The sequence below is a fragment of the Dermochelys coriacea genome, chromosome 13 (assembly GCF_009764565.3).
Source record: "Dermochelys coriacea isolate rDerCor1 chromosome 13, rDerCor1.pri.v4, whole genome shotgun sequence".
In the NCBI taxonomy this organism is placed as follows: Eukaryota; Metazoa; Chordata; order Testudines; family Dermochelyidae; genus Dermochelys; species Dermochelys coriacea.
The window spans coordinates 15508053-15580141 of record NC_050080.1 but is presented as its reverse complement, the minus strand read 5'-3'; the positions used below and the strand labels follow the sequence as shown (position 1 = coordinate 15580141).

General features: G+C 41.4%; 1 protein-coding gene across 11 annotated transcripts; it reads right to left on the bottom strand.

Moving 5' to 3' along the window:
* Positions 1-15695: 15695 nt before the first annotated feature.
* Positions 15696-36104, bottom strand: SALL4 (spalt like transcription factor 4). 11 transcript variants are annotated; one of them, XR_005288733.1, is made up of 5 exons: positions 35904-36094; positions 20285-22807; positions 19297-19604; positions 16700-17888; positions 15696-16284 (listed from the first exon to the last, which is right to left on the bottom strand). XR_005288733.1 is itself a non-coding variant. In XM_038370487.2 (4 exons), exons 1-4 carry the CDS (start codon positions 35983-35985, stop codon positions 17466-17468), a joined length of 3324 nt encoding a protein of 1107 aa, XP_038226415.1. In that variant the 5' UTR covers positions 35986-36104; the 3' UTR covers positions 15696-17465. The 11 variants fall into 11 exon arrangements, 7 of the variants coding, with proteins under 7 accessions (XP_038226415.1, XP_038226414.1, XP_038226416.1 ...); XR_005288736.2 differs by having other exon boundaries at positions 16704-17888; positions 35916-36094; XR_005288734.2 differs by having other exon boundaries at positions 16704-17888; positions 35904-36075.
* Between the last annotated feature and the right edge of the window lie 35985 nt (positions 36105-72089).

Genomic DNA, 72089 nt, shown 5'->3' with positions numbered 1-72089 from the left:
TTTCCATTTTATACAAATTCAAGCTTAGTTAGCAGCACATAACACTTGTTCAGATGTAACTAACGTAAAACATGCAAATAAATGTCTATGACCTGTTCTTTGCTGTGGGAAAATTGTTCTCTGCATTCCTTTCCCACTGCCCTCCTCCTACCCCACTTTCTTACCCTTTATGCAACATTGTCTGTTGCTGTAAGACCTAAGTGGGCGGCATATTACCCCACATCTGCCTACTATGGGGTTCTTACACCTTCATCTAAGCTAAAGCATCTGGTACTGGTTACTGCAAGAGACAGGATGCTAGACTATATGAACCTTGGGTCTAATCCACTATGGAAATTCCTATATGCCATTTCTGCTGTGTTTTTGACTTGATGATTGCATTTGCTAGACACAGTCAGGGACTGTGCCTTTTATTTGCTTCTCAAGCTCTACAGAAATACTGAATACTAATATATTGTGTTGGCTTTTTTATTTGGGAAGGTTAATATGAATGTCTTACCGGATATGTTGGACTTAATCTGTGTTTGCTTACTTCTGTTTGCCTCTGTACATATGGCACGGCATTTTCAAAATTTAATAATCAAACTAGTCAAAATACTGAGATAATGGTAATGGCCCTGCTTTTCTAACCATGTACTACTGCATGGACAAGACACACATTAAGTTACCATGATATCACATGAGAAACGGATAACTGCACACTGAAATTGGTAATTCTGATTATTTGTGAATGCTATTACTTGACTTCTGTACACACAAATTAAGTGTACAATTTGTACATGCTTTTGCGCACCTTATTTGTATGAGAATTTAGCTCCAAGGTGTATCATACTTTCCACATGGCAGCGGGACTGTGCTTGCAATTCCATCATTTGTAAGGTAGAGACATCTGAAACTGTGAGAGTAGAGATTTGGTTGCTAAGGGATTGAAAAGTTGCAGTCATGCATTAACTCTGCAGCAGACCATTTCGTGTGCTGCATTACTTCCACTGGCTACTGATTCATTTCAGGGAGTGACAAGGGAGAAGGCAGACTCATCCTGTTTCTTCAGGCAATACTGAAACACACAGCCTATTAAATTCACTCTTCTGAAAAAAGAACAACTACCAGAATGAACACATGCAAGAGCAGCCTGTTCCCAGTAGCTTAATGCACACACACAGTCACTACCTCTGTGCATAATGCCTAGGTCGGGGGAAGCATTTTTACAACAGAAATGCAAATGTGAGATCTGTGATGCCAAGGCAGGAATGATTAGCAATATGGTAGCAATGTACATGTGCCCTAAGTCTACACATGATGCATTCATCTCTTAAATTTATCTTTTAAATGTCTGAACTCAGACAAGGTTACTGCAATTAATTGGCAAGTTAATCACTACCAGACTATAATGTGCTGTTAGCACCTGTATCTCTGATCTGGACGGATGGCTTTGATATTATTTTTTCTTTTGACAAGTGGGTGATAGCGGATATCCTTTAAGCCTATATGTAATGAAGCCCTTCATAAATCCATCAACACTTGCAAAGGGAAACTACAATAAAGCTCACACTGCCACAGGCTCTGTTATTGAAAGACCATTTGGCATTCTTATAATGAAGTTTCAGCATGCATGTGTTTTGGTTTGGGGAAACATAGGATTTCTACAAGGTTTTGTTTTGTTCCTCATACAAAGATATATTGAAACACACACAAAAAATCCCTTGTATGCCTAATTTACAGAATAACAGGACTGACACCCTCTCACTCATCCAGAATGAGATCAAATTCAAAAGTATGACTAATAAAATAAAATAAACAAATACAAAGAGTGCAGTATTTAGGGAAAAAATGAGCCCATTTTGTGATTTTTAATTAAAGCTATTTTTATGAGATTTAGCATGTGAGTTTTTTGGATACAGAAAAATCTAGGGGCACAAGTAGGAAGGCAGAACGTGGAGCTTAACAATTAGAATAAATTAATATTTATTATGTTACTTGCAAATTTGCAAGGCTAACAATTTTTTCTACATAAAACAGTGAAAGTGTCAAGTAAAAAGAGGGGATAAAAAGAACTGAAAACAGGTATATGGAGATGTGGAAAGGGGAAAATTAGACTCCTATATTTGGACATCAGCAAGGGGTGGATAGCCTGCTTCCCATGCAGAGAGATTTAGGCCGGTCCTGATTCAGCAAAGCATTTAAACATGTGGTTAACTTTAAGGCCATGAGCAGTCACATTCGCCTCAGTGAGCCTACTCACATGTTTAAAGTTAAGTACATGCACATGTGTTTTCCAGGATCTGTGGACCATAGAGGTTAATTTTTTCTGAATTTGAGCTGCTCGGGGCTGCAGGCCTAATTTGGGCTTGCAATGAATGTGACTATTCAAGCAAAACTGGCTTTTTTGAATGCAAATGGCTAGTTAAAATATTATCCAGGTGTTTTATGTATACAAATGCCCAATCTGTACATTCAGTCATGTTAACTACACATGCAAATTAGGTGCACAAGCAGTAGCAGGGAAAGTGCACAACTTTTGTTTTAGCTTCAGGAGACTGAAATGCAGCTACCAAAAATTAATAATCATCTTCACTCTTAAATATTCATCTCTGAATGAGTCACACTGCCATAAGGGTAAATTGAACAGAAGATAATGGAAAACAGCAGGTATGTGGCACCCTTCTAGCCAATCAGCAGAACCACTCTGGGAAGGAAAAAGAAGTGAAGCATACAGAGTAAGTATAAAGAAAAGGAGTACTTGTGGCACCTTAGAGACTAACAAATTTATTAGAGCATAAGCTTTCGTGAGCTACAGCTCACTTCATCGAATGCATTCGATGAAGTGAGCTGTAGCTCACGAAAGCTTATGCTCTAATAAATTTGTTAGTCTCTAAGGTGCCACAAGTACTCCTTTTCTGTTTGCGAATACAGACTAACACGGCTGCTACTCTGAAACCTGTCATTATGCAAGAGTAAGTATAGACATCATAAAAGCTGCTACAACATGACCAGCTAACACAATTGTAAAGATGTTAAACTGTGTCTATACCAGGGGTTGGCAACCTTTTAGAAGTGGTGTGCCGAGTCTTCATTTATTCACTGTAATTTAAGGTTTCACGTGCCAATAATACATTTTAACGTTTTTTAGAAGGTCTCTCTCTATAAGTCTCTGTATTGTATAAAGTAAACTATTGTCATATGTAAACAATGTTTTCAAAATGTTTAAAAAGCTTCATTTAAAATTAAATTAAAATGCTGATCTTCCACTGCTGGCCCACTCAGCCTGCTGCTGGCCTGGGGTTCCGTTCATCTAGGCCGGCAGCGGGCTGAGCTGGGCCTGTGGCCGGGACCCCGGCTGGCAAGGGGCTAGCAACCAGAATTCCAGACCGGCAGTGGGCTGAGCGGCTCAGCCCGCTGCCGGTCTGGGGGTCCATCCGCCGAGTCCTGCCAGCCAGGGTTCCGGCTGTCGGCCCTGCTCAATCCTGCTGCCGGTCTGGGGTCCCGGCCCTGTCCACACAGAGTAGGTACCTACCTTCTCCCTGGTTCTAGCCATTCTCTTCTTCTCTTTGCACTGAGATGAGGGTGGGAGTGCGCTTAGAACAGGGCTGGGGTGAAGGAGCAGGCTGGGGGTTGGGGTGCAGGGTCTGGCCAGGAGCTAGAATGAGGGAGGGGACTCAGGGTTGGGGCAGCAGGTTTGGGCGTGGAGTGCTTACCTGGGCAGCTCCCATTTGGTGCGAGAGGTGCAGGTGGGAATGTGGGGGTGTGTGTGTGTGTGCAGGAGCTCCCGTTTGGTGCTCAGGGTGGGGGTGGGGATGTGGTGGTTGCCAGAGTCAGGGCATGTGGTTTGGGGGGGCTGGGTATGTGTGGGGGTGCAGGAGTCAGGGCAGGGGGCTGGAGGTGTGGGCTGGGGTCGTGGGGGTGCTCACGGCAGGGGGCTGGAGGGGATATGCCAATTCCACCCCCTTCCCCAAGGTCCCCGGAGCAGAGAGTGCGAGTGCACTGTGGCTCCGATTTTCCCTCTCCCCCTCCATAGTAAGGGGATCGGCAGCAGGAAGGGAGAGGAGGAGGGGCAGGAACCCAGCACGCTGGGGGAAGAGGTGGGGGAGGGAGAAGCTTGCCTGCCCTGCAAGGAGAGAGCGGTGGGCAGGGGATGGAGAAGAGCAGGCCGGGCTGGGCAGGATTTTTAATGGCACTCTACTGTCTGCCATCCCCGGCAGACAGCAGCGTGCTATTAAAAATTGGCTCATGTGCAGTCTTTGGCACGCGTGCCAAAGGTTGCCAACTCATGGTCTATACAGTGTTATGGGGGATTTAAGCTAACTTAATGAATTAACTTGATTGAAAAGAGCATCTTTTTGCATCATGTAGACAGGGTCACACACACTACTTAAGGTGTGTGGAGACGATGCACTAGGAGATGGCTATGTGACTGTTTCAGTCTTATTGTAATATTACTCTGTTCAGGAGTCGCTAAGGTGCCACAAGTCCTCCTTTTCTTTTTGCGAATACAGACTAACATGGCTGCTACTCTGAAACCTACCATTACTCTGTTCAGTTTCCTGTGACAGATTTTTGTTACCAATCTGCCTGGGGCATCAGTTGATCAGACTGATGCCACAGGATCGTTGGGGGGAGATGACGAAACACGCCAAATGTCTAAATTTTAAAGCTTTATTGATAAAATAATAAAACAACAGCAGAGAGTGATGGGAACGCTTCCATGTCACTCAGGGGAAGAAAGAAAGCGTTAGTGTCCCAAGCCCTAACCCACTTTCATACTCACACACACACTACCTGAGACTGGCCAGGCCTGGGTATAACGTCAGAAGAAGAGGGAAGAAAGGGTGGACGGTAGTGGTGTCCTGGACCCAGGTCATCCAAGGATCCGTTGTTGATCTCCAAGTTGCTCCAGCTCTCAGGCGGGTTTTAAGTCCTGGCCTCCTTGGGTGGCGGGGAAGCAGGAATTCCACTTAGGGACCTCTGCTTCTGATGCTCTTTGTGCCAGTCCAAACCAGCTTGCTCTGGCCTCCTCGGTTTCCCAAAACATCCCAGCTCCGGAGACTTTGTTTTCTCTTCTATTAGCCTTCACTGTTGCTGTCTCATTTGCTCTCACTGTTCTCGCTGCTATCTCTGCAGCTCTGCTCAACTTAGTTCTCCTCTTCTCACGGCTGGGCAGCTGCTGATTTCTTGTTGAGCCCATAATCTTGGGCCGGGGCCAGCATCTTATCTTCACACGGTGCTAGCTGAAGTGTTGAGTTAACCCATTCTCTGCTCTTCTTCTTTCTCTTCCCCAGCCTCTCGTATTTTGCAAAGGAAACTTCCACTCTCCACTCACACACCCTTGACCCTTCTCAAAATGCTTTGCGATGCTTGCAACAGTATTAGCCACACATAATGCTGATCTGCCTTCCCCCGAGATTCCCTGAGGGAGGGGGCCATTGGGGTGTGACATCCCCATGAGCCTTTCTGTGCGCCTACATGCCTTCTGCAGTGACCTTCCATTCACAGTGCACCTCATGCATTTTTTATGCACGTGACCTTCAGTGTCTCAAGGTTTCAGAAATTCAGTCTTTAAAGCTTTTAGTAGGTTCTGTACAACTTTTCCAAAGCTTGACCATGCCAAACAAAGAAGGGTTGAACGGCTGAACCATGTCTCTCATTAGATCGGATTTTAATTATTCTTCTGATCACACCTGCCTTTTAACCCATGTGAGGAAACCATAGGAAACTACTCTACCAGACTGCTCTCAAAATAGTTTTAAAAATGGCTTTGGCAGCTCTGCATTCATCACATATACAATTTAACCAGTGTTAAGAACATTAGAATAACCATATTGGGCCATCTAGCCCAGTATCCTGTCTTCAATGCTAGATGCTTCAAAGGGAATGAACAGGACAGGGCAATCCTCAAATGATCCATCCCCTGTCGTCCAGTCCCAACATCTGGTAGTCAGAGGCCTAAGGATACCCAGAACATGGGGTTGAATCCCTGGCCATCTTGGTTAATAGCCATTTATGGACTTATCCTTCACAAACCTAATTCTTTTTTGAATCCAGTTATAGTTATGGCCTTTACAACTCCTGGCAAGGAGTTCCACAAGTTGACTGTGCATTGTGTGAAGAAGTACTTTCCTTTGTTTGTTTTAAACCTGCTGCCTATTAATTTCACTGGGTGACTCCTCATTTTTGTGTTTATGTGAAGGAGTAAACACTTCCTTATCTACTTTCTTCACACCATTCATGATTTTATAGACCTCTATCTTATTCCCCCTTAGTCATCTCCTTTCCAAGCTGAATATCCAAGTCTTTTTAATCTCTTTTCATATAGAAGCTGTTCCATACCCTTAATCATTTTTGTTGCCCCTCTTTTTCCATTTCTAATATATCTTTTTTGAGATGGAGTGACCAGAACTGCATACAGTATTCCTGGTGTGGGTGTACCATGGATTTATATAGTGGTGTTATGATGTATTCTGTCTTATCTATCCCTTTCCTAATGGTTCCTAACATTCTGTTAGCTTTTTTGACTGGTGCTGCACATTGAGTGGATGTTTTGAGAGAACTATCTTCAATGACTGCAAGTTCTATTTCTTGAGTGGTAACAGCTATTTTACACCCCTATCATTTTGTATGTATAGCTGGAATTATGATTCCAATGTGCATTACTTTGCATTTATCAGAACTGCATTTCATCTGCCATTCTGTTGCCCAGTCACCCAATTTTGTGAGATCCCTTTGTAACTCTTAAGAGTTACAAAATGTACCAGGTGACCATAAGATGGTTTTAACACAGACCATTATTTATAATAATAGAAGTATAGTTATTGCCACAGCAATACTCACAGCAGAGTGGGTTAAAAATGCATTGGTTTAATGGAAAAGGAGGATGTATAGTGCACAAAGGAAGGGAGATCCAGGTGTAGCAGGCAGAACAGACAAAGGCTGCAATTAAAGACAGGAAGGCAGTGTAATGTTAGCATTTCAGATTTAGCCTAATTAATGGGTTGTGCCAAACCACTGAGGGTATTAGGAGTCATATCCTTGTTCAGCCTCAAAATCACTCTAGAGGAATGCTGGTGGCATTAGAAACTGGTGATGGCTTCTTCTTAGCAGAACTAATGCAAACATATCTAAAGTAAATCATATTTTCAAGTATGTGCTTTGGCTTTTTGTATTGTCTAGCCAGATAATTCTGTTTGCTGGTTTATTGGAGTGGCTTGAGAGAAATTGAATATGTCCGCACGTCGCCCTGTCGTCTCTCTCTCACACTTAAGTTAACTGCTTCTCACATGGCTAAAGTGCAATGTGTCTAAAATGTGCATTCCTTGAAAACTACACACCAGTTGAGAATTCCCTGACATTGGAAGAAATCAGAACTGCCCATCAAGGGGAATTTTAAAGTCTCTTTGTGCTTCTCTGGTGGTGCACAGGTACCTTACTGCAGGCCATGATCTGTCCTAAGGAATTCTTATCTTTTAGAGCTGTGTTCATTCACAGACCATGTGGTATCTTGGGTCACCCGGGCTACCTCCCAGTCTTGGCTATGACGATGCTTATTAATAACTTTCTGAAATGTACATAAGATTCAATGGACTTCATAGTCCAATAGTTAAATTTCACACCTGAAAGCACTGCCATTTAGAGTATGATGTGTTTGCGCAAAAATTGCACATTTGAAGATTTAATTTAAAAATTCCTTGGAAGCTGAGATCAAATTAAAGCACTTCACAACACATTCAGCATTGCAAGCCACTTTAGAATGTTATAACACCAAAACATCTAACAGCAAATCTTATGGGGGTAAAAGTCCCACAAAAATGTGGCATTTATAACTTTAAACCTGCCAAACCAATTTTGTCCAAACTTAGCTCATTTCTTAGACCACAACAAGACTGAAAAAGCAAAGTGTATTGATTTGAGTTATGTATGCACATTTCTAATCAATTGATGCACCAAACACACACACACACAGTTTCATTCACAAATAAAAAGAAAATTTTTGATGAAGCTATAAGCAACTGAAAAGGGGGATGACATGAAAATTCAATTGGAATTATATATTATATGGACAATTTAATTCCATCTTTCTATAGTGCATCAATTCCTGAGCTTTTGAAAGCTAAGTCTCGCTTTAGGAAAATAAAAATATTTGCTTGCAACTCAAATCTCACCATATTAGCATAACAGAATGGGGGAGACTTATGTTGCTCTGCACCACCCTAGCTATCTGGTTTTGGAAAATTTGGGAAGTGCTATGATGGAAGTTGAAATTCAGCTTTAACCATGTTACTATGCAGATTTTAATACTAAATAGTAAGAGTATACTATTGAACAAGCAGATTATTCAGTTAATCAGGAAAAACACAATACACTATAACAGAATGCAGGGTAACTAACTTGTTCTATTGTGCTTATCGTACATTATGGGCTAGAATGGCAGGGTTTGTTTTGTTAGCTAGACTTGACTTCTCTTCCTCAACCTCCCCATCCCAAAATAGGCATCATGCTGTAATTGTATTCGTATTTAGTTTGCTTTATGGACACACTATTGCTGGTTTTATTGCACAAACCTTTGGAGATTGGTTGGTTTTCCCTGAATAAAGAGTTGCTAAACAGAGTCTAGAATGAGGTACAGCCATTGTCACTGAGGGGGCTTTTCTAATGTGAAAGATTGTCCTGTGGAGTTGTGAAATGGAATACGTCAGAGAAGCTAATCAAAACAATGCAGAGCCTGACAGCAAGGGAGGCCAATAAGAGAACATGAATAGATAGGGCACATTAAATTTGCCAGGGTATCCTCCCTCTGACTCCCAGCCACATTAGTTACTGAATAGCGGGATTCCCCCAGGGCAGATTCAATATCCTTCACCCAGGATTTGCTGCACAGAGACCATCTCAAATATCAATAGCATTTCCAAAAATGGAAGCACAGCAGCAGTTTATACAGTTAATCTTAAGTGTTGAGAATAGAAAGTTTGAAAATAAGTGAGTGTCTGTGATCAACAGCTCTTTTCTGTGCTTCAGCATTCATATTTCCCCTCCTGCTGTGGGAGTGCAGCCAGAGAGAGACTTTTCTAGGTCAGTGATGAATGTGGGATGGTGTCAAACATGCTCGAGTCCAAATTTGCCCACCCACGTGGGGCAACATGTACAGCATTCACCACAGTGAGCCAGCCTGCGTGGGGAGGGTAGGTATAATGCAGGCAGCTAGAAACCTTGTTGGAAATTTAGCAGAGATTCAGAAATGTTCAGCACCATGGTGATAACATTTATGGGCCCCACAAGTGAGTGATAACATTGAAGCTTTCAGGCCCAATGTAGCCTTTGTTTATATTGGGGAGCTCTCAAACTTTATCATATGGGTCATATCACACTAGAGAGATTATCGCATGGCCACCTCCCCTCCCACTTCCAAATAAATTACATCCATGTGGGCAAGCACAATGCTATTTCATGGGAAACTATTAATAATAGATTTTAAATTAACTTCAGTTCAGTAAGTGTTTTGCCTTCTGGAAAATATAAATCTGGGTCTGTTTTTATTCTGTCATTTCATTTAATCTCACCCTTACAGGTTTGGTTTGGTTTCGTTTCATTTCGTTTCGTTTCGTTTCATTTCATTTCATTTCCCTTCCCTTCCCCTTTACAAGCTGAAGTACCTCACTAGCATCTCTCCACACTGCAGCTCCAGTCTCAGGTGGTCCTGGTGAGCAAAGACAGTTCCTGATTCTCTTCTCCTACTATGTAGTGATAGGCCCAGGCTGGCTCCTCCCTCCTCATTTACAGCTGCTTTTAAAGGCTATCAGGTCTACTGAGCCCACTCAGTACTATGAGGATTATTTCCATAAAGAGTGACAACCTCTACAGAAGTTGGTGGAATTAAACTGGAATTGTGGGTATTTATTAACCCTGCACCTCTGAAAAGCAGGTCCTAGGTATGTTTCCAGCTGTGTTTAGCGGAACTAGTTGACACTTTCTGAACAAAAAGCTTTTTATTTTTAAAAATGGCCTTTTTTTCAAAATCAAAAATGTTAGTTACAAAAAACCTGACTTGAAAACTTTTTTTTTTTTTTTTTGCAAACTTTTATGACTTATGGAAGCTTTTAGTGAAACTATCAAAGTGGTTACTAACATTTAAAATTTTGGTACAAACACCCACCAGTTAAAAGAAATCCTTAAACAATGGGGCTATTTCAAACCCTGAGAAACAGAGAAAAATGTAAATCTTCTGCAATTTTTTTCTCCTTTTCAACTACTGAACATGTGTAAGTGCTTCATGGACCATAGTCTGACCACCTCTGAGTTTGGTGATGTACTCTTTTTATGAAAATCATGCTGGTTTGTACATGGGACATGATTTTTTTTCCAGAGTCATTTAGGTGCCTAAATACAGATAGGTTTCAGAGTAGCAGCCATGTTAGTCTGTGTTCGCAAAAAGAAAAGGAGTACTTGTGGCACCTTAGAGACTAACAAATTTATTAGAGCATAAGCTTTCGCTGTAGCTCACAAAAGCTTATGCTCTAATAAATTTGTTAGTCTCTAAGGTGCCACAAGTACTCCTAAATACAGATAGAAACTTAGGGGGATTTAAAGTAGTTAGGCAAGTTAGGAACTCTTGAAAATCTGCATCTTTAGGCACCTAAATAGCCTTGAAAATCTGGCCTATAGGAACATCTGAGTGGTAGGGCCAAACTTTTACAGGCTTCTAGGAGAATGACTGACTCAATCCTCGGCTTGACTCCTACTAGTAAATCTGCTGCTTCTATATTAGTAACAGCTGGGACAAATCCACTAAGTAGCTGCAGTGGAAAGGTGAGCAATTACAAGAAGTACAGAATGGTGCTTTGGACAATCAAAGTGTCTAATCAACAGAGACAGTGCTCTTACTGGCCTCAGTCCCTCTCCACGTACACTGATATAACTGTTGGCAGCAGTGATATTCCTCCCAAGCTGCATGAGCATATAAATAATAAAAAGGAAATGTTACTTTAAAACTAAAAGTTACCTCTTCAATAAGTTCCACTACAGTGAGTTTGAAAATTGCTCAGAGCACATATTTTTCAGCACTGTAGATTGCAGTTAATTTCTGGTCCCACCTGTTCTGCAAATGTAGCCAACCTGGCACCCAGTTACAACATTGTTCTCCCCTCTTAGAGCCTAATTCTCTCTTGCAATATAGATGGGATCTGATTGTAGTCACGATAAAAGGTCAGACATGTCTGCTGCAGTTAGGGTGGCCAGATTTCCCAATTTTATAGGGACAGTCCTGATATTTGGGTCTTTTTCTTATATAGATGTCTTTTACTCCTCCACCCCCGTCCCGATTTTTCACACTTGCTGTCTGGTTACCCTAGCTGCAGTAGCCCTACTGCAGAACATAGTTAAGATCCCATCTGTGCACAAATTGGAACTATATTGTAACTGATCCATGGGACAGTATTATAAGTGGGTCACTGACACTTTAGTATAGATGAGACCCTTGCAACAATTGTAGCCAGAACCAAAACAATTCTATTCCACCTGCAGACTACAATACAACCTTCTCTTCTGAAATGTTACATTGAATCACTTGCTGTAACTGAGTTCACTCCACTCCAGCAAGACCCCCCCCCTTTTTTTTCAAATAAGAGAAAGCATTTAAAAAGAACTGAAAGGAGACTCAGTGATCTGCTTTCCCTTGCTTGTTTTGACATCTCTCCTTGCTGCTGTCTGTTTTCATTTGATTGTAACATCTTTGGGGCAGGGTCTTCTGGTGCCATATAACTAATTGTGTAGGGCAGGGGTCTCCAAACTATGGCCCACAGGCCAGATCCAGCCCAGGGCTTCCATTCGTCTGGCCCTCCAACCAACAGAGGAGAAGCGAACCGCTGAGTAGGCACGCGGAGCAGGTAGGGGGAGAGGCCACCGGCAGCAGCTCACGTGAGGGGCAAGGGGAGTAGCTCAGCTGAGCTGTGCAGAGGGGTGAGTGCCCCCAGGAGCCAGTGTCCCCCCAAAAGGGGAGCAAACTTAGGGGAGAGTTGTTGCTGCAGTCAAGCAGGCATGTACCCCTGCCTTAGAGTAAAAATACAAGCTAGATGCGTAATTACATCTCCAATAAATGGAGTAAAGAAGATGGAAATTAACAATTTCATAATGGTTGAATTATGAACTAGAGCCCTAATAGAACCAAACAGTCCCAACCAACAATGGGAACCTGGAGCTCCTCTTACTGAAGTACAGCCAAACTTTCAATCCTTTGTCATTTTCTTCAGCAGAGCAGGTACAGGGCAGAGCAGACCCAAAAAGGGGAGCCAACTTACAGTACCTGCATCAATTAACTTTTATACCTGATTTAGAATTTAATGCAACACTGACACAGTATAGTGGTTTTTTTTAACGATTTTGCATATATTTCTTTCACAGTTGCTTCGGCCTGCGAAGCCCCTTCAAAAATCTAATATGGCCTTCGTCTCATAAAGTTTAGAGACTCCTAGTGTAGGGTGACCAGATGTCCCATTTTTAAAGGGACAGTCCTGTTTTTTGGGACTTTTTCTTATATAGGCGCCCCTATCTGTTTTTTCACAGTTGCTATCTGGTCACGCTATAATTGTGGAATGCATACACTTTAGTTGCACAGAACTGGTCCTTTGAATTTAGGATGCCACTTTCATACTATCCATGGAAGTGTGCATGGATGTACAGTGTAGCAAGTTAAGTCCTAATTTAGGGTAGCTCTTTGATAATTAAGACCAGGTCCTTGCCTCTGCCATCTGAATATTGCTTCCTTTCTTCCAGCAGCTGCTGATCTAAGCAGCTTTTAAGCATGGAGAGGTGTCTGATTTGACCCAAATGTCACTGACATTTTACCAGGAGGGGTACCAAGCTACTCATTGTCACAACAGGAATAGTCTTGGGCTTGGAATCCAGTTTGTTCCCAACTTAAAAAGTGTGGTGTATTACATGAAATATGAATGAGATGCCCTGGCAATAAACTGATAGACAGAATACCTGAATCAAGTTTACCCTCTCTCAAAAAATATTGAAAGGTTTATAATTTGGCTATTACAAGAGCAGCCTCTAGTAGAGCTAGTTGGAGGACAACAACTGCAATTTTGCAGCAACTTTCAAAATTTGTTTTCATGACATATTGGAAAACTAAACACTTCAAATGTTTTTGTAAAAACTAAGAGGTGGTGAAATGTCCGCTGACCGATCAAAACCTGGGAGTGTTCTTGTCCCAGTGGTCAGGGCTCTAATCTAGGCTGTGGCAGATGCAGGTGAAAGGCCCCGCCCTTCCTGATTCAGAGCAGTTTTGCATCCCAGATCACTTTGAATAAGGCAGGGCAGTAACTAGAAGTAGGTTTCCACATGGCGGGCTAGTGCTTTAACCACCACATGCTAGGCTGTGAGTCTCTTCTTCCAACTCCTTTCCAACGAAGTCTTTGCTGGGACAGATACATCTCTGCAAATTGTTTCAGCTTTGGGAAAAAACACAGCGCATTTCATTTAATTGAAAATGTTCTGAGCAGTGCTAGCTGCCTACATGCTGGGGGGATATAAGTGCATCCTCCTCCCCGCACCAGTAGACTTTGTAGACTGCAGTCAGTCGTTGATGAAGACAAATGCTGGAACATTAGTAACAACTGTCTTCAAAAACTCAAGCATAGATCATGACACCCATTTTGACTGTCGTAAGAGTTGCAGCCTCGGAGATGGTGTAGAGGGTGGAAAATACCCAAGTGCAGCACCACTCACTCAGGTTTGCCCTAGCCACCTGCCCAGTTTGCCTATAACTAGAGCAACTCCTAATGCTATGCTACCCTCTATGTCCCACATGGAATGACCTGGAAGAGAAAACCATCAACACTGATAAGGTTTCCAGGTGACACAAATTGGTGGGTGGTAAATAATGAAAAGCATGGGTCACTACTTTGAAGTGATCTAGCTTGCTTGGTAAACTGGGTGCATGCAAATAGTGTGCATTTTGATATGGGTGAAATGTAAATGCACATATCTGCGAACAAAGAATATAGGCTGTAATTACAGGATGGGTGACCCTATCCTGGGAAGTAATGACTGAGAAAGATTTGGGGTTTGTGGTGGATCATCAGTTGAACATGAGCTCTCTAATGCTGTAGCCAAGAGAATTAATGCAATCCTGGGATGCACAAACAAGGGAATCTTGAACAGGAGTACACAGGTTATTTCACTTCTGCATTTAGCACTGGTGCAACTGGCACTGAAATACTGTGTCCAGATCTTTTGCCCACAATTCAAGGTTGTTGATAAACTGGAGAGATTCAGAGAAAAGCCATGAGAATTAAAGGATCAAAAAAAGCCATTAGCAGGGATGGCCAAATTTACTAACCCCTCTGTGCTGTATACAACAATCTTCAGAAGTTCAAGAACCAGGATGTGCCTACTCAGGGTCTTCCTGCTGCTGCTGCTGAAGCCCCCAACCCCAGCCAGCATGCCCCATGACCCTCTTCCCCATTGGGCAGAAGTCCCTACCCCACCACTCTGCTGCAAGGCACAGTCATGAGCTCTCTCCCCCCAGGTCTGGTAGGTGAAGGGAGGGAGAGAAGCATGGAGGGCTACACAAGCCCCACTTTAACGGTAAAAGAGCCATATGTGGCTAAGGCAGGGGTAGCAGTAGCCAAACTGTGGCTTGTCATAGTTATACTCAAGGAGCTGGAGCTATTTAGATTAAAGAGAAGGTTAAGAGGTAATTCTAGTTTAAGTACCTAGATGTGGAACAAATATTTAATAAAGGGGCTCTTCTCTCTAGCAGAGAAAGAGCTGGATCCAATAGCTGGATGTTGAAGCTAGACAAATGCAGAGTAGAAATAAGGCATAAATATTTAATAGTGAGACTAATTAACCATTGGAACAATTTATTAAGGATCACAGGGGATTCTCCGTCACTGACAACTTTAAAATAAAGATAAGACTTTGGATGTTTTTCTAAAACATGCTCTATCTTGGGGGGAGTTCTAGGGCCGGTGTTGTGTGTCAGATTAGATGACCACAGTGGTCCTTTCTGGCCTTAGAATCTAAAAGCTAAGTATTGACCAAGAAGTGTACCAGCTGGTGAAGAGCAGGAAAGAAGTTCCTTCATATTAGTAGAGTAAGTAAATGGAAGAGAGAGAGAGAGAGAGAGAGAGTCTGCATTACAATGCAGAGGTGAAAACTAGGCACTTTTATGAATTGTGTTATGCTAAACAGTGATGTTAAACTTGGATTACACATTAGTGTATGTTAAAAAAAAAACCCCAACAAAAAAAACCAATCATGATTTCCTGTAAAAGGAGGGTTTAAAGTTTGGAATTTAGAAAGGAGGAGTTCCTTCTCTAGCACAGAGTATAAAAGAGACCCTTTGGTGAAGGAGTACAGCAGCCAAGTTCTATGGAGCAAGTTCCTCAAGCTATGTCATGGTCCGCTTGCATCATCCAGATGGTACAAGAGGAACCATAATCTGCCTGCAGATGCCTAGAGATGTTCCTGTCTCAGACAGAACATGACTGTGGCAATAGTATGTCAGATGCAGGCCTTACTCTTTGCGGTCTATTGTAGCGGGCCAGAGATTCCAAGGCTAGAGGGGACAACTATGATCATGTAGCCTGACCTTCTGCATAATACACACCCTAGAACTTTGTGGAGGCACAGGTATTACTAGGCCTACTGGAATTTCAGTTCAAAGGGGACAAAAGTACTTGAGCAGAAAAATGTAAGCATGAAGTGCGAAAAAGCCATCCCAAATTTATTCTCAAAAACATCAACAGAAATGCATCAGATACTCAAAACTACAGAATTCTTAAGTCATACATTCACAATGCAGAAACTTGACACTTGGGATGCCTTTGGCATGTTCGACGTAACAATATCCATTTTACAGTGTAAACAGGTACTGTTGTGTTCTTACTTACAAGTCCAGCAGGAAAGGCACAACATGGCAAAAATAGATCATAAACAAGAATCAGGTGCAATAACATTACACAAACTTTTGGTAATCTGCATTTTTGGGGGGGGAGGGGGAAGCCTTCCACAATTGAGACTGGACTCAAACATTTCCTGCAGTCAGAAATCAGACTTCTTTCCATCATTCAGTCCTTTAATACCAAATGCTTAGTTGGTCTTCAATCTAGCTTTAGATTTTGTTACCTATACAGATCCAGCAAATGTAAGAAGAGTGAAAAATAAGTCCATGAAGTCTTCAGGTGCTTCCACTAATACATCAGGTTTTGGTTTCATATAGTGCATGGAAGCATCTGCTTGAATCTCAGTTCATTACAGTGGTCATTTATAGAAAAATAGACACTACATCTACAAAGAAAAAAAAATGAGGTAGATAACTTAGAATCCAGAGGGCTATCCTAATAACCTTCATACAATACACATGGGTCACCATGGTTTTGTGATGTAATGCAAGTGCACAAATCACCAAGAAACTTAATGACCAAAGTGGGAATGCCATCCAAAAAAACCCCACAAAACATTAAACTTAGGTGTGAGTACTTTTGTATTTAAATACAGGTTTAAACAAACTGATCTCCTAAATAACTCAAATTTAAAAAAAAAAAAAATTCCCCTTGCTAAAGGAAACCAGTTCCAATGCTTAGATGCAACAGTCATCTGAGATTCCTTGCAGAGCTTTCAGACCTGACCTTCTCTTTCTAGAGGAGAAAAAAGAGGGGGTGGGGGGAAAGAGGAGAAGAGAGAGGAAAAAGTATACACATACCTACCCATGCTTCTTCAGGGCTCTTGGTACAAATAATATTTTAGGAGAAACTGCACATCTTTGGAAGGAGTAGTTTTGGCACTGTTCTTAAGGGACTGTCCACGTAGTAGTATTAAATAAGCAGCAGTCAACAATACAAGAGTATTCAATTATTAGGAGCAATGATCAAAGGGGAAAAAAAAAAAAAAAGCTAGTAAAAGATCTTTTTACAGCTTCCGAGGCAAATAAAAAAAAAAAAAACAAAACAAAAAACACACAACTGTAGCCTTATAGTAAAAAGTACATTAAAAAACAAAAACCCCACACAAAGACTATTTCTAAAAGGGTGGCAGACATTCTAGAATATTTACCCGCATAATAAGTTTTCATGTCATCCGTAAATACAAGTTTTTCCATGAACAGTAGGTTGTTTCTACTGTGTTCCAAACCCCCAAAGATTTCAGAGGCAGATGTTAAACAGAGGCAAATGTTATAACCTTTGGAATTTGAAGTTGTGAAACTTCTGTAAGGCTGTATACATTAAAGTCACACATAACAAGGAATACTTTGCAAGACCCGCATCTTTCCAAATAAGAGGATTTTTTTTTTTTTATTACTACTTTTGCAAAGCAACATCATGATTGTACTGTGGGCAACTCTTACAAAGACAACCATAAAATCGTTTGCATGTCAATAGGAAAATAGGAGGTTGAGATGGAATCTCTTAAAAATATATGTTTGTATATATATTTGCTCTTTCTGCATTTCATCTTCACAAAGAGTTTTTCTAACTAACAGCAATTTTGTTCTCCTCCATGAAGTGAGGGAACTGGTGTTTTGGCACATTGTCTGCAGCAGCACCACCAGCCTTCTCCATATCCGAGCTAATTCCAGACTGGGACACATCTATCTTGGAGACTGTTGCAGTATTTATTGCAGAGCCACCCCCAATGGTGACTGGAAGGGAAGGTATGCCACCACTCTGGATCACTGAAATCTCATTAGTCTTCATTGCCAAGCCATTGCTGAGTACCGCTGCATACTGGTTCCACACTGTGGGATCAATGTTCACTGAAGAAGGCACTGTATCCTTTGGAAACATTTCAGATACCTTCTTTGGATCATTCCCCAACAGAGCCATGGGATTATCAATGGATAATCTTCTTCCACGCCTGGCAGAGTTATTCCACATGTGAGTTCCAACATGGACCTTGCAGAAGAGGGGGTAGGAGAAGTTAGAAGATGAGAGCTATCATAATTCTTAGCTCCTGTTCTAGTCTATCCAAGTTCTTATACCTCACCAGCACTATGGTATCTGAGCCTCAAGATAAAGTAAAGCCAAACATTCAGAGGAATGTTTATGTAGTTCTGTACTCAAACTACAGCAAAATCTTTGTTACTGTAGAATGGCTTATATGCCCTACATGTTCTTGTTTACTTTCACCTGAAGTAGAACAAAAAGAGGGAAAGCAAGAACAGAAGTAGTCAGTTACTTAGTGCATGGGAAGAGTTTATTTTTTCCTCTACACAATTTAAAATACATTGGTTCTTAAGAATAGGCTACAGGGAATATTGGCAAGTGGTGCTGAATTCAGGCAAGGACAGGACTTTAGAAGTGGTTTTACAAAAAGCTTAGCAGGAATAGAATTTTGGCAGCTAACACTCCTGTGTAGTTGGAAAACACAAATGGCATATTACTGCACAAAAACATAGAACCTCCTGAAAGACCATCCACTTACAAACAAGCAGCTATCCGTGCCCAGTCTTCATTTTGTTTTCTAAGTTTGAGCATCTTTCTCTCCTCCTCCACTCCTTATAGAGTGCTTATGCAAAGACTGTTAAAGAGGAAGAATCTTGAAGCTCTACAGTGTCAAACCATAGTGTGGGTGGGGAAGCTAAGTGTTCCTTAAAAGATAAATGGATTAATCTGATAAACAGGAGCACAATAGGCAATTTTTTGTGCTTAACTGAAATCCCTGAACGTTGTTTGTTGCAGAACTTTGCTCCAGTGACAGCCATTTCAACAGGGGACTCTCAATGTGCTCCAAACAATAGTGGAGCCTATAACATGTTCCATTAAGGTGAACAATGATCATTGCTTAAAAGTGTTGGTTGGGTTTGAAAGAATCAGATCAAATACAATTTTGGTTTTTTAAAACAGGGTTTTTCCCTGTATGCTGAGGTATCTAGATATGGGCTTCGGCTACTAAATTCAGATTCCAAACCTACACCCTGGTTCAGGAGCATTTGGAGGCAGAGTTGCTAAAAAAAATAAAAAAATAAAAGCAGTTATAAGTTGCAGTTAAAAGTTACAGTTCTTCCCCTACAGGTTTTTTAAAAAAAAAAAAAAAAAAAAAAAAAAAAAAGTAGATTTAGGCTGATCAAGGCCTATTAGAGAGCTGAATGGATGATCCTTGCATATTGTGAAACTATAGCAAAGTCTGTCTTAAATGACCACCCAGGGGGCCAGGAGAAATTATTAGTGGTCATCTTTAAAGTCTGGACGATTATATTAGAAGGAATAGAAGCATTTGAGAGAGGTTGTTTAAGAGACTCTTAGTGAAGGTGATTCCAAAGGCAGGCATCAGCATACCTCAGCCCCCTTAAGAATTGCTTACCTTCAAGTTTCCTTTTGTGGTAAAGGCTCTCCCACAGATGGTGCATGCAAATGGCTTTTCACCAGTATGGGTCCGTTCATGAATCTGAAGAGCACTTGCAGAGGAGAAGTTCTTCCCACACGTAGTGCAGATGTGCTGTTTAGCTGGACGGCAAAGCTTAGGCCGTGGCACCAGGAGAGGGGGAACACCAGGTGATAAAGTTGGTGGGCCAATAAAATGGCTAGTGCTAATAGGACGCTCACTAGGCATTTCCACTTTTATGAGGGCTGGTGGTGCCCTGACAAAAGCAGCATGAATGCTGCTGTGACCTGAAGAGAAAGAACACACACATTAGGCTACCACCACTATACATTTCAGCTCTGTTTAAGCTTTGGAAGCAAGATATTGGGTCCAGATTTTTGAAGGTGCACAAGCCCAACACTCAATGCACATGCAAGCTGTAATTTGCAGGCACATAGGTGCTAATGGGTTGTACATCTGTTTGAGGCAAGAGGGAGACGGGGTTCTTCAAATGTGTCCCTTTGTATTCAGGATTTAACAACTTTCTCCCTGATCCAAAAAGCTCAGACACAGTATTCACGATGCGAAGTTTACACTTCATATACTAGTGCTGAACAGTCTATTCCATGGTTTATCAACACTGAAGTGTCTGGTTTAGAGAGCTAATTAAATAACTTTAGGACAAAATGCAAGATACTGAACACAACTCCCATTGCAGTAAATGGGATGAGTGTGTGATCACTAGGCAGCAGGGGGTTACAATTTGAAAACTTGAGTTGTGTGTGAGAGAGAGACTTTACCTTCAAATGGGAATTTGAAACTAGGAAGGAGATTTTCAGTGGCTTGCAGAGCAACAAGCACCATGTGCCTTTTGAAAAGGAACCAAACCAGCAGGATGGGGGTCTTACTCCCACTGGTCCTCTGAGGAGCTCCCCTCTAGATGGTTTTGTTAGTTGTGGGGAAATGCAGCTACTGGTCATAAACTCACCATACTCTCCATTTGGGAAGTGTAACCCAGGTTCTTCTTTGATGACCTTTCGACCAATATTGCCATAAGTTAGATCCAAAGCGCCAGCCCCTTCCATCTCTGCAAGATGGTTTTCAGGGCCCTCAGCTTTATTTCCCATGCCAGCATCTTCCTGACTATTGAAACTTGGTGACTTTGACCTAATGCTTTCAGACTGGCTATTGGCTGGGGACAATGCCTGGAATGAAGCAGATTCAGAGGCGGCAGGACTCCTGCCATTTTGATCATCTGGATCACCCGCCACAGAGGAAGAATCATTTGTCATGCCATCACTTTCTGCTGAACCATTGTCGCTAGACTTCAGGCTGCTTTGCCGTTGCAAGTTCAAAGCTGAATTTACCATTTTCATTTGGTTCTCCAGAGCTGCAATTCCAGAAAATGCTGGGCCTGGAGATTCTGACTGGGCATCATATGGAATTGGTGGTTTCAAAGAGTTGCTAGGGCCATCCTGAGAATCTAGGTCTTCTTCCATCTCTATGTTTTCCATGTTCTCTCCTGGGCGAGTCAGGTCTCCATTCTTCTCAGTCACAGCAGGATCCAGATCAGTATCACAAGTGTTTTCCTGCATAGGTGTATTGGGAATTTGTCCCCCCATATGCATGCGAATATGCTGCTGCAACACAACTGCATTTGTAAACTTCTTCTGACAAATTGGACAGGAATGTTGCATCTTTAGGGGGGTGTTTGCCCGGTGGACACCATAATGAGTCTTAAGGTTACCTTTTGTTGAGAAGGCACGGCCACAAATTTTACACTTGAATGGCCTCTCTCCAGTGTGAGTACGGTAATGCATTTTGAGTGAACTCTGGCAGCTCAGCACCCTGTGACAGATGAGGCACTCATTGGGGTCTGTGGTGGACTTGTCAATATTCTCAACCAATTGCTGTAGCTTAGATGTTTCTGAACCTTGCTCACTTGCTCCACTTACATGGAAGACACTCACACTGCAGCTAGCTTGCGGTGAGCTCAGGCTCTGCTCAGTTCCAGACTCGTGACTCGCTGCTCCTGATGAGGAAGAACCACCTTCACTTTCTGGAGAAGGCCTTGGCTGCATGTCACTTGAAAACGTGCTGGCAAGAGACTCCTTGATGCACGCTAGACTGGAGATATTCTGAGGCAAGCCAGTGCCTACTGAGGTAGGTAGTGATGCCAGAATAGGCTTGCTGTCCACAATTAGGTTAGACTCATCCAGTGGTACAGACATTCCATATGGGATTCCACTGCTGGTGGGCACATTGTCCAAATGCTCAGGTACTGGATAGGGATTCATTTTAATGTGAGGGTACTTATCTTTATGACGCTGAAAATGCACTTTAAGGTTTCCTTTGGTTGTAAATCTGTTACCACAAATGTTACACTTGTAGGGTCTTTCACCAGTGTGGGAGCGGAGGTGTATCTGCAAAGCACTATCGTTGCCAAAGACCTTGCCGCAGAACTTGCACTTGTGTTTAAAGAAAGGTTCTTCAGTGTTTGGTTTGCTCTCAGACACGCTGATATTGGGTGGTTTCCCTTTCCCTTTCTTTGAGGGATCAATCACTGAAGACACTGCAGAGAGTGGGTTTTGGAAGATAACAGAGCTGGATGATTGAGGTAGTAAAGGGTTTGGAAAACGAGACATAGAACTTGGGAGGCTTCTGTTTGCTTCAGGTTTCAGGGAGAAGGAAGAAGAAAGCCCACTGGCTACTGAGCCAGCAGTTGGAATGACCATGTTAGAATGAGGTAGTTTTCCATGCTTCAAGGATTCCAGTGATAGGCTTTGGCTTCCAGCTTTTTGTCCAATTAAAGCAACAGCAGCAGACAGCTGCTGAGACATCTGAGCACCCAAAGCTTTTAGTGGATCAGTAGCAGCTACTATTGAAGGATGTAGGGCATGAGGAGCCATCATGGCAATTTGGATACGGATTTGCTCCGTGAGCTGAATTTGCTGGAGTTGCTGCTGCTGCAAGCACACGAGCTGTTCAAGGATCATTGGAATAGCATTAAAACTAGCTGCTGAGGAAGAGACAGCATCAGAGGTACGTTGATTCACAGCCACTTTAGTGCCACGTATTGTCTGCAAAGTCACATTAGTGTTTGGTACTTTGGATTTTGGTAAATAACGTAGTCCATGAGTTGCAGGAGTAACAGGAGGTTCTGTTTTTAGATACATTCCTCCCACTGCTTCAGTATCAACTTTCCCCTCTCTCTTCTCCACAGAGCCTGGGCAACTCTTTGACTGACTGTCCTTGGCTGGCTGGCTATCCTGTCGATCATTTGGAAAGCTCTCTGTAGAGGCTCCAGGGAAGTCTTCAGGGGGTATTGTTCCTTCACTATCATTCATGATTAGGACAGGTGGATTTTTAGTGCAATTTTTCTTATGCTCAAGAAATTCAGAGAGATCAAAGAACTCTGCACAACATTTCTCACAGATATTGGTTTCCTCTGTTCGGCACCTTTTGGAACTCATTTCACCATCTCCATCACCTGGGGCGTTTTGTGGACTCCCTGGGGGGGAGTGGGGGAGGGGGGGAGAAGAGAAAAAAAAAAAGTCAAATATTCCATATGTATACATAAGCACATGGGTAAGTTTTTTTTCCAGGTTAAGGCTGTAAGTAAGCCAAGAATTTAAAAGATATAAAATGCAAGATAATGGGAGCTTAAATACATGGACCAAATGCAAAACTTTGGAGATGGGATTCCCAAGTCCTATCCCAAGCTCTGCTACTGATTCCCTTTGTAGCTTGCTCAAAGTCACACTACGTCGCTTGTCTGTGAAAGTGGTATACTTTCCTACCGTCTTCCTTCTGAGGGAAAGAGGAGCGTTGTTACTTCCTAATTCAAATGGGGGAAACTAGGTCACTAGAAGTCTCTTTACACATGTAAAAATAGAAATGGGTGTTCTAAGAGTGCTTGGATGAGTTCTTTTTTAAACAACTCAAGGCAAGAAAGTAATGGAGTGCATACAAGATTGTTTACTTTGTATTTAAAATTCATAATTATGTTATTTAGAGGGTCAATGGCCAAATTCTAGCAAGGCCATATGAAGCTGTGAATCACTAGAATTACCATACATCGTAACTGCCTTCCATTTGATAAAGATTCCATTGAAGCACATAACCACTGCAGATAGAAACAATGTAGCTGCAATTATTCTCCCATATTACAGTATACTAAGTATTTTATGAAAAGGGTTGATAGAACGAATAAACCTGGTGTTATAGCCCATATACTAGAAATCAATGGAGAACTAACCATGTTAAATAGATTACAGCTCTTATAATAATGAGACTTTTTGACAGGAACCACTTCCTTTCAAGCAAATCAGACTGTATAAAACACAAGACAAATCTTTGTGTGAATACTAGTTTAATTTAATGCTACTTTTAAGGGAAAGGGCTAATAAAGCCTACATTTTTAACATTTATGTGGAACAACTTTAAAGCTTCATCTTGTTCTAAGAGCATAATGTGTTTAAAACTTTATTATATACACACACACACACACACACACACACACACACACACACACACAATTTTAGCAATCAGCATATACCAGAGGTTGCCAAACTGCAACTCTTTTATAGTTAAAGTGTGGCTCACAGAGCCTGCTCCCCTCCCCCACCTACCAGACTGGCTTCTGCCCTGCAGTGGGGCTAGGGGCTTCTGCCCTCCAGGAGGTGCCTGCTGGGGATCCGGCCCCACTCTTGCTGAAACCCTGAGCACCAACACATACCTCCCATGGGGCTGAAGCCCTGAGCCCCACCACTCTACTGCAGGGCAGAAGCCCAGAGCAGGCTCTTGGACTTTGAGCCGCATATGATAATCTTCAGGAGGATCAGAGTGTAGGCCAGGAGTGGCCAAACCTTTATAGAAAGGGGAAGTAGTATAATAATTTAACACTTGTAGTGAGTTGTCCACTCTAGATACTCCAAGATGGATTTGCAGAGTTGTTGGAACTACGTTGGTCTCAGAACATTGGAGAGACAAGGTGGATGTTGTTCAGTGTCACCAAATTCTTTTGACTTTTATGACAACTATCAGGATATTTGGTATATGCAGTGTAGTTGTAGCTGTGTTGATCCCAGAATATTAGGTGGGAAGGTACTATCTTTTATTGGACAAACTTCTGTTGGTGAAAGAGACAAGCTTTTGAGCTACACAGAGCTCTTTTCCCACCTTGTCTCTGTACCAGGTGGGTTGCAAGATAAGCATTCCACTGTGAACTACACTCACTTTGGGATTTATGCAACAGTACTCGCCTGTCAGAGACAGTCTGTGGGGTGCAGGAAGCAGAAAGCTTATGTTTTGTAAATTAGAAAAGAACCCAGGTGTGACCACTTCCCCCTTCAATGTGCCAAAAGCTGAAGAGGAATTTTCCTGTTTTTCCAGACTTTTCTGGTTCCCCTCCCCTCCAAACTACGTAGACTTTTTAAAATTCTGCAGAAAGATTTGAGGGGAAAGTTTTACCTTGGTCTGAAAAAGGTGTTAACACTCATCCAAATGACCCTGATTTAGAGCCTTAAGTTCCTTAGGTCAGTGGACACCCAGGAGCCACTCATCAACTCACCATTGATGAGTTATGTCACATTTATTATCCCAACTTTAACAAGAGATTCCACAGTAATCGTATACTTCCATCAGTTGTGTTTTCACCTCAGAAGGCTGCGGCCCTATTTTATTCGTTAACAAGTTCCCCTTTCCTGCCACCACCTATACACACAGCATTTGAGACATTCTATCTTCTACCAGGAAACCATAAAATGCCCTCTGGCCACACACTGTGTGACCCTTTGATCATAGAGGCACTTTGTTTGAGTTCCGTCTTTATAGGTCAATTGTGTAGAGGCCTGACATTGTATGGCTTCAGTAGGAGTTCAGGGTGTTCAGCACCTCACAAGATCCGGTCCAATAATGCCAATAACCCAGAGAGCAGAGTTATTTCAGTAGTATTGGACACTGCATTTTAGTAACTAGACTATAGAGTAAGTTATGATTATCAGAGATGGTTGATAAGCTTAATTTTCCAGCTTACTTTAAAAAGGGTTCAACTGCAAAATAATTACAGCCCCTATATCAGAGATCTAGGTTACCAGGCTGCACAACGTGCATCTTGTGTGTGCAAGGGGAGGATTTGCATGGACAGACATTTTTACACCTACAACTCAGGCAAGTGTATATAGTTTGGGCCAGAATAATTTCATGGTGGAGGATGCGCCAAACCTTGACATTTGGCTAGAGTAACAGAGTGTGTGTGTGTGTGTGTGCGCGCGCGCGAGAGAGAGAGACACACACACACTTTTATCAGCAATGAAAATGCAAAAGTGTTTAGTGTTGAAATCTGTAGTTGCCCACAGAATGAAAGGCTTTGAAGGAGTTTCCTTAAGCTAGGTCAGGTTAAGAAAAATTCACAACATTATAGTGAAGAGAGATATAATCTCTGCCTTACAATAGCTACCAAAACAAGGCCTGTATAAGAGCAACTGAAGTAATATGTGCCTCAGTGTAAGGGGCCTGAAGGGGAGTATGGACTAGGAGGTGACCTCTTGGGTGCCTTCCAGCCCTACATTTCGGATTAGCAGAACTGCACATCAAACACAGAGGCCAGGTCTACACTACAGACCTACATTAGTATAATAATGTCCTGTAGGGGTGTGAAAAATCTGCACCCTTGAGCGACACAGTTATACCAACCTAATCCCCCATCTAGACAGTACTATGTTAACAGGAGAAGCAGCTACTGCCTCTCAGGGAGGTGGATTAACTATCCTAAGAGGGAGGAATTCCTGTTGGTATAGGAGTGTCTTCACTTAAGCAGTACAGCCACACAATTGCATCAATGCAGCTTGACTGATGCAGCATTAAGTGTAGACCTGCCCTGAAATACACAAAACAGAGCCTCTCTGCAAAGAAAGAAAAATACAAACCACACAAAGCATTTCCTCCCCCCCAAGCAACTCTCTTAAATCAGTTTTTAAACCTAGGGATATATAGCCAGGCAGTCCCCTAGCACTTTACCTTTTGCTTAGATCATGGTGACCAACTCTCAGTGTTACACCCAAAATATACAATCAGCTCTCCAAAGAAATAAGAAATAAACCACTATAGCTAAAAATTCATTTTTCACTGAAAAAATTTCAGTCGGAAATACAAGTCTCCTAAAATAGTATATGGGGCCCAGCTTGATTCAGGACTTGGTCAACAGAAAGGGACCAACTGAGGTCAAACATGGAAATTTTAGAACTCCATACATTTAGTTCTACCCTTATCAATGATGAGGGAGAGTAAAATGGAGATTTTTTTTATTAAAAAACAAAAAACAAAAAACAAATAGAAAAAACCCCACTTTCCTTCCTGGAACTAAGATGCACGCTGACTCAAAAGGCTTTTTAGGCTCAAAGTTTCACAAGAACAAACTCACTCCAATCCAATACGTAACCCACAAAGTTGCAGGTTAACACACCACTGCCTTCGTTCCAAACACTTGCAAATTTGGGATTAAGGCAGTGAGGTTTTTGTTCTGCCTTCAAAAAACCAAAACCCCTCCCCTTCAAAGTTATATTTAACTTGACTGGATTAGAAAAATAAATGTGAATGGTAGTGTCCCCCTTGTATTGATAGTAGACTTGTTTTGGCAGATGAGTGCCTTGTATCAATTGAAATTAAACTGGTAAACAATGGGAAGCTATGGACCTAATTTGTAAACCCCCTCACACATATTCCAAAAGGTGGAACAAAAATGTTGAGCACAAAATTTTTCACGAAATGGGAGATCTTGGTTTCTGGCCAGCCCTAGTTAACATCCCTCCCACAGCCATCTGATACTCATGTGGTCCCATATTGCTCAATTGTTTCCCTATTTTTGACAATCTCACATTCACTGGGTCTCAGAAGATCTGAATTCAATTCCCAATATAGACTCCTGGGTAACCCTGGGAAAGATAGTGAGGCACAGCCTTCCTACCCGCCTCCAGATCTCCTCCCAATTGTGATACTGAGGATACTTTTGTGCCTCACAGGGCAGAGGGTTGAATATAAATGAATCAATATTGGCAAGTTGGGTGAGGTAATGTCTTTTTTTGGACCAACTTCTGTTGGTGAGAGACTCACACAAAGCTCACAAAGCTTTTGAGCTCACACAAAGCTCTTCTCCTGGTCGGGGAATCTTAAGGCTAATCTTCACTGGCAACGCTAAAGCGCTGCTTGCTTTGCCAGGTTGTGGCGCAGCCCTGGGAGAGCTCAAAAAACCCACCTCCACAAGGAGTGTAGCTCCCCGCTCTGGGGCACTGTTTACGCTGGCGCTTTACAGTGCTGCAACTTGCTGCGCTCTGGGGGTGGGGTGTTTTTTCACACCCCTGAGCGAGAAAGGTGCAGCACCGTTAATTATCAGTGTAGACAAGCCCTTAGGCCAGGTGTACATTACAGACTTATGACTGTATAACAACATCACTCAGGGGTGTGAAAAATCCACCCCGAGAGACATAAGGCTATGTCTACTATGTCTACACTGCGCAACTTTTAGCGCCACAGCTGTGCTGCTATAGCCATGCCGTTAAAAGGCACACAGCATACCTGCTGTTTGTCAGCGGGAGAGAGCTCTCCCACCCACAAAACTTCCAACCCCAATGAGTGGTATTGTCCACAGGAGAGCAGTCCTGCCAGCTCTTCACACCAGCACTTGTCAACAAAACTTTTGTCTTTTGGGTGTGTGTGTGTGGTTTCTGTGTTTGTGTTTTTTAAAAACACACCATTGAACAAAATAAAATTTGTCTTTCACTTGCCAGCGTAGACAAAACCATAGTTAGACCAACCTATCTCCCAGTGTACACAGTTCTACAGTAACTCCTCGCTTAACACTGTAGTTATGTTCCTGAAAAATACTACTTTAAGTGAAATGGTGTTAAGCTAATCAAATTTCCCCATAAGAGTTAATGTAAAGGATGGGGGGGGGGGGGCGGTTTTAGGTTCCAGGGAGATTTTTTTCTACCAGACAAAAGATTAATGTACATATACAGTACAAATTGTAAATAATTTTAAACAATTTAATACTGTACTCACCAATGATGTTTGTGAAGCTTGGTTGAGGCAGGGGGTGTAGCGGGGGTCAGGCCGCAGGGGCTTAACCCATTCCCCCCCGCCAGGCACGCTCCTTCTGGGGAGTGGGTCGGGGGCTTCCCTGCTCCCCGGCTGGAACGCTAAGCGTACCGGGGCCCCCATGCCCTGACCCCGCTCCCCGGCTGGAACGCTAGGCGGACCGGGGCAAGCCAAACAAACAATCTTATAATGTAACATAATGCAACTTTAAATAGATCAGCAACTTAACAAAACAATGTTAACCAGGATGATTAAGTGTATGCCAGGAGACCACCAACCAACATAGGTACTGCCTCTTGGGTGAGATGGATTAACTGAGCCAACAGGAGGAGGTCAGTGTAATAGGGCTTGTCTACATTGGCAATTTACAGTGCTGCAGCTTTCTCGCTCAGGGGTGTGAAAAAACACCCCCCAAGTGCTGCAAGTTTCAGTGCTGTATACGTCCCTCATGGGGGTATTTTTTTTTTTTTTTGAGTGCTGGGAGAGCTCTCCCCCAGTGCTGTGCTGCAAGCACATAAGCCACTTAGTTAAAGCTCTGCCAGTGTACACCGCTTCAGTGATGTAAGGTGCAAGACTGTTTAGCATAAGTAGTAAACATATTTCAAGGGACCATTTATGGTAAAGTGGCCCATTAAACCTGTTCTTCCCTATGACTGGAGGCATGGTGGGGTGTTAGTGGAGTATAGATTATTGTAATAAACCATAAATCCAGGATCTATTCAGTCCATGTTTAATATTTAGCAAAAAGTTATGAATTTAAGCCCCCAGGCTTGTCTTTTGAAGGTATTGTGTGTCCTAAGGACAGAGTGACAATCGTGCATTCAATAGTAGTACTCAACTCTTTTACCATGATCAGAGAAAGACAAAAAGAGTGATGAGCTTCTCTCTCACCAACAGAAGTTGGTCCAATAAAACATATAACCTCCCCCATCTTGTCTCTCTATTATCCTGGAATTGACATGGCTATATCACCACCACAAATATTTGAGATCCTAGACATAGACCGGGGGGGGGGGGGGAGGGGGGAAGGGGAAGAAATTGCTCTCTTAAAATAAAAGAAATAAAAACCACCAGAGATCCTTGTTTTGATTTCTAGCTGCCACCTCCTCTTCCCAGTCTTGTAGGAACACTCCAGTGATTGCAATCAGGCCACCTCATTTACCAAAACATGCCTTGCTCTACCCACCCACCCTAGAAACAGTTATCAATGACATACTTCACAGTTTTAAAATGTAAAGTTACTTCTGTGCAAAGAAAGTTCACCATGCATGTCTACATCTGTGGAGACCTCTGTCCAAATACTATAACAGTATTTGTCAAGTAGCAAGGGAGTTCTGTTAGAACAGTTACTCATGCACTTAAGTTAACCCGCTCAAAAATGCTTCACAGGGATTGAACCTCTACTGTTTTCTATTCCCCCCCTCCCCACCTTCGAATTTCAGGAATGTTATCTCTCAGCATCTAGTTATCCAATAAGTTAGAAGAATGCAGTAAACCCAGCAGGGGTTTTAGATTCAATCACTGCCAAATGGATTGGGGGGAGTCCACTATTGTGTAGGATAAGGTGGTAATTTATAATAAGGTCTGATGAAATCTTTGGACTCAAATTTAAGTTTTTAAAAAAAGTTTCCTAAAGACAATTAATAAAATACCCCACAACTTTTACCTGATTTAATTTGATTTAGTGGGGAGCTATTGGAAAGAAGAGAGAGAAGAGGAGGGTAGTTGGTCAGAGATCATGAAACAAAACAAAAAACAAAACACCCACACACCAAATTTTAAAGTGTCTACTTCACAGTAACTGAAGTTAATACCCAGTGAGGTTTCTTCATTTTTACAGAAATTTGATCAGTTTATCTATTCTCACTTTCCCAATAGTCACTGTTAGCATAATCATACACTCCTTTTCTTACTTGCTTTCAAAAATTAATTTTAAATAATCAGTTTAGTAATTTCTAGTTTTGAAGGTCTCAACCAGCATTTAAAAAAATTAGACTAGACACTTTGTTCTCAAGTCTAGCAATGTCTGCAACAAACCTAAAGTGTGCCATTTTAAGCCTTTCAGGAAAAAAAAAACTTCACAAGCACTACGAAGAAAAATAGGATTGCATAAATGTGTCAAAACAGCTAACTACCAAGATCCACCTGCTTTAGTAAACTAGTTTGGCCCCCTCCTCAATTTTAAGAAATGCCAGTGTTCTATTTTAAAACATTTGAAGTTGCCAATAATGATTGCAGACAATGTAATTAAATCTCCCACAGCAGAATTCAGTCAATACCAGTTTCCTACCCAAGAATAACCAGACAAGAGACTTCTTGTGCCTCATGATAATATTTTTAGTTTATAGGTTGTGAATGGTCTTCCAAGGTTTTAATCTAACCTTGTTAACAAATCTTTAAGAGACCTAATTAGGTTAACCCAGAATATATTAAAGTTTCACAAAAACGCTTTGAAAATCTAAAGGTGCCAAATCATTTAGACAAATTTAAGACTCTAGCTATCCTTACATAAAAGAAGGATTTTGTAAAAACAGAGATAGCAACTCTTAAAAGTCTTATGACTAGATCTCAAAATTCCATGTCCTTGCATGATTAACCTTCTGGTGTAGTTTCAAAGGGCTTTAAAAACAAAAGTTACTGAATGCCATGACAAACCCCTTTAAAATGTCTGCAGTTACCTGCTGAGGCTCAAAACTGAGAGCTTTAGCAAACACATGTTCTGATGCTGCTATTAACAACTGAGCTTAAAAGGCCGAACAGTGGAGGGCACTCATGTATTACACTGAAAACAACATCCATTTCTGGGGATCGGGAAGGCAGGTTAGCTCGATCAAAAAATTACAAAAACGGTCTACTTTCTCCAGAACAAGAGATTGCAATTTAAAGCAGCGGTAGCGACAAACATGCAACTAAAATTCATTAGTTATTGGTGGCTGGAACAAATTAATCATTCCCTAAGGACATGTAAATAAGTAGGTTACCATCTGCCCCCAAACTATGCTAATTTAAAAACGGAGGTCGAAAAGTGCAGTGGTTAAAATAGGCTACAAAAGCTACCAACATTTTGGATTACAAGCTGCAGGTAAACCCGAATTCTTGCGTTTGCGGAGCGAAGAACATTTCTGAACCCAAGTTCAGGACAGACAGAGAGTCACTGCAACACCGAGTTATTTAATCTTCCCAGTGTGGAAAGAGCAGAACAGAGGACTCCTAAAGCCAATGCAACCTGCCTGGCTGCAACTCCTCGGAGTGGAGGAAAGTCTTTTGCTCTACCTGACCCACCACAGTTTCTTCCTCAGCGCTCAATTACTTCCACCAGCCTGTCCTTCGCCCATAAACAAGGCGGCCCTAGACCACACTTTAACACTAGTACAGTGTTTAAGACCAAGCTAAACGGCGCAAACCCCGCTGCCAAGGTCAATTGCATGAGAGTCCTAATTGTAAGCTTGACATCAACTTACCACCCACAGCAGGCAGGAGGAGGCAAAGGTTAGAGCAGCAGCTCTGTCAAAACGTCACATGCTGCAGGGTTTAGCAAGAGGACTTGATCAGTACAACCAATATAATGTTTCACTTACGTAAAAGGGAAAAAACAAGACAGACATTTTCCCCCTTCCAGTCAATCAGCCTGCCTTGCATGCTTCACCCAATGGCTAGAATTTACAGCTCTGCACAGATTAGCCAGCACCAGCACACCCCACAGCGAACAGTCATCCCTGGATGCAGTAATGTTGAATGAACCAACCTAGAGCTCTGTTAAATTCAAACATCACTAACTAGCTGTTAATTTAAACCGCAGCAACGGGCCACTGCAGACGTGTTAAATTCTCAAATTGGGCCGCACTGTTGATACAGTAATATTTCCATCAAACATAACCTGACCCGTCTCTGAGCGTTATCTGGCTTCACCTCACACCGACTCAATTTTGCAGCATAAATCATGTTTGCACCAGAAGTTCTGGAATCAGTGGCTCACATTTCTACGGGCTCATTAACAGACTGTTTACTGCATGAAACCCATTGTTTTGGGAAGCTACAACTAAGAATACCTCCTTTATAGCAGCATGAGCTGAGAAAATATATTTTGAGTATTATTACAGAACCCAACTGTTGGGATCCCAATGTGAATGGATGCCCAAATACAGTATACAACTTCACTTCTTAGCCTGGAAAGAAGTTTTTATTAATTATTAAAGAGTCGTATACTGCATTTTAAGAATCCTACACTTAAATGGCTGTAATCCAGTACAATGGGCATTTTAAACCCTTTTGTGAAAATGCAAATTTTCACTATGTGGTATTATTCTCAAGTGACCACCTGCTGATTTTTTTGACCTGTTAATCGATCACTAGGTTAGCAAAACCATTTTCAAGCACACTGCATTGTTCTCAGAGGTGGGTCTCAAATTGCTTTGCAAATGTTCTCTTGCAAAAGAGCGAGATAAGGGCTTGATTTTATTATTGCAATTATGCATATATTTGATCATTTCTCAGGCAATCTGGCAGGAATTTTAACTTTGTCATGGAGCTTCATCCCTTGGTATTTATGGACACACCTAGGTCAGAGAATATCTAGATTCTTCTGAAGAGTAGGAGATAAACTATGGTTAATCCTGAGTCCAGATTTTTTTTTTGGGGGGGGGGGTATCATGTCAAGGCTGTTTTATTTAGCTAAGAGGTTCATAGAGATGGTTTAACGCCCACCCACTTCTTCTGATCGTTATCACGAACAGTAGCGGAGAGATTTCTGCAACGGTTTCTATAACTTTGTTCCAAACTGGTATTGTAGGAGTGGAGAAAGAGCAACAACAGTCGGGTAGCTCTGGCTCAGGATGGGCGGCACACTAGCCCCATTCTGCGGGGGTGGGAGGAAGGTTAAGAATAGAGGGAATTCTGCTCAGAGATTCACCAGCAGGGCTTCTGAATAATACAAAGTTTGGGCGGGGCACTGGGGGAAGGGGCAACCCGTCTGTCCACAAGTCCTTCAAGAGCAGGAGCCGTCATTCCCAGCTCTGAACACCATGTTATGAGTCTATGGGTGAAGGGGAAGCTACCATCCAACTTCAAAAGACCTTTGGGGGGAAACGTTCAAAGTTTTCTTTACAGATCGCCTAGTACCGTCAGTGACCCCTGGGTGGCGCAAGAAAGCAATTCAAGTTCCACAATAAATTAAAGTCAAGCAATGCGCTAGATTGGGGATACCGGGCTAATTTTGTCTGTTACAGATTGACAAGCCCCCCCCCTAAAAAAATGCCCATCGAACCTAAGGTAATGTAGCCAAAGCAAAAAAAGTTAGGATTAAAAAAAACCAAAAACACTCCACCGCACTCTGGGTATTTAATAGACCGACAGACATGCACACCCATCAGGCAGGTTCCAGAGCTGGTGCTTTAAATTGCTGTCCTTCGAGAATTTGCAAAATCATTAAAAAGCCCCGATAATACCGGTTACTCGAAAGGATGAGAAAACCCTTCTCTTCTCTCTCCCCCACCCCCTCTGGAGTAACTCTGCAGCTTCAGGAGAGTTATTAACCCTTTTGTTTCAGCACAGTGGGCAGAGATTTACATGTGGAAACATCACCTCCATCCCCCCAGCCTAACCATATGCACAAAGGAAAACAGTCATGCATTAAACATGGGATTTATTGCCTTCTGGCCAGCTTGCTGTTTCTTAAGTCACCATTAACCGGACCCAACAATTGGACATTTCGGCTCAAAGAAGGGGGGGGGGGGATAATAAGAACCCGAAACTCCTGCGGTTTGGGAATAAGCGGCTCCTGTTACATACATTGTTATTGATCATTTCTACCTATGGGGGGAAAAAAGTGATCAAGCATTGAATTTGGGGAATTATTTGAATATTTGACCTTTAAAGACACAAGAGCCGACCCACAGAATTACAGAGTCCAGCTTGCTTAGGGTTAATAAAATCCTGCGGACTCTCCCACCCTAAAGATCTCGAGGCAGTTGGTGCTTTAATAATAATAAAATAATCTGAACTATTTGCAAATCCCACCTTCATCTCTCTTGGGGACGGGACTGAAACTGACGATTCCTAATTGAGACCAGAGAAATTCACTGATCTACATAACCAGGCAAATTCAGTTCTAATAATACCAATCCCAAGAAGTTGCAGAGTTGATATCCAGTCGGTCAATAGGAATTATGGGATAAGTGGCATTAGATCTGCACAGTTTTTTTTTTTTTAAAAGAGTAGGTTGAAATTTAAACTGACAATTAACACTGAAGGTATCGGCCCATGCTGTCGTCTACAAGTGTTACAAATTCTCCCCAATTTAGCGATGCACCAACAGAAAAACCCTGGGAACATCTGAGAAGATGCTGCACAGTATCGATGAAACTTTCAAACAGGATCCAGGAATTACAACTCTGCCCAATTCGTTTCTAACTAACGACACTTATGCTAGGTGATCAATTCTTCCCCCCCCCCACCCATGATTTCCCCCTCTGCGCACCCCGCTCCCAAAGATCAGGGATAACTTCATTGCAAACGTAATTTTCCCTTCCTTTAAAAATACAAAGATCCAGAGCATCTAATAGTGGTTCCCGATATTAAAAGTCCCACACCACCCAAATAAAAAAAACACACGCACGCACACACCACGTTAGCTCACCGGAGTTATTTTAGGAAGTCGGAAATCAAAGATGGCTGGAGGTCAGGCTACAAAAGGTCCAGGGCGATTGTGATCTCCAACCAAACTAGCCAAAGCAGGGGTGGGTTTTTTTTGGTTTGTTTTTAAGAAATCCCCACCAAAAGAACCATAAAATAAATAGATCCAGAAAAACAAAACTAAAGCCTTTCCCCATGCCTGCGCTAAAGAGATGATTTGCAACTCCTTTCTGTCTCCCCCCCCCCCCAAAAAAAAATCTTTTCCGGCTGGGTAGGGTTTGGGGGTTCACCTTGCATTAGGCTACAACAAAACTGGCTGTACCAAGGCACGTAGCAGATCGCATCCTGCTTCCCTGGCGTGAGACAAGGTAGAGAGCCCGGATTCCTGTCTGGAGCCAGCACACGTTAAACTTTAAGGGGGATGGGGAGGAAAGGCTTTCACACACACCCAACGGGGACGGCAGGGCAACACACAGAGAGCTTGCGGCTGCGATCCGAGTGGTCAGCAAGGAGCAGCCATGGGGCTGGAGCTCTGGGCAGACCCACCGGACAGTTTCAAGGGTCGGGGGGGGGGGGGGGAGATCCCGTTGCGATTTCAGAAGAAAAAGGAGGATCAGGCCCGATATCAGTCGATCGATGATGGAAGATAAGTGAGGGGTTGGGGTTTTTTTTGGAGGGAGGGGGGCAGATTATGGGAATAAATGGTATAAACAACGAGTGGTCAGTGTGGGGTCATGATCTCGAGCGGAGTCCAGTGTGTGTGTGTGGGGGGGGAGGGGACGGAAAAAGCCACACACGCACCCACACAAAACCTCTTATTCCCTGGCTGATTTCTTTGCACATCAATTAAAGTTGGTAATTGGCAAGCCTCCGTCTCTTACTTTGCGCCTTACCACTTGCAGCATCTGGGGGCTCCTCCTCGGAGTTGATGTGCTGGGGTTTCGCCTGCTTGCGTCTCGACATGGTGCACAAGCATCGGGAGCAAAATAGTAGCAATTATTTTCTTCACAACAAATTCCTGGAGTTGGGAAATTACCCCCCTTGGGCGGAATGCGCATGTCAGAGTAATTATGATTATCAATAATGCATTGCGATTTATCATGGGTCCCTGACAGCTGATTGGCCTGAGTCCAAGGGCTCACAGATTATTCAAATAAGGTCCATTGATCAGGGAGCAGAGGGGAACGCTGGGCATTGTAGTTTTTCCCACTGCTGCTCTGTCCCATGCATGTGACAAAAGCGTGCGCTCCGAACATAGCTCTGGGGGAGCCAGTCTCATCATTTCCTACTACCTGATTGGATCATATTTCCTTTAAGGGGCGGGGGTGTGTGTGTGTGTGAAAGAGGAGCATGAATCCATCTTTGAGAGTAAACAAACAATCTGGCAGCCCGATTTTCTGGGCTATCCGAGGGACAAAACCTTTGTTATCTCACCTGTCCTTTTTATTGTCTATGCATGGCTTAAAGATTATTTTTTAAGTAAGCAGAACCTTGAAACAATGCAATGTGGAGGGCTAATTCTTCCGTTTGTCCTTAGATATGATGGGGAAAGCAAGGAGCGTGATCATGTGATTGCCCAACTGGATACATTGCAGGACAATATTATGGTGTATGGTAGGGATGGTATGAGACGTGGGAGGGGAGGATTTAAAAAAGCAAAACCAAGGATACAGAATAATGTTGTGTATGTAAACTACTGGCACATTGCTTTATTTTCTTTCAAATACCTTATTCAAGACTCACTTTCTTCTGGGAGGCTCACCAAAAATGGGTCAGTGAGAATAATTATTAAATAAATACAATACTGCAAAAAGTAGAGTAGATAACAAAAATAAAAAAAACCTTGGAATTTGAAAAACTACCAACGAAGAACAAAAACCTCTTTTAAAGGGCATGCACTTGCCCAAGTATAATCTCTCTGCTGTTTATTTCTGCCACTTATTACATCACATCTAAAGAGAGGCACTGATCTTGCAAACAGATCCATACCAGTAGACCTGCTGGAACCAGAGTCCCACTGAAGTCAATGTCTCTATGTGTGGATTTGGGTACAGGGTTGGAGCCCCATAGAAGTAAATTGGAGCCTTAGCTACTGATCTTGCAAAGTGTTCTCATGAGTGGAGGTTGGCTGTGCCCATTCTGACCCCCACTGTCAGTGGCAACAGGCATCTGCACAGGGGTAGAAGTTTCTGATGCAGAACTCCTTGCATGACTAAAAGCTTAGAATAGATGATAAACTATTTAGAGAATGCGCTGCAAAGCATTCAGAACCCTTTCAGTCCCATAGCCATGATGAATAACAATATTGTTATTGCTTAAAATATTTTATTTTATAATTTGAGAGGTGGAAAGATGACTTAGTAGGTAGGGCCCTGGACTAGTACTCATGCAATCAGTTCCTGGCTTTGCTACAGACTCTCTGCATGAGAGTGGGCAAGTCACTTAATCAATTCTGTGCCTCAGTTTCCTACCTGTAAAACAGGGATGGTACTTCCTTACCTTGCAGGGACATTGTGAAGAAAAAAACCAATAATGATTGTGAGGGGCTCAGGCCAATGTTCTCAAAGGAATTAAGGTACCTAAATCCCTTTGAGGATCTGGGTCTCAGATACTATGGTGATAAACGCCATACAATTTATAGATAGGAGAGGCAATATATAAGAAACAATGGTATATAAAGATACGAGAAAAATTATTACAGACCATTGTACAACATTAGTCTCATTTTAATAGTTTCTTTACAATAACACCAGCAAATTGTTTATTTCAAAACATCTTTTAGTAATACGATATAGCATTTATTATATTCAAGGGTTTATTATTCAAAATTTATTCACCAAAAATATGACCTACTGTACACCAGTGAACTCTTTGTGACATTTCTAGAAAGTGGAGTGTGTGGGGGACAGTAATACAAAGATTTTGACTCAGAAGACCAAGGTACACAGTGCATCATGATGATCTAATTATCTATTTATTATCTTAGGTTTTTCTTACAGTGCCTCTTACTGGGATCTTGTCTAGCATTTAGCAAATGATAATGGAAACCACAGAAGTAGGGTGTCGCACACATTGTAGCTTCCGAAGGCGGAGCCTATTACACGCTCCAAAGGCCCTTGCATCACTCCATTCCACCATTCTCTCATCCTGTGGGGAGTTACTGAACATGTAGAATCAGGGAACAGATTTTGATTTTTAGGGTGAGCAGCAGGGTTATTTTGTGTGATGTCTCCCTGACAAATAATTGCTGTATACCATCCTGATCCTGACACAACAGGATCTCAGATTCTCTGTATAATAACGTAAGTATAAAATCATTTATCAGAAACACCATATATACTGATATATAACAAAAGAGATTAACTTGGATTTCAAGTTATTCTGATAAGAAAGAATCTTCATGGAGCATTTATTCCAGTCCTGTATAGTTGTACAAACAGAAGCTTTAGTTTCAGACAATTTTATATTTTTAACTAACAATCTGAAATGCTCTTAGTTTGCAAAGTGTGTCCAGAAAAAACAGATTGTTAAACAAGATTTAGATAGATAGATAGATTACATATTTACACTGGTGAATTTTCTTCTCCCTATACATTTGATATATGTTCAGTATAACTGACATTTTTTGTTCATTACATAGAGGTGATATTACACATAACATCACTGAGCCAAGTGACAATCTATTAAACACACTATTTCATGTACCAAACTGGGAATGAAAGGCAACCTTTTGTAGTCAGTCCACTGTTTAAGATAGGCAATTTATAGGAAAGGGTTTGTTATAAGCTTTTAAAAAAATAATGGGTGAAATCCTTAGTCCATTGAAGTCAATGAGGAGTTTTGCCATTGACTTCACCGATGCCAGGATTTCACCCAATATGACCAAACCTTGCTGGAAGAAAGGCAAGCATATATGAAATATTAATTTATACTGAAAAGTAAGAAGGCTGGGTCTGAGGTCTGTTGGCAATTGGAATTCAGGAGAAGAGATCAAGGTTGGGAGCAGAACACACCAGGATGCTAACCATTCAAGCAGGACTAGAAGACAGATGGTGTTATTCGTGAAAGCTGGTTTCATGATGCCTTTTCTTCAATAGGCTCCCACCTACTTACAATTTTAAATAGGATCAATTGAGTGATTCCATCAGATGCAAAAGGCACATTATTTTGAATTTGTATTATCATCTGGATTAACATGATTATAGTTTCTCCATCTGAAAACTACAAGGCTTCTTTTTTTGACATGACATTTATTCTCTAGAAAAGTTCAGAGGTAATCAATGTTTTATCACCAGCAATGCTGAAGAGCCATTCCTGGTAGGCGCTCTTCCAAGATTGAAGCCTAATTCCACACTGAAAACTGATAAAAGGAAGCTTTTTTACACAATGCATGATGAGCATGTGGAACTCATTGCTACAAGTTAACATTGCCAGAGACAGGATACTAAACTAGATGATTCACAGGTTTGGTCTAAGCCACCTAAAAATGAAATTCATCAGGACACAGGCAAACTTGACAAGTGTCCCAAACCGACGACCTCGTGGGGAAAAAATATATTTCCACCACTATAAATAAATATTGTCCTGCATTCTCTGCTGTTCTACTATGAACAGTTCTGCTCATTGCTGAGTAAAAATGGTTAAAAAAATATTTTTGGTTGAAATCTTGAAGTTCAATAATAAAATAAAATAAAATAATAATGATAAATAGGAAACAACATTTTCATGAAAAAATGTATTGGGGTAAATTGCACTAGTGTTAGTCCCATTATACATCAGTGCAGCATGTTTACATTAGAGGTTTGCACCAGTGAAGCCATATCATTTCACTATACTAATGCACATTTTCCCTGATGTAGATAGTCCATAAGGGAGTAATCTACACAGACACAGGTGTAATCTGTACATTGAGGATCCTGGAGAGTAAAATAGTTTACATCTACTGACATCTTCCTGCAGGTGTGCCGGAACAATTTGTATAGTGGGGGTGCTGAGAGCCATTGAACCAAACTGTAAACCCTATATATGGTGGAAACCACTTCAAGCCAGGGGGTGCAGCACCCCCAGCACCTATATCTTCCTGTTTTTACTTTTCCTGCTACCTTCCTTTCCCTAGCATGGCAATATATACATTGCTGCAACTTACTTGCTAGGTAAATGACTCCAGTTCAGAGTCCTTGGGCTTACTTCCACTTCATAATGTTATGTTACCCTTTTTTGAACATGGCTGGGAAGACTCAAGTTAGCTGACATGATGCTAACCATGACTTTGTAGCCAGTGTAAACAAGGATAAATTATGGTCAGCCCTGAGCCAGTTGCACAAGATTAAGTCTTGAGATTTAGCCTGCCCTGCACTGAAAAATGGGTGGGTTCCAACCCAAGTTAAAATGGAATCTAGTTTCGAACCCCCAACCCCAGATGGGTAAGCTAGCCTGGACTTAAATGTACCCCTAAGCCCTGGTCAGAGGTTTTACTGTGTAGACAGGAGGGGGTTAAGGCTAAAACCCAGGCATTAGCCCAGGCTAACTGTAGTATAGGCATACCCACAGAGGTTCAATTTCAGAAGTGGTTAGTGAGTAGGGTAAATTGCATATTGGTAAATACATGTAGCTCTAAAGGAATTGAAATCTAACTGAATCGAATGGATTTTATACACAGGAACGTTTTACCTGTTATACTGGAATAATTATATCAGTGTAGTTAAACCAACATGATTATACCAGTATAAACCCCCACGTAAACACTCTTATTCTGGTATAGGAATATTATTTTTTTTTTGTTTAGCTCAGCTACACTGAAAAAGGCCGGAATAAGAGTGTTCACAAGGGGGTTATAACCATATCAGTTTAAATTAATATCTTAGCTTATACCTGTATAACATTCCCATGTAAATAAGCCCTAAGGGAACGGATGAAAGTCCAGCTGGATGTAACTTATATAAGGAGAACACTGGAAGAAGGCATACACATCCAATTTTGCACTAGTATAATTATGTAGGTTAGGGGGTGTGTTTTTTTTTTTTTTTTTTACCAATTGCAGTACAATCCCTAGTGTGGATGCAATTATATTGGTATAAAAGTACTGCCTTATAGCAGTATAACTTATTCCCCTTTCCTATGGAACTAGTTATACCTATTTCACTGTGTTCACACTAGGGGGTTGGTACCACTTCAACCAAGATAGTTAAAATGATTCAACTGTTGTGTATAAATAAGGCCTAAGTTAAACAAGTTTAGGCCAAGTCTACATTACAGACTTCTGTTGGTGTAGCTATGTCAGTTGGGGGTTGAAGACGTGTGATCCCTGACCAGCAAAGTTGTGCACCATAGGTCTTGTCTACACTACAGGGGAAATTCGATCTCAGCTACATAATTTGAGTTACACGAATAGCGTAACTCAAATCAATGTAGCTTAGACCTACTTACCGCAGGGTCCACACTATGTGATGTTGACGGGAGACGCTCTGCCATCGACTCTCCCTACTCTTCTCGATCTGGTGGAGTACCGGAGTTGACAGGAAAGCAAGCTGTGATTCATTTAGTTGGTTGTCACTAGACCCACTAAATCGGCCGCCGATGCATTGATCGCCGCTCATCGATCCCCCAGTAAGTGTAGACAAGCCCTTAGTATAGACGGAGCTATATTGGCAAAACTGCATTTTTACCAATATAGCTTGTTTCACTTATGGCGGAGGTGTGTTTTACTAACCAGTGCTTTGCTCGTATAGTATTCTGGTATTCCTACACCACTAAAAGCACTCCCAATGCAGATATGGCCTAAGACTCCCCTCTGAATTAATCTCTTATAGTTTCTACACCCTGGCTCTAAAAGGTTCAGGTTGGGATTTTCAAAAGGAGCCTAAATCAATGGTATCTAGACACCTAACTATCTTAGGCACTTTTGAAAATCCAAGACTAAAATATTTCAGATGTAAAATATTTAACAAGTCAACTAATAAAGAGCTGCTAAATATTCAGTGGTAACTATACTCCATATTCTTCCCATGTCACCTAATAAATGTAACACAGCTGATGTAACCTAGTCATTCAAGTACATAAGAATGGCCATACTGAGTTAGACCAATGCTCCCTTTAGCCCAGTATCTGTCTCTGACAGCGGACGGTGGCAGATGCTTCAGAGTGAATGAACAGAACAGGGCAATTCATCCCTTGTTGTCCAGTCCCAGCTTTTTGACAATCAGAGGTTTAGGGACACCTAGAGCATGGGGCTGCATTCCTGACTTACTGTCCATGAACTCATCTAATTGTTTTTTTAATCCAGTTATAATTCTGGCCTTCACAACATCCCCTGGCAACAAGTTCCACAGATTGACTGTGTGTTGCATGAAGAAGTACGTCCTGATATTTGTTATAAACCTGCTCCCTATTAATTTAATTGGGTGAGCCTGGGTTCCTGAGTTATGTGAAGGGGTCCATAACACTTCCTTATTCACTTTCTCCACATCATTCATTTTACAGACTTCTATCATCTCCCCCATCGTCTTTTTCTAAAATGGAACAGTCCCAGTCTTTTTAATCTCTTCTTGTATGGAAGCAGTTCCATACCCCTAATCATATTTGTTGCCCTTCTGTGTACCTTTCCCATTTCTACTATATCTTTTTTTGAGATGGGATGACCAGCGCTGCACACAGTATTCAAGATGAGGGTGTATCATGGATTTATATAGTGGCATTCTGATATTTTCTGTCTTATTGTCTATCCTTTTCCTAATGTTTGTAACATTCTGTTAGCTTTCTGACTGCCACTGCCATAAGCGACTATCGTTTATAACTAGTTGTTGTTAAAATGTGAGCAGCTCTGATTTCATTGATTAAAGCTTTTCATAAGAGATGGCTCAGTTGCTTGGTAATCAGAACTCTGCAGTGTTATGCAAGAGCCCCAGATTTCACATCCACCCCTGCTTCATAAACGGGTGTGTGCAGAGGGATCACATCATCCTGCAGTTACAATTTAGAAGTGGGGCTGACGTTACTACTGTGGGAGTCATGTTCCACTCTGCTTAGCCAACAAATTGACGACCACAGGATTCAGCCTCTTGAGAGGCAAGGAAGGGGTCTAAATGGGGTGATCTTCAGAATTCCATTAGGACATGGAGGGTAACATGGGAAACTGGGGAGAGCTACTATAGACAGATGATATAGAATCAAAACCACAGGGTTTCAAGGGTAAGTTACATGGTTGGCTAAAATGCCTAGTTGTTTCTCTTAGCTCTTTCTACCACTCTCCCTGTAGTCAAAGCAAACAACTTCTCTAAAATATTATTTTATGAATGCAACTAGCAGACTATGTTTATTCTGGGTCATGTCTGTGCAGTTACATATGGGATGAATTTGACCCACGATGTCTAAGACAGGAAAGGGTAACTTAGGTGATCTTTCTAAGCGTTTCCTGTAAGTAAACTAAAGAGCAGCATAGGAATTGTAATATTTTGAAAGACACTCCAACTGGCTCCACAGCCAAGAGGAATGACAAGCATGTGGGCTAGGCAGGTAACAAACAAATCTGTGGATGTTTGTTAAAATGCTCAAGTGTTTCATCTAGGCAAGAGTAAACATTATCAGCTTTATTTCTTAGAGCATGAAAAGTCACCTAGAGCAATATCTTGTATCAAATGAGTGATGTGATTTAGAGAAAGTTAAGACCCAACTCCAACCAAACCTTTACGTGAGTTTGTTAAAAAAAAAAAATCTGGTTAACATCTTTTTCCGCCTCCATTATTCTCCAGCACCTCTTTCTTAGTTTCGAAGTTACTGGTGAGATTGGAGGAAAAATGCTAGCATGCCACAAGTAAGGCTAGCTTTATAGTATACAGGACCAACTGGAACCTGGCAGGGAAGTCATGGGAACTTTGTGATAAAGTCTGTTCCCATGATGTACATTACACTTTACAGGATTGGGCCCAATTAATGAAGCCTCACTATCCCCCTATGCAGTACTAACTGTTATCCCCATTTTATAGGTGAGGAAATGTAGGGACAGAGGGTTATAGGAGTCCTCCAAATTCACAGAGGAAGTCTGTTAAAGAAGTAGGAATAAAACTAGGGGTATGTCTACACTGCAGTTAGACACCTGCAACCTGAATTGGGCCCATGAGGCTTGGGGTAAAGGGCTGTTTATTTGTGGTGTAGACATTGGGGCTGAACCTGCAGCCGAGCTCTGGGACCCTCTCACCTCACAGGGTCCAAGAGCCTCGGCTCCAGCCCAAACCCGAACATCTACACCACAGTTAGAGAATCCCTTAGTTCGAGCTCAGTGAGCCTGAATCAGCTGGCACAGGCAAGCTGCAGGTTTTTGTCTACAAAGATGTACCATGTTTGAATGTGATTGTGAACTATTTGTTAGATAGCATAATGCTGAACACACATTAGCAGACAATGGAGACTAAGACAAACCTGGTTCCTTCTCCTAATAGTATTTAGTATCATAGTTCAACTAAAATAATCCTTGAAGCTTGCTTTCAGAGGGAAATATAATGATAGCACTACAGTTAAACTGCTACAACTCCCTAAGTGGGCACTCTTATTTTATAGCTAGAGCAGTATAATTATCACAGTATGGTTCTACCAGTAAATTTCTCCATATAGACAAGTCCTAAGACAGATATTTTAGTGCTAAGGTGCTTCAACTTGAGCCTACCTGAGCATTGTCGGCAGTACAGCTTGCCCTCTTGCTACCCCCAAATAGCAGTGAATTATGAGCCCATTTTGGCCAATGTAGACAATGCTCAGCAGTTCAGCCTAAAGAATGAAAATTACTTGTAAGGTGTAATATGACTTGGAAGAGCTTGAAAAGCCTGTATGGTTCAAGTCTGGCTAATTCATACTTGCTGGGATGGATGAATGCTCTATGGACCAATCAGCATTCTGTGATTTATAGTAACATTAGGTAGCATATGAGTCATTGAGTAAAAAGTAATGTGAAAGAGAGGAGTCTAACATGAGTATAGAAGAATTGTTTCTGGTTAGCAGGAAACAGAATTCTTTATCTACAGAACACTGGTGTTTTCCAGATGGCTAGCAAAAAAGATGCTTTGGCAGATGTTTTCTGCTGACATTAATGTACATTCTCCAAAGGTTAATACATTGCAGTAAAAAAAAAAAATCTGTCAATTTTTCTCTACAAAGAAATTTAAACTACTCGTCTTTAAGCTATCTAAAGTCTCATCTACACTACAAGTGATTTCACGTTTGGGGACCTCGTTAAAACATGGATGTCTCCCCACATGATTCATGCACAGCTCAGTGCCAGCCAAAATCTGACTTCCACACCATTGTAAAAGCAAGGTTATGTCCCATCTACACTGCAAAATAGTGTTGGTGGAGAAATGTGTGGAACTGGACATAGCTGAAATGTGTAGCAAAGTTGTACTATAGGTCTAGTCTAAAAGAGCCTGACAATTGAATTTAAAAATCTGTTTTTTAGGACATGGTTATATACAGTTTGGCCAAACTGGGCCCTGATGCTGTTTGATCAGCTACTGCTGATGGTGCCAAACAGTGTTAAAGCAGATTTCAAAGCCTATCCTTTACCCATCTAAAGCGTGGCTGTTCAGATCTAGCACAATCCACACTGGCAGACTGCACTGTGTTAGAATCTCTCTGGGCCACAGCCAAATTTGAAAGATGGTTGGTCAGCTAGTATCACAAGGAGTTGAGGCTCTTAGCATCCTACAATGACTGTGGCTGCAGTGGTCTATTTTCTACATTTTCACTGGTGCAGCTCCATAGGGGTTAGTAACAGCTCTGTCTGCAAAGCTGCCACATTATCCTCTTTTGAATCTCTCTTAAAATCTCTCTCTGCCGTTATGCCTACAAAATACTTGACAAAGGTTAGGCAATTAGCATGCTGTGAGTGCTGCTTATTGCACTAATCATAACGGTCTGACTGTCACAATGTGCTCGCTTATCTATCTCTTGTATCCAATTATTGTCTCATTAACTACTTAGATTGTAAATTGTTTGGGGGAGAGAATTTTATTTTCTCTCTGTATATGTACAGTGCCCAGGACAGTGGGAACTTGATCCCTGATTGGAACCTGTAGGTGATACCACAATACAAATAAATAGACAAGATTCTGGCAGCTGCAGCTAAATTAGCCAGCTGCTCAAAGCAAATCTAGATGACATACTTATAAAAATATTGTTGGCCGATGACACCTTGTCTATGCTAGTGCTTGCACCATTGCTAGGAATGATGGAAAATTTTAGGGGGGGAGGAAATAAAATTCAACACCTTGAACTTTAGCTTAGTTATGTACAGTTAAAGTCCAGCTATGCTTGTAACTAGATTAAGGGACAACTGAGTTAAGTTCCCTGACCATCTCACATTTAAATTATAGAAAGGCCCTAATTCTTTTTGGATTCCCAACTTGAGACTCCTTGAAAGAGACAGGTTTTCAGAAGATGGGTACTAAAAAGTACTAGTCCCTTTTGAAAATCCTGACCTTGTTTCCCAGCGTGGTTGCAGCTAGCCTTGGTTAATGTCTCATGCAGACAGGGATCTTTTTAGACAATTCCACCATCAGAATCTACACTATAGATTCCCCTCTTAGCAAATGAATAGCATAGTTTCTTAATACCATTGTAACATGGTTTTAACCAGGCTGGGTGTGAGCTGAGACCAGGATACAGCCATATTAGGCAGTAACTGTGTTTGAAAAAGAGTTTTAAAATGCGGTTACAAGTCTTTAGTATGGACTAATAGGTCTCATGTTTTATTGTGCGACATAAGCTGAGAGCCACAGTTTAAGCCAAGAATTCCTTTTGCTGACATAGCTTTTGTATCCATTTACATTTGAAAAGGGCAGTTGGTTGAACAATACTCTCAATACTGGTGGTAAGAATCGGTTCACTGCTTGACACCTTTCAACATGTAAAGGACAAAAGCCTGAAAAACATTTTTTCATATAATATCTTTTCCTGTTTGTGGCCTTTACTCTTTAGAATGCTGTGAGGCTGGAGCCACCAGTGATCTTGCTAAGTAGGTCACACCATAAACAGGCTTATCAGAAAAATAGCATGTTGCGTAATGTGAGAAGAAAAAATATATAGAATGGTCTGAAAAACAAATCTATGTTTCCCTTAAGTGACCAACTGTCACACACACCTTCACAATGTTTATTCCTATTTTAACGCTATTTTACATAACGATCTCAATATTGTCCAAATAATGGCCCCGATTCTCCATTCTGGCTGGTGGAGGAAAGGAGGGGACCCAAAAGTGGCTTTAAGTTACTTTTGTGCCTTTTGTGTTCTGGGTCCATTGCCCAGTGTAAATTAATGTAACCTCAAAAGCTCCCTAGTATAAACAAGCTGATGTAAGGTGAGCAGTTCTGCAAAGGTCAAAGGCTCTCAGGGAAGAAGAAAATGGGAGAATTGGGCTGAGTAACATACTTTCTGATTTATGCAAATTTTTCACATAGGAGAAATACAACAGGGCCAGTGAGATTCCTAGACAAGGCAAACTTCGGATGCCTTGTAGCTTACTAGCCCTCTCCAGGCGGAGATTCGCTAAATTAGTTACCAGGCAATGAAATATCTCCTTGGCATAGATGGTTTTCTACGAGAACCTGGAAAAATTGTTCCATCTTCCAATCTGGGATCTCTAGCAGATGACCATCCTCCAAATCTTCCACGGACTGAAATAGTGATGGCCCTGAACCCCTACCAACCAGACCCAAACATTTCTCAGTTGATTAAAAATAAATGAAATATGCAATACTTATAATAGTCTCTGTGGGCTGGTAACCTAAGATGCAGCTAGAAAAGGAGTACTTGTGGCACTTTAGAGACTAACAAATTTATTTGAGCATAAAAATATGGAACGCTTCATGAATTTGCGTGTTTCTGAACAGGTGAACATGTAAAGATGATATGAAGGCGTACATCAAGTAGATACAAATTTCCAATTGTGACCTTGCTGTGAGGCAGAATGTGAAAGAGGAGATACATTATTTTTTTTTCCCCCATGGACAAATATATAATATGCTTTTTCATTGCCTTGCCTTCCATCTCTGCTGGGTTGAGGCAGCCACTCAGGTCTGGTGGGGGAAAAGAAAAAAGATCAGAACAATCTGCTGCAAGAAATGCTTAATGACTTTGGGTACAAGTTGGATCGGCACCTTGGATTTCATAAGGAGCAACTGGGGTGGGATCGGAAGAGGAGAGACTGGTGGTGGAGTACCAGAACACAATTGGAGGATGAGGGAGCAGGACTGGCAGCAACAGAAGGAGCTGCTTGAGTGGATGCTCTCCCTGATGGACAGCAGGATGCAAACCTGTCGCAGCAGCACCTGCACCAGTGGATTCCCCTCCATGCTACCACAATCTGCAACCCATGCAGCCATTAGACATTTCTTGGGTGGGGTGGGCTATGAGTCAGTTCATACACTACTGGAATGGAACTTCCTTGTTCACTTGATCCTGTGACTGCGTGGGGTAAGGAGAACAGGTACACTGATGCTGTGCATACCATTACCAGTGAGACTGCACTGATTGCTGTCTCTGGCAGTTTTCACAGTACATAGCACTTTTCAATTCTATTAGTGTTTCACACTTTACCTTGGCTCTTAATACAGTATGCTTTTATTACTTGCAAAAATTTTAATAAAGTTTCTTTGGTTGTATACTACATTGGTTGTGGATGCTTGGGAAACAAGGAAGAGGCAGGAAGCTTTATCCAAAGCTTTTAATAGGTCACATAAAAGCAATGATAAATTGATAAAATGGTATGAGCACCACAACACTGCACAGCATCACATTTCCCCATGCAGCACCTCTGCAAGGCAAGGATGTGTACACAGAAGGCATTCCTTGTTCTCCTAGACCTAGCCCCACTGATGACTGCACTTCTTGGTTGCCTGTGCCAAGCCTGCAAAATCTTGAGGCCACTCCTGGCAAAAGCTCTTCCCCTTATCTTCATAAATGTTGGGCAGTGCACAGCCTGTCCCATTAATATGAATGGCATTGGGCACATTGCCATCCAAACAGGTTAGTAGACAGTGCCATCTTGCCTTCAGCAGTCAAATGAGCATTCTACTACCGTCATGAAGCTGCTCAGTGTGTAATTAAATTTTATCCAAAACTTTATTCTTCTGCCCGGTGTTCTTTATTTTTCTGCCAGGCTTCCTCAGTCAGGGAGGTAGAGGTTAGGCTGGGTCCTCTAAAAAACAGTGGGCAGATACTCCATTAATAATCATATTATTTGGAGGAAGCACATCTCTTCTTGTCTAAATAGGTCAATACCAGTATCTCCTGAATGCTCCAAGTCATGCACCCTACTGGTGCAACTCATGTTGGCGTTCATGAACCTGCCTTTGTGGTTGACCAAAATCTGCCCAATGAGCAATACTATCCTTTTCAATTGACATAGTCATGTGTTCCTTGTGGTGGGCAGAGAATGGACATATGTGTGCCATTGATACGTCCAGTGCAGTTCAGGAACCCCATTCTCTCAAAGCTAGGAATGTTACTAATATCCACCACCGGTGGGTAAACCGCAAAAATTGCCTGACAAAACTCTTCCACAGCACCAACAGTTGATTTGCCAATGCTACACCAATTAGTCACTGATCTATCGTAGCATGGGGTACCCAACTTCCAGACAGAAATAGCAACCTACTTCTGGACTGATATGGCCTCTTCCATCTGCATGTCCTGGAGCTGGAGGGTTGCTGCAACTAAGCTCCTCACACAAGTCTAGGAAACTGGCCTTCTGCATGCAGAAGTTCTGGAGACACTGCTGGTCATCCCAGCTCTGCATGTTGATTTAGTCCCACCACTCCATGCTTGTAGTTCTGCATCTGATGGGGGAATCCACAGATATTGCAACCAGCATCATCTGTCTCCACTGTGCCATGTCAGCATCCAGCCTGCATGATCTCCTTGCCAAGACCAGCCACCACCTTCTGAGGGCCACAAGCCACTGCTGATATGCCTTCCATCATGTCTTATACCTGCCTCATGCTCCATTAATTGGCTTCTGGCACTGAAAAAAATCTGAATTTCCATTTTTTTTCCAAATTACATTTAATGATTCTTTTTCATTGTGCCTCTAAGAAACACTTTTTTGCTGGTAATGAACAAGGAGGAAGGGTCAATAGGTAGTGAGCCTGAGAGCTTCACAAGTGTATTCGGCACAGTTCAGAATTCCCTGTAAAGCACTGATGTATCTGAAGCCTAGAGCCTCAGAAACATTGTGGAAGTTTGCATCTATATTTGGAGCTTGCCCTGTAATGGGCCAACCCAAAACCACAACTTCACAAATTCCTAGCTGAACATTTCAGCTCAGGATCAACAAGGAGGAAGTGTGTTTAACAACAAAAACACATGAGACCAAATAGGGTGGCCAAAGCAAATCTGTAGCTCCTTGAGCCATTCAGTCATGACACGCAAAATCCTGATTATCTTCAGCAAAAAACAACTTTAGCAAAAACAGGAGGTCCCACCTTGCTGGAATTCAAATTATTAGAAGATAACACTGGGAGCTGCATGCCTATAACTCCCCACGCCCCTTTGCTGATCATTTAGCTCTTAATGTTACCTGAGTTTAAAGGTAACTTGACCCTCTAGAAATAACTGGCTCCTGATTTATTTATTTTTTCTAAATCATAATTTTTATGTAGTTTCCCAGAATGACAACATGAACAAATCACCCAACGCATCCAGTTGTTCTTGCGATACAGGAGCAACTAGAGATCAAATTAAATGAAATTAGACAATCAAATATATGTTTGCGATAACAGTATGTGACAATATATAGTAGGCTAAATAGTAATTTTGTTCCAAGTTACTGAACTCTCTCATTGAAGTCATGCACCCAATGTACATTCAATAGCTAAAATATACGACTAACAAATACTAATAATTTTTAATTATTATTATTTTTATTAATGGACCAAATCTTAAATACCTTACTTGGAGTTTACACTGTCCTTATCTAGACAGATACACACTGAATTCAACTGGAGTAAGGAGCTGAGGATTAGGCCCATTGTTATTTGATATACACACTCTGCCTGAAATATGTGAAATTCTTTTCACACAAATAAGGAGAAAAGGGACGAAATTCTGCCCCCATTGCAGTTAATGGGACTTTCACCTTTGTCTTCAGTAGTGCCAAGATTCTACCCAAGGTCCCTGCCCCAAAGAACTTATAGTTTAAACAAACAGTGAGCACATGACGGATGGGGCATCAGATACAACAAACCATTACAAGAAAAATGATTAATTTCCCTGGTGAGGAGGAGCCAGCGGGAGGAGGTTGCCTTGTCATTGGAAGAAAGCAGGGGCTCTACCAAAATCAGGTAGTTAGAAACCCCCAGATTTCATTTTGTACCCACAGTTCATTTTTTCAGGTTCAAAAACCTCCATGCAAATTTTGTAGATGACACTTGTGCCTGCAAAAAGAGAAGATGGGCCCCAGACCCTGAAAGCTCACCCTTTCCGTGACCTCTTACTCGTTTTAATTAAAGTGATTATTCAATGGACTCCAGATGCTACAAAAAGGCCCCATCTTGTTAGGTTTAGAAGCGCAAATTCTCTCAAATTTGCACATCATAAGAGTAAAAGTAGCCAAAAATCAATCTGTAGCTGAAAAGTTAACCTTTTCCTCAATGTTTTTCCAATTCTCAAGCCTGCTTTGCTGTGATGACTTTAGCATGAGCAACCTTTATCTCTTGGGTAGTTAATTAAGAGAGGTCAGATTACCTTGAGGAGCCAATCACTTTGGGGATGGGGGTTGTTTAGGTTGTAATTTAGGACAGCAAGGATCTTGACTTCTAAAACTTGCTTCTCTAACTTTTTTTTCCTCCATGCCTGAGTTCAAAACTTTTATTTTGCTTGAAAAACCAGAAGAGTGGAAGAGATTGGAAGTCACCTTGAGTATGCGAAAGACTGACCAAAGAGGGGGAAAAAATTGCAATTTCCTTTATTTACTAAGCTTGCTCCATTCCCTGTTTGTGTATGACTTGGCAATGATATATTGATTTTTCAGAGGTTTCTTTTTACAATTACAAAAGAAAATGAAATTACTGATTGGGAAGGAAAACTTCTTTGTGTCTGTTTTGTAAAAGAAACAGCTTTGTGTATATGTGTGCGTGTATAAGAAATAGAAATGCATTAAAAGAAGAAAAAAAGGGAGAGGAAGATGATGATGATCCAGAGATCAATACAGAGAATTAGGTGAAATAGAACATCTTGTATGTTTTTTTAGAAAATCATTTTTTATATACTAAATACATTTGAGGACTTTGTTCCTAGCAAACCTTTCCAAGTTGTAATTTGAATCCAAGCCACAGGTCTTTGGGCAGATTTTAAATGGCTGAGAAATCATCTTTGATTTTGAGCAGGGTAAAAGATTCGAGAGAACTTGGTCTTTGGAGACTTTCTGAAGTTAACTTAAAAACAAAATTCAGCCCTACAGCCATGTCATAAAGGAAGTAAGATTATTGTCTTAGGGCTGAAGGATTTGTTATGTGTCATCATTTTGCAGGATGACAGGTTTCAGAGTAGCAGCCGTGTTAGTCTATATTCGCAAAAAGAAAAGGAGTACTTGTGGCACCTTAGAGACTAACAAATTTATTAGAGCATAAGATTTCGTGAGCTAGTGAGCTGTAGCTCACGAAAGCTTATGCTCTAATAAATTTGTTAGTCTCTAAGGTGCCACAAGTACTCCTTTTCATTTTGCAGGATGTTACTTCAAAATGATATAATGATAGAAAAAATCCAATCCAGAAATGGCACATCCACCTACTCACTATATACAAAATATTGAATGCTGATTCTCCTAGGCATGCTTTACAAGTAAGCATTTGTCTGAGCTGAATATGAGTAATGGTGAAATCAGGTTGAATGACTTGGATTTTGAATGCTAATGAAGCTTTCAGTACAAGTAATGCCATCAACAATAATCAGTTTTCACACGGTCATCCTCATTATTTTTCTGCTAGTTATTTGGAGCAGTCAGTGTACACAGTTCTGCATCAAAAGAGAAAAAAAAAGGTCCCTGCCTCAAGGTGCTCACAATCAAAACAATATGAGCAAATGAATATAAGAGAATGAAAAAAAATCATCTTAATTCCTTAGCACTATTTGGGCCCAGATATTCAACAGCGGGTCCTGATTATAGAAGCCCACAGTTGCGTGGACAGCTGACTGGATCTATGGAATGGATGAGCACCCATTTGGCACACCCAGCCACTTCACTTGCATGTGCATACTGAGCAGCTCCTTACATTTCTGTTGCCAACTCCTGCTATTTTGTCACAAGTGTCATGGTATTTGATATTTTACTTAAAGCCCCAGCACCTGAAGACAAATAAGAATGTCAGTTGTTGTTTTTTGTAAGCTTGTAGCACTTCTGGTTGCAAAAAAAAGCTTGAAAATGTGATCTGAGAGCACCCTAAAGGCTCAAAATCCCATTAAGTAAACATAAAAAGAACCCAAAATGGATTGTTTGTGAAATTGCATGATTTTTAAGCCAATTTTGTGATTTTAAGGACCTGACTCATGATTTTTGAACATTTGGGGTCATTATTACTGCAGTTTGCTCACCTAAATATGGGATTTGCATACGCAAACCAAGCGCATATCCAGTTTTGAGGGCACAATCAATGGTGTATGTGGAAAAGGGGTTCAGAAAATCAGAGTTCAGCTTCAGCCTGACTGGAAATGTGACTCTCAAAGTCTCTACAAGTTCTGGTTTAAGTCTGACATTCACAACTGGTAAATAAAGCATACTGCACATAGATACACACCAGTTTGCACTGGCACAGCTTGCAGGGGGAATTAAAAAAAGGGAATGAAAATCTCAAAGGAGATGATGCCAAGAAGTGAAGTAATGACTGAACAATAATCCTATAAAAAAGGAATTCTAACCCCCTAAGAGAATGGCATGCCACCATGATCTATTGGCACAGCACAAAGTGACAGATTCTTCGTTGGTAGATAGATGCCTCAGCTACACTATGTGGATCCAAGTTGGGCCTCCTGACATCAAACTAATTTGCTAGATTGCCTTAGATTCATTATATTCATGAGTTTTAAAAGCATGTAAAATATTTTTACCCAGATTTTGCAGAACATAGTAAACATAAACAACATAGGAGCAGCTCCATAAAGGCCCCAGCCACACCCACCAGAATTATGATTAACAGGGCATTAAGGACCTGATACCATACATATTATGGAGGTAATACCGTCGGGAACAGTCACATGCTCTAGGGAACAATCTTCCTGTATGAGCCTGTCTGAGCTATCTAGGCATTTATTATTATTTATTATTGGTATTACAATAGCGTTTAGGACCCCTAGTCATGGACCAGGATCCCATTGTGTGAGATGCTATATAAGCAGAGAACAAAAATGTACTGTATTAATCACTGTAATATCTGAGCATCCAACCTTACTATCTTCTTTGATTCTAGGAACATAAAAATTGCCATACTGTATCAGACCTGATGTCCATCTAATGATTAGATTCTAATCTAATATCCTGTCTCTGATGGTAGCCAGAAGATGTAAGATGGTTAGTAGAAGGCATAAGATGATGGGTGAAAAGTGTAAGAAGGTGTAAGAACCTTGCAATAGGCAGCTGTGGTATAATCAGCCCATTAGCTCAGACCCTGATATCTAAGAATTAGAAATTGACTTAAAACTCTAAAGCATTGGGTTTAATATTCCTTCCAACATTTTTGTTACCAATAACAATTATAACTGCATATTCCTGCTGTCCATATAAATATCCAACCCCTTTCTGAAACTTGCTACGTTCATAACCTTGACAACTTCATGTGGCAATGAGTTCCACATTCTAGTTATTCACTATATGAAAAATATATATATATATATTTTAATCACTGAATGTCCCATTATTCTTGTGTTACGAGACAGGAAAAACTAAAGCACCTGAGAGAAAAGGAGTACTTATGGCACCTTAGAGACTAACAGATTTATTTGAGCATAAGCTTTTGTGAATGCATCCGATGAAGTGAGCTGTAGCTCACGAAAGCTTATGCTCAAATAAATTTGTTAGTCTCTAAGGTGCCACAAGTACTCCTTTTCTTTTTGCGAATATAGACTAACACGGCTGCTACTCTAAAGCACCTGAACTACTTCGTCTGCATAATTAGCTCTTTTACATACTTTTATTATGTCCCATTTTAGGGGTTTTCTACGCAGTAAAACTATTGTGAAATAAACTAGAGTGTACATTTAAAGTGCAATAACAATTCCATAATAGCTTCCTATGTAGACACTCTTAGGCCATATCTACACTACAAAATTATGTTGACCTAACTTACATCGGCACACAGTCACTGCAGTTATTAAATCCCTTGAGCATGTACACACTTGACTTCTTGTGTCGGAAGTATGCATACTCACCAGGAGCACTTGTATCATCAGTGTGGGGCACTGTGGGCATCCTGAAAGCCAGTAACTGTCAAAGTAAACAATGCAGCGTTGTCAACCTACACAATTACACAATTACCTATTACATTGACTCTGACTCTCCGCCGCTCAAGGAGGTGGTGTTACTAAATCGGTGCAGAGAGGCACTTATGTCAGCAGGAGCCAAATTTAAGTGAAGACTCTTTCACGGCTAGATGGACGCAAGGCAGCATCTGTTGTCTTAACCCTGTAGTGTAGACCAGGCCACAGTCTGCAGTAAGAGTTCCTTCCAAAGTGCATTAAGTTAACTACACAAAGGCACTCAGTGCAGAATAAATTCATCCATACAGACAACTAGTGTGGAATAGCTATTCCACAACAGCTATTCCGGGCTCATTCCCTATTAGAGAAGCCCTTATTCATCCCCGTTCAACCATAAACTATCTTAATTCCCACTCTAGTGAGATTACAGCATAAAGAAACCAGTACCCATACAAGAGCCTGTGACCCGATTTTCAGAAGTGCTGAGTCAAAGGCAGCTGTAAACACTCAGCACCTTTTAAGATCAAGACACTAGTTTTCTAACCCTTACTCACTTGAGCAGCCCCTTTAAAGTCAATGGGTCTGATTCCTCACTGTCCAGCATCCCATGCAGCATTTATACCTCTGCAGATTGAGTACAGCGTGAGAGTAAAATGGTATTCTTCTGCTTTGTAAGACTTTGCACCCACTTTACACAAGTGACTACACAATTAGCAGGAAAATGTCAGATCAGGCCTATGGGACCATCTGTGTGAGTAAGGGCTACAGGATCACTCCCTAACAAGTCCAGGAAATTAAAAAGAAAAAACAAATAAACAAAAATTTGGGGCTAATAATTTATCTTCTGGGAGTCCTAACAAGTATTTAACCTTTTGCAGGATAATTACTGCTTGCAACTATGTCAGGAATAACAAAACAAGACTGGTGGAGAATCCTTACTGTTGGGTCATACTATAGTAATGTGGGTGGGCTGAATTTAAAAAAAAGATACATAGTGGGGGATAGCCAGAGTGCATTTAAACTAGTCTTTAGAAATGAGACTGTTCTGTATCTGAATGTACTCAATGGAAGTAAAATATTTTGCTTATAAAGAATTTTCATAAACATTTCTGAGGATGGGTATGTCGTAGGATGTGCATTAAGCGTAAGTTAAACAAGATGGTATAAACACAGAAATGGGAGAATAAATAGTCTGCCTTTGCTTCCCCTAGCAGTCATTGTTCAGATAGTGCATTCTGTGAAAACGCAACCATACTGGCTGGCATGTTGCTTTTTAATTAGAACACAACAACATACTGCAAGAGATCAGTCTCTGTAACTGGACTAGCTGCAAATAAAAATAAAGTGGACAAGTTTTCTACTACCACAACCCCTTCCTAAACAGATTCTTCAGCACCTAAATATCTAATTTATACAGAGGCACTGGGAAGAACAATTGAAAATAGCGAGAAGCTAGGCCATTACAATGGACTGCTCATCAGATTAAAGTTAAGCATGGATTTAAGAATTTTGCTGGTTCGGAACAAGGGCTAATTTTCAAAGATGCAGATAGATATGGGAATTTCAAAAGTGTCTAAGAAGATTAGGCACCTAACTCCTACTGAAATCAAGAAATAGGTGCCAACCTGATTAGATGCTTTGAAATTCCACTATGGCACTTATCTGCTCTTTAGGCACCTAAATTTAGGCACTTTGAAAATCTGCCCAATGTGCTTAGTACCTACAGGGATTAAATCCTAATTTTTTACTCAGCTCTTACTCCGGCACATTTTCCTGCAGATGTCAGTTTGAGCTATTGAGTGCTCAACACTTCAGATCTGGCAGATGCCTAAATATGGATTTAAATGCCTAACTTTAGGCTCCAATTTTTGAAAATCTCAGCCTAAATCTATTACCACATCCAACATATACGAGGCATACTGAACAATAATTATTGAATTCAAAGGCACTTTTCCAGATTAAGCACAGCAATAGATTAACATGCACATTAGGTTTGGAGCCTGATTGGAAAATGGGAGTTATCTATTTTGTTGTATTAGTGCTAATTATATGTTCATGGTATCCATCACACTAATATATTTCTTGTGTGATGTGAAAAACATATGGCAAAGAGGAAATTATTTGTGCATTTTATAGGATTGAATTAGTGTTTCTAATATTTGGAGGGAAATTGCAAGAATAACTAAAAAAGTGCCACCATCAATATCTAGTATATTGGACCCTAAAGAGATTAAAAATAAATAACACGGTGGACTATTTTCCACTGAATGCATCTGATTAAGTGAGCTGTAGCTCACGAAAGCTTATGCTCAAATAAATTTGAGCTAGTCTCTAAGATGCCACAAGTACTCCTTTTCTTTATGTGGACTAAAATTCACCATAGCCAGTATGGTCAGATATTTTGCCAACATGGCTATACTGGCAAAAGCCCTAGTGCAGATACAAAAAAAAATATATATATATATATATAGTATAGCTATAACAAGGGTCACAAGGAGCTCTTTTATTGGTCTAGGAATACTAGTATACTGTACCATCAAAACACTCCTAGTCTGGACACAGCTATACCAGCAAAGCTTAATATATAATTAATATAGCAAAAGCTTTTCTCTGTAAAAACACAGCTTTGTTAGTATAACTGAATCTACATGAGGGATTTCTGATGGCACAGCTATCAGCGATCTCTTCACACCCCTTACCAACATAGCTAGACCAGCAGAAGTCTGTACTCTGGATTGCTTCATTACTCAAACTATCCAAACCTTCCATCTGAATGCCATCAAATATATTATATGACATATGTTTAAAGTCTCAGCTCATGTTCAGACTTGTAACTCCACTGTCCTAAATTTTCAAAAAAGTGACTAGTGGTGATTTCAGGTGCCAAATTTTTTGTTTGCCCAACATGAGACATGGTAAAGGGACCTGGTTTTCTGGAAGTGGTGCATACTGCATCTTCTGAAAAATCAGGCCTCTTTAAGGCATCATGAGATTGTACGTCCAAAATCAATAGTCACTTTTGAAAATGTAGGCCACTGATTTCAATTAAGTTACACCACGGATAAATATAGTCTGTATTCCTTCCTCATACTACTAAGCATCTTTTTCAGATCTGAATTAATGTCATTCCCACATCAGGAAAGTCTTCAGGGCAACAAATGGCATAAACACATTAGAATATGGGTCTTTTATTTAATTTATTTATTTTTTAAAGAGTTTGTTTCCTCAGCACAGTAGTTAACTCAGATGTTGTTTTTTAAATTGTTGCTGTGCTGTGTTTTCTGTCTGTGGATAGGTGTTACATTATTCCTGTGAGAATGTTGACTGAAGGTGGGTGCAGCAACAGCTGTGGAAACCATTCTCAATCCAATAACACTGCGGTGGCATCTCCAATGAAAGCAAAGTGATGCTTTGCCACCTAATGAGCAGAGACAATTTCCATGTTAATAGTAAACAGGAATATCTGTGTGAGATGTGGTAGCTTTACTGTTGTCCAGTCTTTCTTCCACCCTTTCCCCTGTTTGTCTTGGGGCCCCAGTCCGATTAAGTTCTTTTTTGTGTGTTTCTGCTCAGTTCCACAAGCTGCATCACTAACAAGTCAGTGCCATTTAGTTTTATTTGCTCTTAAAATGAGAAGCCATTCTTAGGATATGTTGGATGATACAACTGTTTTGCTACTTCCCCTGGATAATAAACAGTTTGGAAATTAGTTATTTATAACAGTTTGGTGTTTATGTGACAGAAACTAGGACAAGGAGCTTGATTCTGATCCCCCTTGTGCTAGTTTAACACTATGTAATTGTGTCAAGCCACATCTTATTTTCATTGATTCAAGTGAGATCAGAATCAAGTCCAATACATGTCCTTCAGCATTTCAATTTAAATGTAATAGTTTGCTAATAACCAGTAACAATCAGATAAAGTTACAGCTTTTTTTCTCCCTCTTACACAAAGAAAGAACGAAATATACATAAGCCCTGAGCTCTAGGGAAGCACAAATTTGTATGGCTAAGTCCAAGAATGTCTCACTTCCAGGCATAAACAAACTGCTCCCTTATTAGACACGATACCAGCTCCTTGCATAATACTGCTGGTCACTGTCCTGGTATGGAGCAACTCCTCATCCTCGGACTTCCGGTGGTGACTTTGATGCCTCAATATGGCTTTTATATTTAGGCTCCAAAGAGCAGGAACTGTATCTTGTTCTGTGATGAGCACACTGTAGGCACTTAGGAATTAGCACTTAATCATGTTTTGTCTTTAAGTACATCAAGTGGACATACTGAAGCCGTGATGGAACTACTCACATGCTTAAAGTTAATCACATGTGTAAATGGAATGGCCAAGCGCTCAGCCCCTCGCAGGATGTATCCTTTAAGGCCTGGTCCAGCCCCCATTGAAGTAAACAAGAGTCTTTTCATTTACATCAATTAGCATTGGATCAGGCCCTTAATAAACAATAATGATTAACAGTGAATAAATCCAGCAACAATTTCTGAAATCACTCCTAACATTAAGACTCCTGTTCTAGCTGAAATCTGAAACAACTCCTGTTCCATCTTTGCATCTGGAACAGTATCACTAAAAATTCAGCCCAAATGAAAGCTCTAGAAAATAATCCTCACTCTTAAACATTCCACTTTTTATATGGTACAAGTATAATTCCACATGGCCTCCTCCTGAGAGGCAATGCCATTTCAGTGTCGAGTAGGCTAGCTATATGTAGATAAATAACCAAACAATGGCCTTTTGTAAAAGGGATCAGGAGTGAGTCCAATATAATTTAACATACAATGGAACAGTCTAAGAAATGTGCAAATCTGTAAACAACCCCCAACATTCTGCAGTTTTTAAATTACATGATAGGATCACATAGCCCAAAGTTAGACATCAGGACAGAGATGAAGAACCAGATGCTCAGCTGGTGTGAATTGGTGTAGCTCTATAGAAACCAACTGCTGAGCATCGGCCTTGACATCTTTAAATGCTCACAGTATCATGGGTCAATGAATACAGGAAAAATACCAATAACACAGCATCTTACATATTTGAGTCAGAGGGAAATTTCATGCTCTCTCGCTCTCTCTCTGGGATTATTAGCCATTGGGTTTGCTGCTCTGTGTAGTGCTTGTCTAGTTTATGGAACTTTTAAGAGTTTTGAGATCTGAGTAAGATTAAGGGGTCCCTGAATAGTGGCTATCTTGTGCCATCTGCCCCAGAGGTGGCTGAATTTTAGTGGTGATGTATAGAAGTAGTTTGCGATCCGACAAGCTGAAGGTTATTATAGAAACATGAAAAGAAAAGGAGTACTTGTGGCACCTTACAGACTAACAAATTTATTTGAGCATAAGCTTTCATGATTACTATTTTGCCTAAAAGATGAATGTTGAAAGCTGTTTCCCAATGAAATGGGCATATTTGCAGCCATCATCAATTTATTATCCAGTGAAACTTGCCTTAATAAAACACGCATAACTATTTCCTAATTTTAAAAGCCTTTAAGGCTTCAAAGGTTGCATCTCCAATCAAGTTTCCATTTGCTTTAGGGTCACTACTGACACTGGTGCCAGCGGGATGTGTTTCATCTATTCTTTCGCACAAAGAAGTCAAATATTGCACAGCTGTGTGTAGTACCATTGTGAGGATGCAAGATGGCTTTGTTTGAACTCCATAATGAAGTGAGCCACACAACTGTGTAATACTGTGCCCAATGCACGCACTTAAGCATCTGCATAACTTTATACATGGATAGTTTCGTTGAAGTCAGGTACTACAATGGGACTACACTTGAATTTTGAATAATGTATGTGAGTAAGTGCTTCCCTGGATCAGGCCCTTACAATGTATAATTTTCCTGATATCAAGGGGGATGAGGGTTGACCTGCAAAAGATTTATCAATTCCATTTTGATGCTGAGCTGAACTTATCCAAACTATTTTTTTGTTTGGCTAGAGTTCTGGCTGGATATCATATGGAACAAGCTTTTTAATGAGAAATCCAGTACTTCTTTTTCTCTGTTTGGGTCAGATTTACAATAGGAACATATTTATGCTAAATTTCCTGAGTGAAATCCTGACTTCATTAAAGTCAATAGAAAAACTCCGAATGATTTCAATAGGGCCAGAATGTCAACTTCCATGTTATGAAATTGGATCTGGTTCCAAAATCCTCCAGATTTGGAATTCTTCAGCTTTGGGGTTTTGGTTTGGCCATAACTGAATGAATGGTCAGCCATAAAGTTTGGATCTCTAATCAGAAATCCTCTAAAGCTGGAGGGTGTTCTGATCCAGCATTTTGTTTTGGCCCATTATTCCCTCCCTCCCTCCCTTTTTTTTTTTTTTTTTAAACCCATGTGTTTTGGCATTTCCAGCACTGGCTGAAACCAAGAATTGAAGAGAAAGCCACAAAAGTTTATTTAAAAAAATAAAAAGTCAACCAGATTTTCTTGATCTCAGAAAAAGCTGGCATTTTGGGGCAGATGTTCAGGTAGCTCCCATTTCATCCAAATGAGTTCAACTAGCCTGAGTTCAGAATTCAGAAAAGGCAATAGAAACTTTCAATATCCTAGAAATCACTGAGTCCACAAAGAAACTCCCCTTAAACCTCTGCCTTTGGAAGACACCCAAAGATGAAGGAGGAGTCAAACTTCTCAGTAAAAGATCTGCATGGCAAAAAGGTAAGAAAATAACTCAATGGCATATATGATAAATTTGTAATGTGGAATGCACAGGAGGATATTTACCATGTGGCACCCTCTTCAATTTCCTCTACATGTACTCTGTTACAGAGTTCATTCCAATAAGCCTATTCTTTGGTGCATAATATACACTATCATCACCTGATTATGGCTTGGTTGAGCACTGTATGTTTAGTGATGGTATAAAGGAGGTGTAAGATAAGAAACTGTTTATACATGACAGAGAAAACACATTTTAAAAGATGGTGAGATGGAATTATAACAGGGAAATGCAAAAAGGGGTGAAATTATTCAGTATAAACGATGGAAGAATTTTATTACCAATCTGACTGTGTTATAAATCAAGTACTCTGTAAATGCAATAAACAATTGTTTAGTCTGCATGATTCATACCACAAACCTCAGTATTCTGTGTTTTGATCTTATTGCAGCAATAAACTGTCTAGACAGCAATTAACAAACTGTTTTTCCTTCAGATGTTTGGAGTGCCATTGCTGCCTGATCAGCACTCAGAATACAGGGCTTTCTCTTCTATTCCTATTAATTATCAAGTTGAGTGGGGAGTATGGTTAGTCATTCTCTGTAATTGTACAACATATCTTCCTGCTATAGGAAAAATACAGATAATACTGTTTTTAATTAGATGTGAGTATATATGATTACAATTTATTTTACAATTAAAATGTAAAGTAGAACACATACAGATAAATAATATGGAGATTTAGGTCCTGATGCAGCAAACTACTTGAGCATGTGCCTAACTTTAAGCATGTGAGTAGTCCTGGGACAAGTCATGTTTAAAGATAGGCATATACTCATGTACCTAGCTATGGACAAAATATGCACACACACAAACACACACAGATCAATCAGTTCTATCTATCCCTTAGTTTGTTTCTTTTACAGCACAACTACAGTGGCTGCCATGTTGCCCTCTAGCCCTGAATATAGCTACATATCAGTAGAAGGTGAAGTAAAGTGATTCCTATGATTTGCTTTTTTGGAAGAAGCTTTGATGCTTGTGAAGGCACTATTGAAACTATTATTTAATCATTTCCAATGCCCTAATTTTAAGTGCATGACCCAGCCAATAGCCTCAATGAATCCTCACATGCTGTTTGTAAAGTACTGCTATCCTTATTTTACAAATGGGGAAATTGAGACACAGAAAGGTCAGGGACTATATTTTTGAAAATGATTCCTAATTTGGGGTATGTCTACTCTGCTACTAAACACCCATGACTGTCCTGTGTCAGCTGACTCAGGCTGGGGCTGCTGGGCTTTAAAACTGCTCTGCAGGTATTTGGGCTGAGGGCCACCCTTCCTGGGTTGTCAACTTGAGCCATATGGAGGCTGATTTTCAAGGGATGCAAAGCACCCATAACCCTCATCTGAAGTTAATGGTAACATCCAGGGTCTCACTTTTATGGAATGTGGGGCATTAAAATAATATATTTGTTCACAGCAAATATTGAGAGGGGGTGTGCGTGTACACATATCTATAAAAGCAGGAAAGTGACTCATCATCTTGAAAAAGAAGTAGAGGTTTCCCTTGAATAGCTTCTTATTGCTGACAACTCAGCATATGTAATATTTACAGGGCATGGATACAAACAGGTCTAGATCCTCAGGTGGGATAAGTCAGCACAGCTCCACTTCATTGACTTCATTGGAACTATGCCAATTTATACCAGCTGAGGATTTAGTTTCAGGTGTCTAAATCTGGATTTTCTGAAAATCTGGTCCTTTTATTTTGTTTTGTTTTATCTTCTTGCTGGACAGCTCCCCAGTTTAGAGAGACAACATGGGTGAGGTAGTATCTTTTACTGGACCAACTTCTATAGGTGAAAGAGATAAGCTTTTGAGCAATACCGCTAAAACAGCAGCTCCCTAGTTTCTCCTTTTTTTATTCTGCATGAAATTGACCTGAGATTTGTTGCAGATGACCAGTTTAGGGCTTTGGGCTGGGAAGCATGACACACATTCCAATGTATGAAAAGAATATTTAAAGTTTTGCTGTTGTGAAATTAAATCCCTATCCAGGCATGCTCCTCCAACTGTGGGCTTGACCCTGCTTCCCGTTGAAGTCAGTGGGAACTTTGCAACGATGATTGCTTAGATACCTAGACAAATAGGGAACTATATAGGAATTGCTAAAGGAGTATGCTGAGCTGCCATCTTTCTTTAGTTTCCAGAAAGACTCCAGAATGGCCTAGTTGTAAAACAAACAAACAAAAAAATCACACCAAAAAAATTTAAAAAACACTTACATTTTGAAGTTTTTGAAAAGAACAGATTGTGTGTGTGTGCATTTGTTTTTACCAAAATGTGGTGTTTTAAAATGGTTTTGTTTTTCCTCTTTTTTCTATTTTGAGACTGACAGGGGAAAAAAAGAGGGATAAAAGTGTAAAAAAGAAAAACCAAAACACATGGGCCTGATTTTCAATGGTTAAAGGCTCAATTTATGCACCTGAGTGTAAAGCTATGTTTTCTATGCAGAAATAACTGATTTGCCTATATAATTTAAGCAAGATGCACAATTACACATGCAAAATGGACACACAAACTGTATATGAATCCTCATCTTGTGCTGATACCTAGATACTAGAGGTAGCTGGAAAACAAACAAACAAAAACAAAAAAGCCCAGTAAAATCATCAAGAATAATTTTCATAATTTTACTGTTTTTTCAAAATTCCAGGCTGTTGATGAAATTTTTCAAAAATGGAAACATTTCTATCAGGTCTTGCTGCTTCAAAAACTGGAAAAGAAAGAAAAGGAGTACCCGTGGCACCTTAGAGACTAACAAATTTATTAAAGCATAAGCTTTCGTGAGCTACAGCTCACTTCATCGGATGCATTTGGTGGAAAAAGCAGAGGAGAGATTTATATACACACACACAGAGAACATGAAACAATGGGTTTATCATACACACTGTAAGGAGAGTGATCACTTAAGATAAGCCATCACCAGCAGCGGGGGGGGGGGGGGGGGCGGGGGAAAGGAGGAAAACCTTTCATGGTGACAAGCAAGGTAGGCTAATTCCAGCAGTTAACAAGAATATCAGAGGAACAGTGGGGGGGGGGAGGGAGAAATACCATGGGGAAATAGTTTTACTTTGTGTAATGACTCATCCATTCCCAGTCTCTATTCAAGCCTAAGTTAATTGTATCCAGTTTGCAAATTAATTCCAATTCAGCAGTCTCTCGTTGGAGTCTGTTTTTGAAGCTTTTTTGTTGAAGTATAGCCACTCTTAGGTCTGTGATCGAGTGACCAGAGAGATTGAAGTGTTCTCCAACTGGTTTTTGAATGTTATAATTCTTGACGTCTGATTTGTGTCCATTCATTCTTTTACGTAGAGACTGTCCAGTTTGGCCAATGTACATGGCAGAGGGGCATTGCTGGCACATGATGGCATATATCACATTGGTAGATGCGCAGGTGAACGAGCCTCTGATAGTGTGGCTGATGTGATTAGGCCCTATGATGGTATCCCCTGAATAGATATGTGGACAGAGTTGGCAATGGGCTTTGTTGCAAGGATAGGTTCCTGGGTTAGTGGTTCTGTTGTGTGGTGTGTGGTTGCTGGTGAGTATTTGCTTCAGATTGGGGGGCTGTCTGTAAGCAAGGACTGGTGTGTCTCCCAAGATCTGTGAGAGTGATGGGTCGTCCTTCAGCATAGGTTGTAGATCCTTGATGATGCGTTGGAGAGGTTTTAGTTGGGGGTTGAAGGTGATGGCTAGTGGCGTTCTGTTATTTTCTTTGTTGGGCCTGTCCTGGAGTAGGTGACTTCTGGGTACTCTTCTGGCTCTGTCAATCTGTTTCTTCACTTCAGCAGGTGGGTATTGTAGTTGTAGGAATGCATGATAGAGATCTTGTAGGTGTTTGTCTCTGTCTGAGGGGTTGGAGCAAATGCGGTTATATCGTAGCGCTTGGCTGTAGACAATGGATCGAGTGGTATGATCTGGATGAAAGCTAGAGGCATGTAGGTAGGAATAGCGGTCAGTAGGTTTCCGATATAGGGTGGTGTTTATGTGACCATCGCTTATTAGCACCGTAGTGTCCAGGAAGTGGATCTCTTGTGTGGACTGGTCCAGGCTGAGGTTGATGGTGGGATGGAAATTGTTGAAATCATGGTGGAATTCCTCAAGAGCTTCTTTTCCATGGACTGGTCCAGATGATGAAGATGTCATCAATGTAGCGCAAATAGAGTAGGGGCATTAGGGGACGAGAGCTGAGGAAGCGTTGTTCTAAGTCAGCCATAAAAATGTTGGCATACTGTGGGGCCATGTGGGTACCCATCGCAGTGCCGCTGATTTGAAGGTATACATTGTCACTAAATGTGAAATAGTTATGTGTCAGGACAAAGTCACAAAGTTCAGCCACCAGGTTAGCCGTGACATTATCGGGGATACTGTTCCTGACGGCTTGTAGTCCATCTTTGTGTGGACTGTTGGTGTAGAGGGCTTCTACATCCATAGTGGCTAGGATGGTGTTTTTAGGAAGATCACCAATGGACTGTAGTTTCCTCAGGAAGTCAGTGGTGTCTCGAAGATAGCTGGGAGTGCTGGTAACGAAGGGCCTGAGGAGGGAGTCTACATAGCCAGACAATCCTGCTGTCAGGGTGCCAATGCCTGAGATGATGGGGCGTCCAGGATTTCCAGGTTTATGGATCTTGGGTAGCAGATAGAATACCCCAGGTCGGGGCTCCAGGGGTGTGTCTGTGCGGATTTGTTCTTGTGCTTTTTCAGGGAGTTTCTTGAGCAAATGCTGTAGTTTCTTTTGGTAACTCTCAGTGGGATCAGAGGGTAATGGCTTGTAGAAAGTGGTGTTGGAGAGCTGCCTAGTAGCCTCTTGTTCATACTCTGACCTATTCATGATGACGACAGCACCTCCTTTGTCAGCCTTTTTGATTATGATGTCAGAGTTGTTTCTGAGGCTGTGGATGGCACTGTGTTCTGCATGGCTGAGGTTATGGGGTAAGCGATGCTGCTTTTCCACAATTTCAGCTCGTGCACGTCGGCGGAAGCAGTCTATGTAGAAATCCAGGCTGCTGTTTCGACCTTCAGGAGGAGTCCACCCAGAATCTTTCTTTTTGTAGTGTTGGCAGGAAGGTCTCTGTGGGTTAATATGTTGGTCAGAGGTGTGTTGGAAATATTCCTTGAGTCTGAGACGTCGAAAATAGGATTCTAGGTCACCACAGAACTGTATCATGTTCGTGGGGGTGGAGGGGCAAAAGGAGAGGCCCCGAGATAGGACAGATGCTTCTGCTGGGCTAAGAGTATAGTTGGATAGATTAACAATATTGCTGGGTGGGTTATGGGAACCATTGTTGTGGCCCCTTGTGGCATATAGTAGTTTAGATAGCTTAGTGTCCTTTTTCTTTTGTAGAGAAGCAAAGTGTGTTTTGTAAATGGCTTGTCTAGTTTTTGTAAAGTCCAGCCACGAGGAAGTTTGTGTGGAAGGTTGGTTCTTGATGAGAGTATCCAGTTTTGAGAGCTCATTCTTAATCTTTCCCTGTTTGCTGTAGAGGATGTTGATCAGGTGGTTCCGCAGTTTCTTTGAGAGTGTGTAGCACAAGCTGTCAGCATAGTCTGTGTGGTATGTAGATTGTAATGGATTTTTTACCTTCAGTCCTTTCGGTATGATGTCCATCTGTTTGCATTTTGAGAGGAAGATGATGTCTGTCTGTATCTGTGCGAGTTTTTTCATTAAGTTGACAGATTTCCACTCTATACGGCTAAATTCAGTGCCTTGCATAATGACAGGTTTCAGAGTAGCAGCCGTGTTAGTCTGTATTCGCAAAAAGAAAAGGAGTACCCGTGGCACCTTAGAGACTAACAAATTTATTAGAGCATAAGCTTTCGTGAGCTACAGCTCATTACAATCTACATACCACACAGACTATGCTGACAGCTTGTGCTACACACTCTCAAAGAAACTGCGGAACCACCTGATCAACATCCTCTACAGCAAACAGGGAAAGATTAAGAATGAGCTCTCAAAACTGGATACTCTCATCAAGAACCAACCTTCCACACAAACTTCCTCGTGGCTGGACTTTACAAAAACTAGACAAGCCATTTACAAAACACATTTGCTTCTCTACAAAAGAAAAAGGACACTAAGCTATCTAAACTACTATATGCCACAAGGGGCCACAACAATGGTTCCCATAACCCACCCAGCAATATTGTTAATCTATCCAACTATACTCTTAGCCCAGCAGAAGCATCTGTCCTATCTCGGGGCCTCTCCTTTTGCCCCTCCACCCCCACGAACATGATACAGTTCTGTGGTGACCTAGAATCCTATTTTCGACGTCTCAGACTCAAGGAATATTTCCAACACACCTCTGACCAACATATTAACCCACAGAGACCTTCCTGCCAACACTACAAAAAGAAAGATTCTGGGTGGACTCCTCCTGAAGGTCGAAACAGCAGCCTGGATTTCTACATAGACTGCTTCCGCCGACGTGCACGAGCTGAAATTGTGGAAAAGCAGCATCGCTTACCCCATAACCTCAGCCATGCAGAACACAGTGCCATCCACAGCCTCAGAAACAACTCTGACATCATAATCAAAAAGGCTGACAAAGGAGGTGCTGTCGTCATCATGAATAGGTCAGAGTATGAACAAGAGGCTACTAGGCAGCTCTCCAACACCACTTTCTACAAGCCATTACCCTCTGATCCCACTGAGAGTTACCAAAAGAAACTACAGCATTTGCTCAAGAAACTCCCTGAAAAAGCACAAGAACAAATCCGCACAGACACACCCCTGGAGCCCCGACCTGGGGTATTCTATCTGCTACCCAAGATCCATAAACCTGGAAATCCTGGACGCCCCATCATCTCAGGCATTGGCACCCTGACAGCAGGATTGTCTGGCTATGTAGACTCCCTCCTCAGGCCCTTCGTTACCAGCACTCCCAGCTATCTTCGAGACACCACTGACTTCCTGAGGAAACTACAGTCCATTGGTGATCTTCCTAAAAACACCATCCTAGCCACTATGGATGTAGAAGCCCTCTACACCAACATTCCACACAAAGATGGACTACAAGCCGTCAGGAACAGTATCCCCGATAATGTCACGGCTAACCTGGTGGCTGAACTTTGTGACTTTGTCCTGACACATAACTATTTCACATTTAGTGACAATGTATACCTTCAAATCAGCGGCACTGCGATGGGTACCCACATGGCCCCACAGTATGCCAACATTTTTATGGCTGACTTAGAACAACGCTTCCTCAGCTCTCGTCCCCTAATGCCCCTACTCTATTTGCGCTACATTGATGACATCTTCATCATCTGGACCAGTCCATGGAAAAGAAGCTCTTGAGGAATTCCACCATGATTTCAACAATTTCCATCCCACCATCAACCTCAGCCTGGACCAGTCCACACAAGAGATCCACTTCCTGGACACTACGGTGCTAATAAGCGATGGTCACATAAACACCACCCTATATCGGAAACCTACTGACCGCTATTCCTACCTACATGCCTCTAGCTTTCATCCAGATCATACCACTCGATCCATTGTCTACAGCCAAGCGCTACGATATAACCGCATTTGCTCCAACCCCTCAGACAGAGACAAACACCTACAAGATCTCTATCATGCATTCCTACAACTACAATACCCACCTGCTGAAGTGAAGAAACAGATTGACAGAGCCAGAAGAGTACCCAGAAGTCACCTACTCCAGGACAGGCCCAACAAAGAAAATAACAGAACGCCACTAGCCATCACCTTCAACCCCCAACTAAAACCTCTCCAACGCATCATCAAGGATCTACAACCTATGCTGAAGGACGACCCATCACTCTCACAGATCTTGGGAGACACACCAGTCCTTGCTTACAGACAGCCCCCCAATCTGAAGCAAATACTCACCAGCAACCACACACCACACAACAGAACCACTAACCCAGGAACCTATCCTTGCAACAAAGCCCATTGCCAACTCTGTCCACATATCTATTCAGGGGATACCATCATAGGGCCTAATCACATCAGCCACACTATCAGAGGCTCGTTCACCTGCGCATCTACCAATGTGATATATGCCATCATGTGCCAGCAATGCCCCTCTGCCATGTACATTGGCCAAACTGGACAGTCTCTACGTAAAAGAATGAATGGACACAAATCAGACGTCAAGAATTATAACATTCAAAAACCAGTTGGAGAACACTTCAATCTCTCTGGTCACTCGATCACAGACCTAAGAGTGGCTATACTTCAACAAAAAAGCTTCAAAAACAGACTCCAACGAGAGACTGCTGAATTGGAATTAATTTGCAAACTGGATACAATTAACTTAGGCTTGAATAGAGACTGGGAATGGATGAGTCATTACACAAAGTAAAACTATTTCCCCATGGTATTTCTCCCTCCCCCCCCCACTGTTCCTCTGATATTCTTGTTAACTGCTGGAATTAGCCTACCTTGCTTGTCACCATGAAAGGTTTTCCTCCTCCCCCCCCCCCCCCCCCGCTGCTGGTGATGGCTTATCTTAAGTGATCACTCTCCTTACAGTGTGTATGATAAACCCATTGTTTCATGTTCTCTGTGTGTGTATATAAATCTCTCCTCTGCTTTTTCCACCAAATGCATCAGATGAAGTGAGCTGTAGCTCACGAAAGCTTATGCTCTAATAAATTTGTTAGTCTCTAAGGTGCCACGGGTACTCCTTTTCTTTTTGCGAATACAGACTAACACGGCTGCTACTCTGAAACCTGGAAAAGAAAGGGGGATGGGGAAGGAAGAGTCCATGGCGGGAGGGGGAGAGGTTTGTCAAAATGTAAATGAAAATGCAAACAAACAAACAAAACCAAACTTGATCCAATAGGTACTGGGCATTGAAGGGTACATTTAAAATACCTGTTAAGCCAGGTGATTGGCACCTGGTTCTGAGCACCTAAGTTAGCTTAGCCCAAGTGCAAGTATCCCCACAGCAAAGCCCTATCTGCGTTAATGTTTCTTCAGGTTTCAGAGTAGCAGCCGTGTTAGTCTGTATTCGCAAAAAGAAAAGGAGTACTTGTGGCACCTTAGAGACTAACAAATTTATTAGAGCATAAGCTTTCATGAGCTACAGCTCACTTCATCGGATGCATTAGTCTCTAAGGTGCCACAAGTACTCCTTTTCTTTTTACTGTTTCCTCAGAGTTTCTGTACTCACCCATGTGTGTCTGGGGACATATCCCATGGTTCTTTGTACTGAACTGCTCCAGGATTCTTTCCTGTTCTATTGTGAGAGAATGTGTCTGTTCTTAGGGGGAGAACTGTGGAAAGGGCACTGGAGGACTATCAAACTCAAGTGATTTTGTCTGCATCCCCACTGCAAAGCTTGCCCAAGGTAATGTGGAGCCTGGGTTCTAATATATGCCCCCCAGCCGTGTAAACTATCCTGCATTTAAAGCACCTCCAAACCCAGGTCAGAGGATTTTCCATGTGGATGGTGGGAGGTGGCTGAGTTGGGCTAAAATACAGGTAAGAGCCTGGGTGAACTGTGCAGTGAAGCCACATCCAGAGACACACACCTTGCTGAAGGTACCAGAGATGTGATGCTTTATTAGGATTCTCTTTTATCTGTCTACAAAATAATCTAATTATTTTAGTTACTTCTCTTTTTAGTCATGTTAAAGTTTGTTTGTTTGTTTGTTTTTTTAAATCAGCATTTACCATAAGGATAGGTAAATTTGCAGTTGAGCTTGTGGTATACCCCACTCTAGGAAGAGATCATTTCTTTCTTATTTGGAGGTACCACTGCTCACTCTGAATGGTTCTCTACTCAACAATCAGCCCTAATGATTTCAGTGGGGCTACTTAGCTGATATGTGATTGTAAGGATTGTAGGATCTCTCTTTTAGTAAAATATTCAGATCATATATATATGTCTTT

Bases quoted from the DNA above. Each gene is read 5' to 3' on its own strand.
- SALL4 (XM_038370486.2), bottom strand. From the start codon at position 35,985: ATGTCGAGACGCAAGCAGGCGAAACCCCAGCACATCAACTCCGAGGAG. The intron at 19,605-20,284 runs GTGAGTTTATGA...CTTTCTCTTCAG, and splicing joins CTTCCCAAATGGAGAGTATG to GTCACAGCAGCATTCATGCT. The intron at 17,889-19,296 runs GTAAGCAATTCT...CTCTTCTGCAAG, and splicing joins CCACAAAAGGAAACTTGAAG to GTCCATGTTGGAACTCACAT.